Below are 70991 nucleotides of genomic sequence, written 5' to 3'. Positions count from 1 at the left end.
GGAGCGCAGCTGAAGCGGCGCGATGCACCAACTGATGAAGGCGTGGGCCACGTCGAGGTCGAAGAGCCCTGCTAGCCACAGTGCCTTGATCTTCGCGACGATGGGGAGGAGCTTGGCGTCGCGGTGGTAGCGGTCCCGCCAGGAGTCATTGGGCACCGGCAGCTCAGTGGGCGTATAGATGAATTCTTCGGGTTCCTCCACGTGGACCCAGCACCAGTCCCCCTGCCACTCTTTCTCTATCTTCTTCTCCTACCGGACGATGAACTCCGACTTCATCCGGTCGCGGGCGCGGAACACCACCCCCGATGACATCGCCCCCACTTGGTCAATGCGGGGGTAGAAGAAGTGCCGGAATAACGCCACCGACGACATTACTCCGACGAACGCCTCGCAGAGAAACTGGAAGACGGCGAGGAGGAAGAGGGAGGTGGGGTGGAGTGGCGCCACCCGGAGTTGGCATGACTCCATGAGCGCATGGAGGGACAGGGAGTACGGCGGCACTAACCCGACAAGGATGAAGCACGCGAACACTCGGAAATCATTCTCCTGGTGGTCGGTGCCGGCGGGGAAGATAAGGGTCTCCCCGTACTCATTGAACCGCGAGGCAACGGCGTGCTAGATCTTGTCCAGCGCCTCGCCGTTGTAGCCGAGCCGGAAGAAGGCGAACTTGGCCCTCAACGCCCGCCGCTTCTGATCCTTCTTCGCGGAGGTCTTGGCGGCCGCCTCACTCCTGCCGGCCGCAGGCTTCTTTGGGGCCTTCCCTTTCCTGGGAGCGGGGGGCGCCATGGGGAGCATAGGCGGAAGCTAGCGAGATTCGTGGGCGCAAAGGAGCGTGAAGATGGAGAAGAAAGGCTGGAGGGCTAAGTGTTTGCCCCTCAGCGCAGCAGTGGGGCCTTATAGCACCCCGCTGCTCAGTAACGGTCACATCCGCATCCCACGGGTGTGCTGGAATAACTACGTTTTAAGGGGATAATGCGGAGAGTGGCCTTAACCACCCATGTTTAAGGGGGGGGGGGGGTTACGGCGGAAATCTCGCACCCACTACTCCGCCCGTAACGGCGGAGTTCTTGGAACGACAGAAAGACGCGAGCCCGAGACAGCTTTGGGCCCACGCGCCGGTTGAGGGCGTAGCCCGGCAACCGACCAGGGAAGAGTCCACTCAGGAACAGGTGTTGCCGGCCCACGCCCGTGGGCTACTGTCGCACCAGTGGCACCCGGGGTACCACCGCTGCATGACGCGTGGGCCACCTCACTTGCTCCCCGGGAGGAGCACACCTCGGGCAGCACTGCGCAAGCTGCCCCGCAAGCCAAGAGCCCGGCAGGGCTCGTGCGGCTTCAGGAGAGAGTTCCTGCCTGGGCGCTTCCCGGGAGGCTACTTGCCGGGAGGGGCGTCCCCGGGCGGAGGAGTCCGTTACAAGGGCGGCACGGAACGAGCCGAACAGCGGTGCCACGTGGGCGCTTGGCAGGCACCCTGTGCGCAGGGTTCGTCAGGACAAGGAGTGAAGCACACGCCGAATTAAATGCTCCGACAGAAAGAGGATTCCCCGTCCAGTCAAGCGTACAATGACTGTTCAAGTGTAGTTTTTAGGCCTCTAGACCCCTAGTTGGAGGGCTAGTCTTCTTGCATGTATGCCAGCACACCGAGGAGGAGCTGCCCAAGTTCTTTGCTCGCCACTTGTAAACCATGCGCCGTGGCACCTATGGTATCCCCTTCGATATAAAAGGAGGACCCCCGCCAATGGTCAAAGGGTTGGACCATTTCCTAGTTCACTACTAGCAATAGCCCAAAGTAGCAACTGGTACCTAGCGAAATAGAGAGTGCACCCGGGGACTACCCCCCGGCAACCTGTAAACACCAGTTCTTTGGTTAATAGAAAGCTCAGACAAGCAGGACGTAGGGTTTTACACCTCAGGGTGGCCCGAACCTGGGTAAAAAGTGTGCTTGTGTCCATTGCTTTCTTACGCTTTGCATTCGCCCTGCCGGCGATCGCCAGAGCGATCCCCGCAGCCCATTGCCGAACCAAAAAGGGGGTGCTCGCGCATCCCCGGTGTCTAAGCCCCGTGCTACGACAAGTACTTACAAACTCGCATAACCCCATGGGTTAGCTGGAAATAAAAACAATTGTTCAACAGCGGAAAAACGAAAGATACAAGGGCTACATCAACACTACGGTGAGAGCGTGTTGGAATATAGGCCCGTAACCCATACAAGCAGAACGTACTCTTACTCATCGTCGGAGCTCCCTGCATCATTAAACGATGCAACCAATAGGGTCAATACATTGAATGTATTTGCAAGATCACTAGGAATTATATCAGAACCTACCAAGTATATGCATAATGTGGCAAAATGGGGATCAAGGCTATTTGCATAAAAGCTTAGTTGTTTAGTCCTGTCTTTTAATCAAATAGAATTTCATCACTATTGGACATGGGGTAGACACACCCATGCTCCTATTAAACTAAGGACATTGAGTAGACACATCAATGCTCCTAAACCCAAGTTCAAACCATTCATTTTATTAAGAAATTAGAATGAGTGAGACTTTCCTTACAGCTCCACATCCAGTTGCTCATAATTGTCCATTACCGAGGACACGGCTAAGTACTTAGTTTTGACGCTCTCGAGTGTTTGTACACATTCTCCACAAGATTTTCAGAGGTAATCCCTTGCTGTCCTCAGGGTAGAGTAGCAACGGCGTCGATTACGAGATTTTCAGAGCTAATTCCCTAAACCACGAGAGAATCACGCTCCCCCAACACATTCTACCTCAATACAATTTCTCGGGTCTATGTTCATACAACTTACTCTTGTCTTGCCAGAGCCCATATAGCATTGTGGTTGTACTGGAAGCTGCTAAATAGGAAACTAGTCCAGTCTCGGTTACCCCAGGTGGCATTCCACAGTTGCAATGTAGGCGCTCCTCGAATCCACGGGAGAGGCGTCCATGGACGATCCCTTCCCGAATCCACGGGAAGTCGACTTAGAGGGACCCATAGAAATGGACCTGATGCCGCTAATCCTCAAAATCCTCAAAGCAGCCCACCCAGGATGGTTCATTGAATTAATTGTTTTGCCTTACTCTAATAAAACATTTCCTTTCTCCATAGGCAAAACAATATCATAATTTAGTAATTTCTCCCACGATACTACCAGAGCGTCGCATTCAACTACAAACGATGGCAGTTTGGTAGCAAGGTAATGGCAAGGGTAAACTATATTACCTAGGATTTATAGCTAGCATAAAGGTACGAGTAATATTCCTAATGCATCTAATAAAACAACTAGTGCATAGTAAAATATTTGGGAGATGATCAAAATGAACTTGCCTTGTCTCAGGTTGTGGTAGTTCTCGCATTCTTCGCAACAACAAACTTCACAATCCACACAATCTAAAATAAAAGAAAGCACACACACAATAAACATGCCATTCAATACAAAAACATGCTATGATGCATCTGCCATGATGATGCACACTTAGGATTACTTCTTAATGCAACATGTTTAGTTTCTGTTTTGAAAAGCTTCACAGAAGATTTAGACAGATTATACAATAATAAGGAGGTAATTACTATGCATGAAACAAGGATGGGCTTTGATTAAAAGATTATATGATTTTTGCAAAGCATAGAGCAAGATTAAATTTGTGTGGCCATATTATTTACAAAATAATTTCCCCTCTGTTCCTAATGGACAGAGAGTATACTCAGAACATTTTTCAACATGCTAACATGTTCAAAACTAGCATGAAATAATTCATATGAATTTTAAACCCTAATTAAGCATTCTGCAATTTCCTTCTGTCAAAGTTGTTTAAATTCGAAATTAGACTGTGCCAAAAGATTCTACACTTTGTGAGGATTCCAGAAAGGTATGAACTTCAAATTTGGTCAAACGGTTTAAAAGATATGATGATTTGAAGTTCCAGAGGCTTTTCTGCAAAATTACCAATTAATTCGACCGGGAATTAAGTTTTAATTTTCATGGGCGACACGTGGCGTGATTTCACTGGCCGGTACCGGTTCGGGTAAAGGATCTAATCCTAACTGTCTAAAACAGATCCAACGGCAGAGGAGCTTGGGGCTTACCGGCGGCAGCGTAAGGGGTCCGGCGAGCGGCGGCGGCGACAGGAAGCGGCGGTGCGGGCGCTTCCGGTGTGCCTGCAGGCTCGGGAAGACGACGGGGTCGCGTGGCTCGGCGAGACGAAGACGAAGACGGCGGCGGCGGCGAAGCGCGGGGGCGGCGGCGGTGACGTCTAGGACGACGGGAACGAGGCGGGCGGCGGCGGACTCGGGCGGACGACGGACGACGGGCGACGGCTGCGAAGCTCCAAAATGGAAAACAACCGCGTCAGAGGATGCGCCAGGGAAGAGGAGGCTCACCGGGTCGTCGGAAGTGAGCTCGTGAAGGCGGCGGCAGAAGCTTTTTCCGGCGAGAAATTCCGGCGAGACGAGAGCGAAAACGGGCGAGAGAGATGGGGGAAAAGAGAGAGGGGGTTGTGGGCTTCGGGGTGACGCGCTCAAAACTGAAGATGGGACTGCGTGGCCGGAGAAATCGGGAGGAGACGTCGAGGGCGCAGACTCGTGCGTGGCCGGGAGATTCGGAACGGCAGTCCGACACGAAGACGGAGCCTGACAGCGGGGTCCACCTGTCAGCGGCACAGGCAACGCGCGTTCGGGCTGGGCCGGCTCGGTCGGGCGCAGGTGAGTGGGCCGGCCCAGTTGGGTCGGTCCGGCCATTTCTTTCCTTTTTTCTTTTTTTTTCTTCTTTTCTTTTTCTTTTTCCATTTTCTGTTTCTGAACACAAGTTTTGATTCAAAGCTCCAATTCAAACCAAATAAATTGCAAAAAAAATTGTAAAATCGTATTTTCATATGATTCAACTTTTGGGACAAGAGTTCCCTCAAAATAAAATATTTAAAAATACTTTTGCCTATAAACTAGGCTTTAGGGCTTTCTAGCTATTAAAATAATTAGTGTTTCCCAAGATATGGGGTAGCTTTATAAATGCATTAAACCCCTTTTATGCCAAAACCCTCATGGGTTAAAATGCAATTAACCAAAAGCAAGAAGAAAGCCAAAAACTAATAAAAGCACTTTTGTTAATGGGTTTTCTGAGTTAAACTTTAGGGTTTTAAATGTGATTAAATGCAAAGGTGACATGATGCTTATGGAATGCAATGCATATGAAGGTTTTTTGAAAATTGGGATGTTACCGTTAAATAAAACAACATGTATCTCGGATCTGTTCTTTGTTTGTTTACGCAATCGTTTTTCATGTGTTCACTTATCTCGTACCCGTCTCTAGCTTGCTATGAAGCCGGGTTGCGGACAGCAGCGAAGTCATAGAGGGGATTTTCAATACCAACACATTACTAAACCGACATAAGATTACACAACTAAGCCACGCCGACATACAAAAGATAATTGCGATACAACATTTAAATGACATGGAAGTCCCCGAGTCCCTTTTAAGAACCCGACGGATAATTTCATTGTCTTAAAACATTCAACATAAGGAGAAAACGATACAAATACTCAGCTCTCAAATATAGAACGGACGAAGCAAAGCTACGTTCCATGGCCTCTTGGTCTCCTCGCCCGACCGGTCCATCCTGTTTGCCTTGGGATCTTGCGCATCTATAAGATAGTAGGAATCGTTGTGAAGCGCTTTGCTCATGATGAAGGGTCCTTCCCATGGGGGTGACAATTTGTGCATGCCGGCTGTGCGTGCACAAGTCGGAGGACGAGGTCCCCTTCCTGGAATACTCGCAAGTTGACCTTTCAGCTGTGATAACGCCTTAGGTGTTGTTGATAGATGTCTGACCGAGATCATTTTCTCGGGCCTCTTTTACCTCGGCTTCCATATACTTGGTCACTCGTGGAGAGTCATGTTTAATGTTGGCTGGTAGGACAGCTTCCGCCCCGTATACGAGGAAGAATGGCGTGTAGCCTGTGGAGCGATTGGGAGTCGTCCTGAGACTCCATAGCACAGCCGGGAGTTCGTCCAGCCAGCATCCCGGAGTACGTTCCTATGGTTCGATTAGCCGAGGTTTTATGCCGGCTAAAACCATGTTGTTTGCTCTTTCAACTTGTCCATTGGATTGAGGATGTGCTACGGAAGCGATATTCAACCGGATTTTCTTTTCCGCACAAAATCGCGCGAAAGATCCCTCCGCGAAGTTCATTCCATTATCCGTGATAACACTGTGCGGGTACCCATATCTCAAGATGATGTCCTTCAGAAATGATACCGCAGTTTTGCCGTCACACTTTCGTATCGGCTTTACCTCAATCCATTTGGTGAACTTGTTGACCATAACCAAGATATGCGTCATGCCTCCGCGCACCCGCTTGAATGGTCCCACCATATCCAAACACCAAACAGCAAACGGCCAAGTGATTGGAATAGTTTTGAGCTCGGATGCCGGCATATGAATCTTGCCGGCATATCTCTGGCAGCCGTTACACTTCCTGACTATGTCTTCTGCTTCCTGTAGTGCACTCGGCCAGTAGAAACCATGTCAGAAAGCCTTGCCCACTAACGTTCTTGAAGACGCATGATGGCCACACTCTCCCTGATGAATATCCCGGAGTATTTCTTGCCCTTCTTCCGGCTCGACGCATCGCTGTAGGACATTAGTGACACTCCTCTTGTATAGATCGCCATTGATGATGGTGTACGCCTTCGCCCTTCTCTGAATTTGTCTTGCCGACACTTCCTCTTCCGGGAGATTCCCATCTTTGAGGTAAGACATTATCGATTCCGCCCAAGCCGGCACAGGACGAATGGTGAAAATCGGCTCATCTGGACGTCTATCTCCATTGGCTCAACCGCCATTGCTTCTGCCGAGTTAAGGCGCTCAGTCTCCGGGTTATTGGAACCGTTGCCACCGTCAATGTCCATGGGGGTGATGTCGGCTTCTGAGCTCGCCGGGAAAAATATCGACTCCGATTCTGGTAATGGCTTGATGGATGGTTTGTGTAAATGCTCTAATGCCACACCAGCCGGAATGGCCTGTCGTCTTGAGCCGAGTTTTGACAATGTGTCGGCTGCCTCATTTTTCGCCCGCGGTATATGTTGAAATTCGCACCCTTCGAAGTGGCCACTGATCTTCTGAACATGGAACCGATATAGCACCATGTTGGCATCCAATGCCTCCCAGTTACCGGAAGCTTGCTGGACTACCACATCGGAATCACCAAAGCATTGAATCCGGCGAACTCCAATTTCCTTTGCCATTTTCAGTCCGTGCACAAGCGCCTCATACACGGCAACATTGTTCGATGTTGGGAAGTGAATTTGCAAGACGTATTTAAGTTGATCACGCTTTGGCGAGGTCAGAACTATGCCGACACCTAGCCCACTTTTCATCTTAGAGCCGTCAAAATGCATCTTCCAGTAGTTAGTTTCCAAGGGCGGTGGTTCATACTCCATCTCGGCCCAATCCACCAAGAAATCCGCTAGAGCCTGAGATTTCACGGCATCCTGTCTGTCGTACTGCAGCGTATAGGGTGCTAACTCAACAGCCCATTTTGCTACCCGGCCGCTCGTGTCTTTGTTATTCATGATTTCCGAAATAGGCGCCTCACATATAACTCGGATCTTATGCGCATCAAAGTAATGCTTCAGCTTCTTTGCCGCCATATAAACGCCATATGCCATTTTCTGGTAGTGGGGATAATTCTGCTTACACAACGATAGCACCTCGCTCAAGTAATATACCGGTCTTTGCACCGATTTGCCATCTTCATCTCTTCATCAGTTGGTATAAGGGCATGGCCTTTTCACCTAGCCGACTAACGAAACGACTTACCGATGCTAGGCACCCAATGAATTTTTGCACATCTTTGAGGCATTTCGGCAGTTTCATTCTTTCTATGGCGGCAATTTTCACATGATTCGTTTCTATACCTCGGCTTGATACCAGGAACCCAAGCAATTTCCCTGCCGGCACACTAAATGTGCATTTGGCCGGGTTCAGTTTCATTCGGAATCTCCTCAGATTTGCGAATGTTTCCCGGATATCATCCAGGAGCGTGGCGTTTTTCTTGGTTTTTATGACGACATCGTCGACATATACCTGCACGTTTTTGCCGAGTTGATCGTGCAAGCATTTCTGCATGCATCTTTGATAAGTAGCTCCTGCATTTCTCAAACCAAATGGCATAGTACGATAGCAATAAGCCCCGAACGAGGTGATATATGATGTCTTTATTTGATCATTAGGGTTCAGCGGTATCTGGTGGAAACCAGAGTACGCGTCTACAAAAGATAGCAATTCACACCCGGCTGTGGAATCGATGACTTGATCAATCCGAGGTAATGGGAAAGGATCCTTGGGACATGCCTTGTTTAGGCTGGTGTAGTCGATACACATGCACCATACCTTGGCAGCAGTTGGGTCGTCTTTCTTCTTCTCGACCATGACCGGGTTTGCCATCCAGTCGGGATGCAACACTTCCATGATAAAGCCGGCAGCTAGAAGCCGGGATATCTCTTCCGAGATGACTTTCCTTCATTCATCAGCAAAGCATCGAAGGGATTGCTTCACCAGTCTTGCGTCTGGTCTGACGTGCAATGAGTGCTCAGCCAGCTCCCTCAGCACACCCGGCAGGTCCTGATTTGACCATGGGAAGATGTCCCGATGCTCACGGATGAAACTGGTGAGCTCGCCTTCCTATTTCTCACCCAGGCCGGCACCAATGATGACAGTGCGGTCCGAGAACTCGCTGTCAATCTGTATCTTCTTCATCTCCTTGGCTGCTTGGAAAGCCACACTTCCATGAGGATTTGTCATAGCTGGCAGACCAATCTGTGCCGCCTGAGCCATCGCGACAGCCTCCTGTAACTTTTTCTTCTCGCCAGCAATAACCAGTGACTCGGCCAAAGCAGACCCTGCCGCTGCGCACTCTATTGAACGTTTGTTGTTGCCAGTGATAGTTATGGTACCATTTGGTCCCGGCATCTTCATATTGAGATAGCCAATGTGAGTAGTCGCCATGAATTTGGCGAGTACCGGTCTGCCTAGCAGCGCGTGGTATGGACTGCTAAGGTCCACCACCGCGAACACTAGGTTCTCGGTCCGACAGTTCTCCTGGGTGCCGAATAAGACATCAACTCGAATCTTCCCTACCGGAGCACAAGACACTCCTGGCACAATACCATGAAAGGTAGTCCGGCTTGGCTCAAGCATGTTATCGGTAATGCCGAGCTTAAGTATCGTGTCCCGGTATAGGATATTTATGCTGCTCCCATTATCAATGAGGACCCGAGTGAACTTGACGTTAATGTTGGGCCCAATGAGTGTCGGGCCAACCACCAGAGCATATCCACCGGGGTTGGGCATAACCTTAGGATGGTCTGCCCGGATTCAGTTGATCTCCTGCTCCGACCCGTACAGGAACTTCGGAACAGCCGCCATAACAGCATTGACCTCCATCTCTCGCCTGTGCTGACTTTGCTTGTCAGTCTGCTCAGTAATGAAGATCATGTAGATTTGGTGATGCTCTTTGTACTCATTTCTTCCGGCATATCCCAGGATATCTTGGTCTTCCACCTGGTTGATAGCATTGTTTGCCTGAGGGGGTCCCTAAATCTGTGCGTTTGCACCTGTGAGCGGTGGAGGAGGGGGTAACCGACTTGCTTCACTCTTCTCGGCCCGCTACATCCAGCTGCATTGCCGCGTTGTGTGATTCGCCGGCTTGTTGGGATTAGTCGTGTGAAAACGACAAGGCTGATCCAACATCACCTCGAACGTATACTTCGGCTTATCTTGCCAGGGCTTCTTTTGTTCTCCCTTCTTGACCCACAGCTGATTTCCTGTCATCTAACGTTGGCTGGAGCCGGCATCAGGTTGATCCTGAATTGCGGCGACATGGGCTGGCCCATACCGGTAATCCGTCATCCCTTCTCTTGTTGCGATGATCTTGATGATCGTTCCTCCAGAATGCCCCGGCAGGATTGTATGTCGGCTGCTCTCTTTGTGGTTCTGCCGGCATCAGCGATGGCTGAGTCGGATCGCCAAGTGCATACATGTCGGCGATTCTGATCATCTCAGATAGAGTGGCCGGCATCTCTCTTTGCAGTTTCTGCCACAACATGCTGCCATGTCGGCATCCTTGGGTAAACCACGATATGGCTTGCGATTCCACTATCCCTTCACAGGAATTGCGGAGATTGTTCCATCTTGTCAAGTAATTCCGGTCAGTCTCGTTGTCTCTTTGCTTGCACGTAGACAACTGTTGAGAACGATTTGGCCTTTTGTAAGTGCTAGTGAAATTGCTAACAAAAGCTTCTTCAAAGTCTATCCAGCAATTGATACTGCCTTCCGGCAAGTTGTTCAGCCATATCTTTGCTGGCCCTACCAGCATCTGGGGTACATAACGTACTGCCCATCTGCGGTTGCCGCTTGCTACGCTCACCGCAGTGACATAGTCTTCTAGCCAATCTTCCGGCTTAGTACTGCCGTCATACGTTCTCGTACCCTTGGGCAGCTGGAAACCCGAGGCTGGTTTCTCCCTCATGATCCGATGCGCAAAACAACACGGACCCGGAGGGCCTTGTTCCTCCAGAAGCTCAGACAGATAAATTATGTCAAGCCAATGTCGGGCATCCAGGGGCGATACTTGCCTGTTCCCAACTCGGGCTCCGAGCGGGCCAAGATTATCACGTTCTCGCCTGATATAACCCTCGTCACCCATGGCCGAGTATCCGTCATCGTAACGATCATATCAGCGATCTTCACCTCGTTATAGGGGGTTGCGCCCGACACCCTGCTGCCCTGCAGCAGTATTGGGTGTCGGACCTCGAGGTCGGTGTCCATGATCAGACGAGTAACGCTCTTACTGGTCTCGGCGATTATTGCCGGGACGCAGACCACTTCGGCTGTCATCAACCCTCCTGACCATTTGTTTCTCGGCCAGGGCTACAGCTGCTTATCCCGACCAGAGTTAACGCTTTTGTCCCGTTTGCCACCAGGTGAGGGCTTGCTTGTCAACTCGGCCACCTGCATCTACTGCCGAGTGAATTACCTGAGATGCACCGGGCTTGCCGTGCATTCTCATGTACGCCTCATTCTGTTCATTAGTTGTGTGGAGCGGCTCTTTCTCATGCAACTGCTGCTGCCGAAGTGCCTCTCCCGTAAGATTCGGCAGCTCCTCAACCGCAGCCTCGGCAGCCCTGAGATTTTTTACAGGGGTATGTATTTCGGCTTCAGTGCCGAGGCAAAACTTGTCGATACTGCTGACGCACCCCTGCCATCTCTGGCTATCTCGGTATCAAGTTCTTGCCACGGTTATACACTTCTCCAACTCTGCTAGGGTTAGTAAACACGATAGAACTCTTTGTTATACTCACGGAGCGAGATATTGAGCTGTTGTCGAGCGTGAGCAACGTTGACTGCTTCCTTCAGCAGCTTCTGTCTCTCCAACTCCAACTCCGCCTGCAGCTAGGCCGGGTTAGCGTTCGACGCTACCGGCGCGGTCAGCCGTTCGATGGAGGCCTGGAGCTGAGTCGGCTTCGGCGGCAGGGCCGACGTGCCGGCTTGAGCAGCGATGTTCTCCGGCTTCTCCAAGGGGAGCTTCGCCATTCTACCGGACTTGGTTGGGACCACGCCACTTCCTGCAGCGCCCCTTCCCACATCGACACCATGAGCCGTCACCATGACCTCCACACGATCAGTGGGGCAGTCGGCATGCCGGTCGCGAACCGTGCAAATGGCGGAGGGATCTTCGGCCATCACCACCTGCTCTGGGTACCTGCAGGACTGTCAGTAGCTATATAAACCTCGTGCATGCCGAAGTTGATGAAGCGGCCTGCGCAGGGAAGCGGTGCGCCGTTGAAGCAGCCCGCGTTGTTGTCGATGAAGCCCAGAGAGCCGAATCTCTGCACCAAACCGGAGACCACGCGCTCTCCGGTAACGAGGAAGCTTCCCGTCCGGATGAAAACTCCAGCCAGCGCCGCTGCTGGCCCCACGGTGGGCGCCAACTGTCGTGGTGGTGTCACGGCAGATGCCATAAGATGGCTTAACTTGGGGCCGATGGACGAAGGAGGAACTGGAGGAGGGAGGACGTGAAGGGAAACACGCACAAGTTCTACGAGCACACAGATTTACCCAAGTTCGGAGCCTTCTTGCCGAGGTAAGACTCATACTCTTACTTTGTTGTATTAGCCGAGATAGACAAGCTCTATAATGGCGCTCCTTGAGCTGTATTCTTGAGGAAGAAGAAGAAGTGGAAACCCTAGATGCCTAAGTGCTCCGTCCCTCTCCACAGAGGGGTAGTGCTCTATTTATAGGCCGTCCATGTCACACTGACATGCGGGCCGAGTCCTAACGTCACCTTCCTTGGGCCCCGCCGGGCACACGGCTTGGTTCCCTCCCGGTGGCACCGTAGGAGACAAGACAACTTTACTTTTCCCTGGCACTCTGCAACAAGTACCGCTATCCTCTGCCGGCTTCCGTCAGAGATTCTCTTTCGGTGCTTCTTTTGTGCAGTCGCCTGGCACCGGTACGTAAGCGGCGACTGCCTTTTCCGCGATAATGACGGTGATGCTTTACTCTGTGCCGCGCGGTCAGGATAAGACCGTTGAGAGATCTCAGTCGTCCTTATCCTGTAAGCTCATAGGACAAGATAGTCATGCCAGTATACACCCGGGATGCCGGCTTAGTGTTAGTTTGACTTTACGATACCGGCATACATAACCATGCCAGCTTTGCCTCTGTCATCTCGGCTTGAGTTGTGTCGTCATGACCCTTCCCGGGTCATCCCCCGACAATTTCCCTCCTGCACCAACAGCACAAGAACAACAGCTGTTTATTATGAACAATAGAACTGATAGCTAGGCTAGGTCCAGTCAGAAGCGTGCAATAGGATATACCTCTGAATCCTTGCACAATCTCAATGTTTCTTTAAAATGCTACTTCCTCCGTTTCATAATTCTTGTCAAAATATTAGATGTATTTAGACATTTTTTAAGAATAGATACATTCATTTTTAAGCAAATTTGAGACAAAAATTATGGAATCTTCTTGGCTACGCAGAAGAACCATGAAATGCATGCAGCAGACATAAGAGAATAAATCTAATTAGTGGGTTCACTGTGCAATGGAGCTTCAGTTACATACAGGAGTAAGTTCGAGACAACCAAATCAGTACCCAGAGTCTTGCTCACTTAATCAATTTTAGAATGTCTATACTTCAAACAGCTATATAAAAAATGCTACTCCCCCGTCCTAAATTGTTGTCGAAATATTAGATGTATCTAGACGTTTTTTAAGAATAGATACATCCATATTTGGACAATTTGAGTCAAGAATTTAGAATCCCCTCAACAACGGGCAATCCAAAGCCAACAGAACAAAGCCTGATGGTGTTTCTAGAATCCAGATGCAGCTTGTTGCTGCTCCTGCGTCGTCACTGCCGATCTCTCCCCATTCTGGAGTGCTCAAACCGCTGCTACTGCAAGGGAGGGATGGCGATCATTTTCACGAGACAGACAAAGCGACGCAAAACGGCAAGGGTGACAGTGCGATCAATTTCACAAAACTGCAAAATCGATGCAAACCGGTGAGACCATTTCCAATTCGTCACCGATTTTTTTTTTGGTAAGAGTCACCGATTGTTGCCAACTTATTCTTTTCTAAAAAAACGTCAGCTAAAACTTTGAAACTGAAAACCAGGCAAAGAAAAAAAAACAAGATTCAATTTCAAAATTCCACTTTACGAAAATCTGTTGCAAGTTTGCAACTGGTCAATTGCTGCTGCTTTTTTCAGCAGAACCTAAGTGCAGCATCCATGTCTGCCAGAGATGACCAGAACAGCCTGTTCTTTTCAGATTGGAAACAACACCAGCAATAGCAAAAGAAATGGTTACAGGCCTTACATCCAGAATAAAAAAAATGCACGCATTCATATTAGATTTGCCTGAATAAGATGGACCTGGAAGCGGCATGACTACAATAAAAAAAAACATATCTCACCACAATCATATTCAATAAAATCTTCAGTGATCTTTAGGTACTGAACTCAGTCCATGCCCCCCGGTTTGTCAAAATCATTCAGAAGAGAGTACATTCCTGGACCTAATTCCAAGCTTCCCGACATACACCACACTCCATTTGCAGATGAGAGCAGTAACTTCTTTTCTACAGACAAAACCGCCTCCACCAGAGAGTTCTGACGATCATCATCCTAGTTCAATCCTATTACAAAAGTGATCATGTGAAACCATCCATTGCCTGCCTGCAAGTTCCAGCAACCGCTTCAGGCCACAAATCTCCTATTCTCATTGTTAGCCTCCCAGCCCTGCGCACATATCGATATTGTTAGGTGCAAAACTGAATAAAATGGACTAGAAAACAGCACGACAACCATCAGAATCATCGCAAAAACAGATCAACATAATCATATCCAGCTAAAGCTTCAGCAATCTTAGCTACTCTGAACTCAGTGTCTCACTCCATCCCAACATATGCGAAAATCATTCAGAAGCAGGCTCATTTCTGCACTTAAATCAGGACTCAAAGAGGTCTGAAGGTAGCGTCAACCAAGAAAGACGACACTTATGTCAAGTTCTCAGTTCCCACTACAAACCCATTGCAAATGTATTGCACCAAAAGAGAAAACATACAACACTTTGTGCAAATAAAAGAACCTACGTTACAGTTCAAATAAAGAAATCCACCTCGTTTACTGTTGTTGGACCTCCTGCGTCTTCCTGCAGATTTTCACAGAAATAAGTTACCAAGGACATAATACTTGTGAATAAACAGAGGAATAAACAGAGGCCTTCTGAAAGGGGAATAAAAAGATTATGTTACCTCTCGTTAAATCGGAAAATCTGAACCGGCCCAAAACATAAACCATCAGCACTTATAGCACCAACGCCACCACGGATTCCATCCCCTTCATTATTACTTCTCTTGCAAAACTCCTCATCCCAACAATTGAGGAAGTAGAAGAACTTCACTTTCTTTTCTTGATGAGCTCCGACCAAAACGGCAAAATGCCTTTCCGGTTTCCTCTCGCCATCATCACTAACACTGTCCTCCGGCGGTGGCATGTAAATTTCACCAGGCTCTAAGTAAGCAACTTTTTCGCCAACAAGGAAACCAAAAACCAATGGATATCCATCTGCTAGAGCTGAGCTGATAGCAACAAAGTCATCTCCATTAATCCAATCCCAATCAGAAATTTTATGCAACTTGGTGGTATCTTCATGTGTCACAACCTGCAAAATATAATAATGTGTATACCAAATTAGTATATCAAATTTATATGGAGTATGACTTAGATAAAAGCATGTTACTTTCTAAAAAACATACCATTTCCTTCACACCATCAGTTTGGAACACACGAATCATGGTCAGAAACGAGTGACCATTATAATCTTTCATTTCCGGCTTGCCTTCTTCACGCCATTTTTTCTTGTACTTGAAATTGAGATCTTCAATGTCAAGAATAGGCCCTTTTTTAATTGGAGGCTGTTCCAGGATTGTCATCATAATACGATTGTTTATTTCCACGGAGGATACAAGTGCATTTGCAATGCATTCTCCTGACGATGAAGAAGAATGAGTAGTTTCAAAGGGAAGCAGAATAGAAACCAAATAAGGTAGAGGTACGTACCTGGTTTCTGTTGCTTGACATGACCAATAGGGCAAACATTGTTAAAATCAAGGTCAGCAAAAGAAAACCCGAAATCTGTGTCACCCTGGTAGAATAAAAGATAGACCTAAGGTGTTAAGCCCTTAAATAGACAGTGGACAAAATCAATAAGAATAAAAAATGCAGGTTCAACATGAAATTATCATCACAAAGAATCTTTACTCTTCTAAAAAAGCCATTTGGTGGTGGTCGTGCGTCACACACCTTTCCTCTCTTATCTTACACGTGGGACCGGTCTTCCTGCACCTTCCACAGTTCCACTGTCTCCAATGCTGCTAGGATGGATCCGGAGAGGCACATCATGCCGATGCATTACTCCTTCACCCTCTCGCTCGTGAAGCCCCACTCCAGGACGCCGCCGCGCACAGCCGATTCGCTGTAGCCAGCCACACGAGGGCCGCTGTCGGATCAGGCCGCCTCGCTCTTCATCAACACCCCATGGCCCTTCTCTTCCCCCTCCCTTCCTGGGCCCCAGCGCCATGGCAACACTGCCCCTGCTCTTTGGTTCATGGTGAGGCGACGAGCTTGGCGGCGATGGAGGCGGAGAAGTGCGGGTGGTGCTGTGTGAGGACGGCGGCGGCTCGCCTCGCTCTCAACCTGTTCCAGCGACATTCTCATACCTGGATCCGTTCTACTCCCTCCGTTCCTAAATACTTGTCGCTGTTTTAGTTCAAATTTGCACTAAAACAACGACAAGTATTTAGTAACGGAGGGAGTACCTACACCGCACTGGTGGGCTCCTATGCAACCGCCTTTCCCTCCCTGATCAATTAAATATAAATAATTGAAGAGGAGATATTTAGACCTTTTCTCTGTACATAATCGATTGATAAAGATTCTGATCTCCCTTTGGTAAAATAAATAGAAGTTTCTGATCTCCCCATCTTCTTCAGTTGGCAATACTTACGAATTTCATGGAACAGCCATGGTGAATGTAAAAAAAGTGTCTGCGTGTGACTGATTCATCTCATTTGTATTTGGTTTTTGAAGACATGTATATAGATCAGATATACTACTTTCGATATGAAGTAATCTGGTTTAGTTCATATGATGAGATTACAAAGAAACAATATTTGGTAAGGATGCAGTTACTGATTTTTTTTTTTTTTGAGGAACGGGCAGGAGCGCTGCCTTTTCATTAAGAAGATAGCAATAGATATTTACAGAGAGGTGACGTTTTTCCCATACCCGGGGAACGCACAAAACCCCGGCACCGCACACTAGGCACACCTACTCAGGCTCTAGAGCGAAGCCAACGGCGGGGAGGCCGAAGGCAAGGCGGCGCTGATTGATATCCTCCAAAGCAAGGTGAGCAACTTGGACATAAGTGAGGCGCACCAGGTTGAAAATACGACGGTTGCGCTCCTTCCAGGCGTTCCACCAAACATAGATGAGGTGGCCACTCATTCTTCTCTTAGCACTTCTATCAGTGTGGGGAAGGGAGGCGTCCCACCACTCGTCAATGGAGGCAAAGGATGGCGCCAGGGTTGCAGCCACGCCCGTCCAATGGGACACCATCCGCCACACGCTCGTAGTGAACGGGCAGTCCTTGCATAAATGGGTCGCGGATTCTGGGGCCCCCAGGCAAAGTTGACGGACAGGGTCGTGTGGCCAGACGCGAATGGCAAGCCTTGCAATTACTGATTAACTAAACAAGAAGATCGATTTTTATTTATGCAAGTTTTTGCTTTATTCCACTTCAATGAAACAATTACTGATTAACTTATGATCAACCATGGCAATGTCTATAGAGGACTGAGGGGAATTCATGCTGGAGCTGCTTCAGAATCAGCGCCGAGCCACTGACTGTTTGAATTCATCCATATATTTCTTCTTCTTTAATATTTGGAAACTCCATGGATCAGTACCACTCATAACCAATTTGTTCCTAATAGGTAATAGCTGGTTTTGCTTAAATGTAAATTAGAAAATATGATTCCTACTGGATGTAATTCTGATTTGGTACTCTGAACCTTCTCTGGTAGGTTTAGTTATGTTCTTAAAAGAGCGATTGTAGGAATTTTGTAGTGAGAGATCAAGTAATTCATAGGTAAGGACATTCTGATTCTTTTCTGGTTTCAAGTTTAAATACATCTAGGTGGTCTAGGTCCTTCGATTTCTCTAATTTTTTTGCAGGACTTTGTAATTCTTTCTTGGGTTTTAGAACGTCAAAGAAATTACCACAAGAACATGAACCTTTCAGGGTATGCTGTTCTAGCTCCTTTTCCGCCTTAGTACATTTTATATTATTTGTTCTCCTGTTGCCCTCTTTGCCCTGTTATTGTGTTCAAGGAAACAATATGTTTAAGTGATGGTTTACAATTTAGGCTACAAATACTATCTCTTCATATCGGGACATACCATTTTCTATGAATGATTCTATCAGCCACGGTCTCCTCTTAGAAAAGGCCAGTCATCTCTTCTTGCTTAACTTCTATTTACAATAATTGCTTGGATTGGTTTCTATATCTTCAATTGAGCCAGTTTTGTTGGATCACAGTATATGATAACTTTGGTGAGCTGGTGTAGCATGCATGGTTGTCACTGGATCTATTTATCTCCGTCTATGCATATGAACTGAGTAGCATTAATTTGACAAGAATTTCCTTTCAATAACAGGAGCTGAAACTGATTCTATTAAGTTGATTGATTTTTCTTTCCCTCATTTCATTAGATAAGGTACAGTAGATTGATCTTCAAATTCACACGCACTAGCATGCAATACAAGCCTTCTGGTAGTACATTCTTGTCCATATCGTTTTAAGTACTGCTTCATGTGTTGTGTTTATCTGAGGGTTAACTTTTGGCAAAGAAAAGAAAGTGAGTTAAGTAATTTATTCCATACTTCAGCTACCAACTTTGTCCTTATGCTTGTGGTGCACAATATAATTTGTCTATGATTGAAACTAGGCATGCTAAAAATGTGCCATGCTATCCTCCGCCACCACCACGGTTGCAGTTGTCCATTTGATTGTTCATCAGGAGCATTCGGATATGGTAATTTCTCTTTCATATTTGAGATCATGTCAATGATCCGAAAGGCGTATATATCTTACAGCAAAGCGGGTGTTATGACTATTTGCAACACGTAAGCGGAAGTAATACTCGACTACTTTTTATGTGGCTCCGTAGCAGCGCACGGGCACATTACTAGTGAGTAGAAAGAAAGAAAGAAAAAAGTTTGACCCAACAAGAGTAAAAGTCAGAATACCTCACGGGGGTCGGCGCCACATCCCGTGCATTGGAACGCCGGAAGATTGTACAGCAAATGAGGCGTGAGCTCGTTCACATAGCCGCACATGACACAGTTCCACGGTTGGGCCTCTTTGATGCTTCTGGCCCCTTGTAGCAGGACGCGGGGATAGGAGGGTCGCGTCGCAGATGGAGGGAGCGCCCGGATCTCCTCCAACGTCACGGCCGCCGCCGCCCTCGTGTTCCGCTTCCTCGCCCTCGTGTTCTGATTCTTCGCCCTCCTGCGCCGCACTCTCGATAGCCAAAGAAACCAGGACATCTTGCAAGTTAAAGCAACAGGAGGTACCCTCCTAGGAGGAACCATGGCGTCGCCGGAATGCTTGGAGTCGGGAGCTCGTCGGTTCGGTCGGAGAATGCGCTGGGGAGATTTTGCCTTTAGGTTTCCGGAGGGGATGCCATCTTGGAGAAGGGGGCGGCGCCACGGCAGCGGCTGGAGGAGACGGCGGCACGGCGCCTGGCCGCCGAGCCGGCCACCGGCGGTCGCTTGCGGGATGGCGGCGGAGGGGTGGGGTGACTGGGGCGTGGACGTGACGAAGAGACCAGGGGGCCGGCGGCGGAGGGGTCGTGGATGCACTTGGGTTGGGCCTATGGTTTGGCTGGGCCGAAATCTGTCTACTCTGGGCCGTAATCTGAACCCAGACCCGACGGGTCCAAAAACTTTCAGCAGCACTGTCGACCTCCTCCCTGCCTCGCGCCGCCTCAGATCTGCGGCGGCAGGGTACGGGCTTGGCAGCTGCGGTACATGTGTCAAATACATTGCAAAAGACTAGATCACGATGCTGCGCGTTGCCGCATCCGGCAGTTGCTTCAATACAATGGTAGAGAAAACATAAATATTTGGGAATATAAAGAATAAAGTTAAATTTGCATTTTTCTTTAACTTGTTAGTAACGTTGTCCTGGTATAGCTACTGGTAAGGGACGATCATAAAGTGACCGGACAGATAACGAGAGTGCATGCATTTTAGGTATGTTTAAAGTTGGGTCGTTTGTTATGGACAACGGTTAAGCATAAGGGAATTGAGTTAGTGTAAGATGGGAATTATTTCAGTTAATGATTGATCTTCTAAATATATTTTTCATGTGAGTATGGTCCGAGCGTTGCCTGTTGTTGATTTTAGCATTAGATGCTATGTTTAGAATTCTGGAAGAATAGATGCGGCCAGGGGTAGAACCAGGCACCTGTTGATTTAAACTGGTTCAATGGGAATAATCAGGAAAATCTGTGGTAAAAAAAGCTAGAAAATGTGCCTTGGATGTGTACATGTGAACATTCTGCAATTAAATTGGTGCGCACATTTAGAAAGATTCAACTTCAGAACGAATAGGTTGGCAGTAAGAGAGAAGTGATGACATAAATAATTAAGCACTTGTATGCACTTCAGCTTGTCACCAGAAATGACATCATTCCACTTAAGTACATATAGAAAAACCGGCTATCAGAATCATAACTGAAATATCAAAAGGAACAAAGACGCATTCTTCACTAACGATTGTAATATGATAACTGCTACCGGAAGCACAAGTCGATGGGGAAGTACCCTGACAGCTCTTGGTTGACTTGTATTGCTAGATAGCATGGATCGAAATAGGCACGTGGGCAGAATAGCGATTTCATATCACAGAACATTTTTTTTACCTCAGTTCTGAGTTTGAATTTACTCAATTCCCCTTTATAGCTAACTGTAAGGTGCAGGCACAAAAGATTATCAACCTGTGTAGATCAAAAGGAAAAACATGAGTTCTTAAAGAAAGGAAAGCATAAAGCAATACATCATAAAAATGCGGCCTAGCACATTTATAATTCATATGTATTAGAGTCAAGAATTGAAAATGTAAGCAAGGAGACAAAGAAATGTGTGCCAAACTTGAGAATATCAACCAAGATAATGGGACACTTGGACAAGCACATACAAGGACTTTACTTCAAACTTGCTCAGTTCAAAGACATGACCTCAAAGAATAATTAATACAGAAGACATAGTTTATTCCATGATTAGAAATTAAAATTAAGCTTGATATCCCATACATGTCCTGGTTAAGCAATGCTACAAATAGTAAAGGATTCACTAAATAAAAAAGGGAGCAGTGATTATTAAAGGTCAATACTAATCGGTAAGATGTAAAAACTACCTCAGGGTATTGTTCTGTGAATGCTAGTATACTATTATCCACTTTTACCATCGGTCTAAAGAAAAAGTATCCCAGGTGGCCACTATTGTTTCATTCGATTCTCCATGAGATATACCAGCCAGCATCCTATGAAGCTACCGAATCAAAAAATACGAAAATTGACACATTTTGTAAGATCCTTTTACCGTCAGTTCAAAGAGAAAAGTATCCCGGGTGGCCACTACTGGTTCATCTGATTCTCCATGAGATATACCAGCCAGCATATATTTCAACATACTATGATTACAATAGCAGTCAAAGTGGTACCTCTGAGACAGTCCATGCCCAAATGATTATCCTTGGAACTAAAGAGAGTATCTAACACTGCATTGCACAGTTGGCAATATGTTTAAAGTACCAAAAATATTATTAAAAGTATTTGCAGATGCTGACACAAGAAGAGCACATAATAAAGGAAATGTATAGGCTATTCAGACAGGGATTATGAGAGAGATGAATAAAAAGTATATGATCACCAAGTTAATGGTATACCTTTAGTGCCAGACGTTTAATAGGTACATCACAAAGGTATTGCTTAATTAATCTGTACATAAGAATGTAAATGGAATCTGCCTTTGATCATCCTGCAACCATGGGTGAGCTGCAGAAAAATCAAAGTATTTTCATATTATGGTCTCATACTCTTAACATATGATGTATATAGATAAATTTCAACAACACCCATCAATAGTTTGTTCAGATAGAAAACACCAATACTTTAATAATCATTCCTGGCTTACTCAATGCTTGGATAGAAGTCATTCGTCTTTTGAGGTAATCCTTGTTCAGAAATCTTCTCACAAAATCCTTAGCTTCAACTAACACTGAAGGCCAGGGCGAATCGTCAAGGTTAGGATCAGCTCTCAACACATATACAGAAGATTCCATATTCTGTCTGTGCCCAAAATGGCCGACTACCACAGAGCAGAATGTATATTATGACACCTATACTCAATGTCTGCTTCCATATTATATTGTGTGTGTAGAACCTCTGGGGCGACATAATATGCACTTCCAACAATATCATTAGGCCTTTCATCTGCAATATGTAGCACAAGAAACAATATCTTGTAAGCTAATGAAATATGACTCAAAACAGTTAGTGGAAAAATAGTAGCAGAAAGTTCACTCCAAGCATCATCAAACATGCCAAGAACAATTGTCGTTGTTGATCTTGGATACGGTCACAACGACTGCTCTGCCAAACTAAAAACATTTGCTGAATTACGTGATGGTAAACAATTAAAAGGCATGACCTAGAACAAAAAAAGACTATATAACTAAAAAACAACACACATGTTGCTTTTTTAAAAAATTGATATTTTTTGTCCTGCCGTGCCAATCATCAAGCTGCACTGTATGAATTTAGTTATGTTACAAATCTCCTTTTTCACTATCGATGATGTGTTGATTCTTTCATATTCTCAACATGAAGTGAACATGACCGTTCAGTTAAAAATAACATTAATTAATTAACAGAGAGTTATGTGAATTTAAATTTTAAATGGTACTGGACACAAAAAATGCAAGGCCAAATGTAAACCAAATTTTTCCAATCAATTGGGGTACATAAAAAAATGTAAAAACACTGTATCTGCATGGACATATTGTCTACCCGATCAGAAAATCAGGTTCTCCATGACTACAAACTACTCCCTCTGATCCTAAATTCTTGACTCAAATTTGACCAAATATGGATGTATCTATTCTTAAAAAGCGTCTAGATACACGTAATATTTCGACAACAATTTAGGATCGGAGGGAGTATATATTACTGATTGAAAGAGTAGTCAAAGTGGTACCTTCGAGACGGTCCATGCCCAAATAATTTATCCTTGGAAGTGAAGAGAGTATCTAACATACTATTGCATTGCACAGTTGGTAATATTTTACAGATGATATGTTTTTTAATGTAATGGTCTTGTTCTAATATGTTTAAACATATTATTGTAATTACTTGCAAATGTTAACACAAGAAAAGCACATAATACAACGGGGATTAGAGAGATATCCGTCCGCTGGCAACTGATCAAGAAACTTGTTTTGCTTCTTCCTCATAAACCTATGTTGTTAAAGAAAGGGGAAAAGGAACAACAGATAAGAATATGGGTCACGGTCTAAACCTATGTTGCGGAACGAAGCAGAGAAAAACGAAATTTATAGCGAAGGAGGCAGTAATTGCCTTCATCAAAAAAGGAGGAGGTAGTAATTCACCTGCACGTCGGCCGCCGGTGAACTGAGCGCCCATCACCTCCCCCACGAACGGGCGATTGATTGCATGATTCAAGTCCAAATTAACTCCTCCACTACGTACCGAGCCACCGGACAGCAGCGTCGGCCCAGGATCCCCGTTGGGCTGCAGGCGTTGTGCCAAGAGGAGGGACAACTACGGGGAGGGAGGCCGGCGAGATGGGAAGCGCCGTCGAGAGTCTGGAGAGATCGGTCGCGAGGGTTGGGCGAAAACAGAGAGACGCAGAGAGGCTCGGGCGAGTCGGCCCAGCTTGGAGACGCAGCCCACGAGGCCCAATCAACGAGAGGCCTTCAATTTTTCTTCGGGAGCAGCTGCCCATCGGACCGGAAGCCCAGGAATGAACGGCCGGATTTCGCTCAGGCGCCTGATCGGACGGCCGAGAAGGCTGATGGCGTGAGAGGCCTCAGGGTGCCCAGTTTTACTGTCCTAAATTGAGACACTCTGTAAGGTACTAGTATTTTATTGCAATCATTTGTTCTTTTTAGGGGGCCTATATGTGTACTGCAATTTAGGGGTAGTTTTAATTTTGCAGATTGATCTTTTCAGACCTAAAGATATTTAAAAGCTAAAGGTAGTTGCAATACTATTTTCTGAAGAATTATGTTGAAACCAACACTATTTTGGTCTGATACATCAACTGCGGAGGTGGATGTCAACTCTTTTCTAGCAATAGCTCAAGTTTAGCTTCCATCTATAAATGTAAGTTGCGACTAAGTCCTTGAATGCTAAAAAGTTTGTACACACTTTACCTCCTTGTATCATTTGCAAGTTGATTGTTGTACAGTGCAGAGCGGAGTAATTCACCGTGTATTTTTTAGAAATATATGCCTTGAGTCAGCATGTGTATTGTGTAATGTGTTGTGTACGAAATTAACTCTCCTTTTTGGAAATAAGGAATTTAGCTAGGGGACCATGCTTTGATCCATCTTTGTATGCTAGAATAGTACATAGTAGAATGTACAAAAATGTGGGTTATGTTTGGATAACTAGATGTGTAATACTTTGGATAAACAATAACTAGATGTGGTAAATGGTTCAGAATTAGGGACAAATACCACAAAGGAGTTCAAGGAGAAGAACCCCAAGATATAGTAACACATGTAAATAGCTACCATGTATTTCAGGTTAGTGTGTCAGTTTGATTGATTAATTTTGTGAACTCTTGTTAACGCTAACTCTTCGTATATAGAGAGTTGTATGATTGTCAGGTGCTTATGGTAGAATACATCTATTACTATCTACTCGCTCCGTTCCTTAAAAAATGGCATATTAGTTTTCATTAAGAGAACCCTTTGACCAGAAATTACTATGTCAAAGTGTGGTTTATATGATATGAAATCACAAGTATCATGAAGTACTTTTTTGATAACGAATCTAAAAATACTAATTTCATATCATATAAACCATACATTGGCATAGTAATTTGTGGTGAAACCCTTGTCTTAATAAAAGTTAATATGCCAATCTTTAAAGAATGAAGGGAGTGTTAAATTGCAGTTGGCAGTGAGGACCGCGGGCGTTGCCCGTACGTCACCTCTCTGGCCCAAAATCCCCGATCTCTTTGTCGCCCCCCCTCTCCCTCTTCCTCACATCCCATCCAAGTCAAACACGAACTTTCCCCTCTCTGTCTCCTCACGTCCCATCCCTAACACAAACTCGAGCAATGCGATCCAAATCCAAATCCCCGATCTCTTTCTCGCCCTGCCTCCTCCTCGCACGCCCGCCCGATCCACCCCCTCCTCACACACGGCGCTCGCGACGATCCGCCTCATCACCAATCGTAGCACCCCGGGCACTGCTTCGGATCCGAATCAAGAGAGCGAGAAAACCAAATCTTCATCCCGGCCAACTCCGCTCTGGCCGCTGCTACTCCTCCCATCCTCCCAACCTTTGTCCCGACCGCCACCGTCGACGGCTGGCGGCTTTGCATGTCATCGACGGCGACCTCGAGCCGACCGAGTTGTAACAACAGCATCCTGCCCGTGCCACCTGCACACGCGCTTAGAGCTCCTTGCTGTCACAACGTTGACCATTGGGACGGAGGACGATGTAGAGCAAGCCGGGTAGGATTTTTGCCTCTATTACGAGTGGGGCGAGATTCATAAGTCGGAAAAAAAATTTGGAGATGAAACGTGGAACTGAAAGTCAGACCCGGTTCGTGATGAGAAATAATTCAGATGTTTCAATTTTAGGAGAAACATCCAGACGAGAGAGAATCAAGGAGAGATCAACGGGCGCTAGCGGCTGGCGCTACTAGAGTCCACCGTTCGCGGCGAGGAAGACGAGGCTGGGCGATTGGCAAAAAGATGGGCCAGAAAAAAAATGGGGCGATTGGCAGGAAGATGAGCCAAACAAAACGGTGCTGGACGGGAAGAAAAAGGAAAAAAAATAAAAAAAAAGAGAGAGGTGGGCTGAGGAGAAAAAAGGGAGGGGAAGGGAGAAAATGAAAAAAAATATATGATAAAGAACCAGAGAATAGTGATGCGGAATGAATATACAGAAAAATAAATAAAAATGATGGGCATATTTTTTTCTATACGTTAGCATGTTTTGTATTTACATTTTATTATTTCTCTCACGCAACAACACACGGTTTTCAACTAGTATTTATGAATTATGACTATTCTCACTTGAGAAAATATATTTTTTTCATTTACCATCTACTCCACTTTTGTAGCAAACATAATACAGATGATGTGGTTTGGTTTTTCATGGGGTGGCCGAACTAATTTCTCCCACTCCTAGAATTTGTTTGGATAGGGTTGTGATGTATGAAGGACCATATGCATGTAATGGAATTGATTCAGTTTGAAATTGTATAGATAGGGCTGTGATGTATGGAAGACCATATGCAAGTAAATTGAACCGGCCCTCTGAGGCCTTGTTCGGTTCAAGGGGCGCTGGTCGTGATTAGAGAGAGACTCAATCCTTAGCTCCTCAAACAGGAGAAGGGATTTACGAAAGAGTCAGCCAAAGGCAACAACGGGATCTCCATATTACCAAAATGAATATTTCCTTTTTTTTGCGAAACCAAAATGGATATTTCAAGAGTTACAAATGTTCATAGTTTTGAACGTTTGACTAGAATCTGAGCACATCACGAATTAGAGGGAGTAGTAACGTTTTTAAACTTAATTAGCAAGTTATTGTATATTCCCTCCGTTCCATAATTTTTGTCTCAAATTTGCCTAAAAATAAATATATCTATTTTTAAAAAGTGTCTAGATACATGTAATATTTCGACAAGAATTATGAAACGGAGATATTGGTTCCAACCTGATTTTACAACAGTATTACCCATCAATCAAAATAGCATTTACGTTTTAATTAAATAATTTTATAGTTCCAACCGATTTTACTACCGTCCAGGCGTCCAGCTCTAGAGGAGAAGTAGGATAATTATTAGGGAGGAACCATAAAATCGAAAAGGGTTAAAACGTCAAAATTAAAAAAAATCTAGAGAGAACTCTCGTTAGGCGGCGATCTCGATCCACGCCCAATCATGGCCGGCGGCGGCGGCCCCAACACTTGGAGGGGCAAGGTCTTGGACGCAATCTACGGGCACTACGAGGACGCGCTCGCTGCGCTGCCGCCGGCGCTTGCCCCGCGCCTCCTAGCCGCCGGCGTCAGCTTCGGCTTCGCCGACCCCGTCACCAACATCATCACCAACACGGTGGTCTGCTCCGACCCCAAGCCCAAGAAGCGGAAGCGGCCGGCAACAGCGAGGGAGGTCCTCTCCAAGGTAGTCGCCGCCGGCAACGGCCCCTCCCCGCCGGAGTCCAGGACCATCGCGGAGCGTTCGCTGGTGGGCCTCCTCACCTTCGTCACCTCGTATTTCCGCCACCTCTCCTCGTGGGATGCCCTGCACTACCTCTACCTGTCCCGGGCCGACCTCCTCGTCGCCGTCCACCTAGTCGAGGTCGACCGCTGCTACTACCGCCGCCGCAAAGACAAATTCTGCATCCGCTCACTTGCCGTCAAGACTGCCCTCAAATGCGCCGCCTTGTCGGCGAGTCTGCCGAACATCGACGAATTTCTCGCTGGGTCCTATGCCTGCGCATTTCATCTCAAATTGATCACCCAGATTGCCCCGCCGGCAAAGCGCTGCCGCCGCCTCTTGTCCGGGTTGCTCCAGAAGCCGCCGGTGAAGCTCAACAAGTCCAACAACGACCCTATTGATCTTGCTGTTCTACGGCTTCACCACCACGTACCGGATGCAAGCATTCAGAAAGTGCCGAGTGAGCTTACGGATTCACTCCGAGGTGTTCTCATGGATCGAATCCACAAGCAGTATCTCAAGGCGGTTTCCCAGCTAGCAACCAAAGAATTTCGGATTTCTCACCATCGCAGCCTCTTCAAGGCCGGTTACTGCTATGGCCCTTTCAGTAGTCCTGTCTCCAACATCATCGTCAACACCATCTGGTATGGAACTGCATTCCCTGCACTGCAAGACTTTGAGGTGGATATGATCTCAACCTTATCACACGTTGAGTTCCGGTCCCTCGATGGACTCATCTCCTTCATGCGTGTGTCCATCCCTGAGGTATCTGACCATGATGCAATGGTTTATCTGCTAAAGAGTAATCTGAATATCCGCAAAGCAATTAGGATGGCAACACAAGGAGGACATGATACATCTGGCAGGCATGAGAGTGGTTACAAGGCAGCAGCAGATGTGTCGTATCACCCTAAACCTGAAGCATATCTGGAGTTTGTCGTGCACTTCTTACCTACGGTGCGGATCGCTGTTAGGTCACTGCTTCAAGATTCTCAGACACCTTCATCCAGCAAGGTTCTTGATCTCTCTAGGCTGCTGTCACCACTAGGTGCTAAATCTTTGGAGCCAATCGACGATGAGCTAACTAAGAATGCCCTGGAGAGGCTCTCAAACTTCAAGACAGGTTTTCTCACCCAACAAAGTTTTGTCTGTGGAAAGGTTAAGGCTGTATTGCGGAAATATGAGCAAACTGTGGTAAGTTCTGTTTTCTGCCATGTTATTAACTTTCTTCCAGATGTCTGATCAGTGAGCACGTATAGATAAATATGCCATCAAAGTTCTTCCTTCCGTCTCCTTCGTCCGCTGCTTCCTAAATTGCTCTGTAGCAAAAGAAGTTGCAAATTGGGGCTTAGGTTAGTCATTTGATTCAGCTCCTTGGTTCATGTGTTGTTGGCAGATTTGCCTTATATGGATATACAGAAGGAGTAATGCTAATCGAGCCGTGTAGTGTATTAATAGCATGTTTATATGTTCATCACCATGCACCAATATCCTACTTAAAGGCTGATTTCATTGTGAAGTACATTAAGCTAGTCCACATTTTTGTTACATAATAGCGTTAATAGCATGTATAATTTTATTCTATATGACTTTTCATATTTGACATTCCTTGCTGTAGGGATGTTGTTATGAGCTTTGTATCATCTGTGGTGTGAATGGAAGTGTTGGCAAGAGTACAGGAATCCGACACTTGAAGTTCCAATACACACATGCTAACTTTTGGGCAATGCCAAAGAATGGAAACAGTGCTATGTTATTTTTCGCAGAATTTAGCAATGATGAAGATAGTAAAAATCTTCGATCCTTTTGCCACCCTGTGTCAGATCTGTCAAGACATGGTATGGTTCTATCTCCACATGACATGCATCTCCATGAAGTCGATGTTTCCTTAACTAATACTCCCTCCGTCCCATATTAAGTGACTCAAATTTGCCCAAGTATTGATGTATCTATGCCTAAAAAGCGTCTAGATACATGTATCAGAAAGTCACTTAATATGGAACGGAGGGAGTATTTTGTTATAATTCGCTTCTATTTGTACTTAAGCTAATTATCTCTCTCTTTTATGTCCTTTTTACTTTGAAAGGTCGCTGTTGTTACTGTGAATTTCAAGGGATTAGAATTGTGCATCCAATTGAGATTTGCTGGGAGGGTGCAAATGATTTTGAGAAAATGGCTCGTGGAGAACACAAAATCACAAATGAACTGATTACTAGTTCTGGGAAGGTGGAAGACTACATGGTGGGGATATACAAGGAGGACTATATCTACATGGATCCTACACAGGATGCCAAGTTAATACGAATTATGAACCGTGCTACTTATATGATGAGTCTTGATCGTGTGGATGAAAAGGGGAGGTTAAGAGAATTGGATCCCCAACAAGCTCAATAAAGATCATGATTGGGTGATGTTTGAAATCTGATTTCTCAGACAGGTATGTTCCACGTTCCCTTGCAATTTTGCCATCTGGATGATTGCGTTTATTCATCTTGAGTTGGTCTAAGCTTTCAGTCAGCATGTAACCAAGCCTTTATTTTTGGTTTCAGCTGGTAAACGAACCTTGTGCTGCAGGTCGTCTCTCCTGGCTGACACTTTTGAGACACAAAAGGAGGTGATTGTAGGAGGCAAAGCAGCGGAGAAAATGTGAAATTGATCGAGGCATTACATTGTTCCTGAGGCTGTCATCTCCTATTGCTATATATGTCGAATTAGGATGTTTCATGCTATACTCTGCTTGGATGTTTAATATGAAGTTGCTTTCAATGAAAAATGTATATTCTCAAGTCCAATGCATGCTTGAAAACACCGACAAGACGGTGAGGGACGTGGCGTGGTGGCTAGAGCGCGCGTGCTGCCGTGCTCGGCTATTGGCCGAAGGCGAGCGGAAGGATGGCTATCTCGCCGGCGGCCGCCTTCTTTCACAGCTATGCCTCCTTCCTCCAATTGGTGTAGTTGAAGATGGTCAGATGATGAGATCCAGCACCTCACCAACAGGGAGATGGATGTTGCTCGGTTCTCGAACAAGACAGCAACCTGACGTGGCTGCTGATAGAGGTCCACCTCGAATGTCGTCGTTGATGAGCCGCTGCCACCCCGTTTGTTCGATCGGTCACCACGTCGCCCAAGGAATCTTCATTTCTTCCGCACCGTCAGCTCCCTCGCCTGAAGAAACCGGAATTAGAGAAAGACGTACAGTACATAATCAAGGACATCGCAGCTCAAGAAAACGTGCAAGATGGAACAAGTTATTATTTAAGATATACAGAAGAGCAGAGATCTTATTGACAGTTTTGACGGTTGCATCAAGATTTCATCTAATTAGCTCTTGCATTGAGGTATCCTTTTCACCTCAAAATCAGTGGCATATGAATCTTTTAAGTCTTAAAATAAGTAATAAGAACCCATTTTTTTGCTCCTTGTTGTCATGTGATGTGATGTCCTTAAATCACGAGGAAGCGATGATGAGCCCAAACTCTGAAATATGGTTAGACTCCATGAAATCCGAAATGGGATCCATGTAAAACAAGTATGGACTACAGTAGATTTACCCAATGACCGAAAGGCCTTTGAGAACAAATGGATCTTCAAGAAGAAAACTGACACTGATGGTAATGTCATCGTCTATAAAGCTCGACTTGTCGCAAAAGGTTTTCGGCAAATTCAAGGAGTTGAGTACGATGAGACTTTCTCACCCGTAGCGATGCAATTGTTGCATTTTTCGATTACGAAATCTGGCAGATGGATGTCAAAACTGCGTTCCTTAATGGTCACATTGAGGAAGAGTGGTACATGATGCAACCCGAAGATTTTGTCGATCCTAAGGATGCTAATAAGGTACGCAAACTTCAGCGTTCCATCTATGGGCTGAGCAAGCATCTCTCAGAGTTGGAATCTCCTTTTTTATGAGGTGATCAAATGGTTTGAATTTGTCCAAACTCATGAAGAATCTTGTACTTATAAGAAAGTGAGTGGGAGCTCTGTATCATTACTGTATGTGGATGACATATTACAGGGTGCATCTACATTTACTCATGAGTAAAATACACCCGCGGTCCTAATATTATTGACGAGGTGTGAAGTTAGTCCTAAAATTACTAAACTGCATATTTAGGTCCCAATTTTTTGCTAAGTGTGTCACGACAAGTCCTACGCTCGTCCAGGAGCGTTTGACCGGCCTACGTGGCGCGTGGACCGAGTACACGTCAGCCAAAGAGCCAGTTGGACATAACTGATGTCAGGAAAAATGCATCCGTGGTCCTAATATTATTAACGAGGTGCAAAGTTAGTCCTAAAATTATTAAACTGCATATTTAGGTCCTAATTTTTTTGTTAAGTGGGTTACGAGAGGTCTTAAGCTCGATAAGGAGCGTTTGACCGTCCTACGTGACCGAATACACGTCGGCTAAGCGGCCTGTTGTCATAATTGGCGTTATGAAATACTGTGTTGTCTCACCCATCGCCGCGGTTCTTGCCGGCGAGTCACCAGAGTTGCGGCTGGGGAGAGTAGAGAATTGGGGTGGCTTGCTGGGTTTTTGGGGCAGCTACTGAGTTGTTGGGGGTGCTTGGCGGCGAACCGAAGGAGTGCTGGCAATGAGCTCGTGTAGCGATGGAGGGCGGTGCTAGGCGGTGGAACGTTCAGTATTCGCGGTGCTAGGGTGTATTTAATCTAATTTTACAGCTTCAGTCATGCCTAGCGCACCACGTAGGCCGGTCAAATGTTTTTGGACGAGCTTAGGACCTGTCATGACACACTTCTAAAAAAAATAGGACATAAATATGCAGTTTAGTAATTTTATGACTAACTTGACACCTCGTAAATAATATCAGGACCGAAAGTGTATTTTACTCTTTACTCATTTAGTCATCTACCATAAACTGTTTTAGCCCTGTCAGGGATCCCTATTCCTGTCAGGACCATAGTTGTCTGACAGGAGAACACAACATATTCCTGTCGGTGATTCCTATTCCTGTCAGGCCCACAGTTGACCGAAAGGACAACACAACATATTCATGTTGGTCGGCTAGTAGCACACAATGCCAGCACCGATGGTCTCTTATTTCTTTTTAGGAAACACAGTACAGACGCAAGCACTCACACACACGCACGTACACTCACCCCTATGAACGCACGCACGCACACCCTACCTTTATGAGCACCTCTGAGAGACTGAGCCACCGGCCGATCATTTTGAGATTGACGAAGTCACCACAGGCGCCTCGTAGTTGACGGGTATGTCACTCCCACTGAAAACACAACGTCAGTTAAAGCATGAAATAAATCCAGGAAATGCGAGCACCCATGCCAAGTCTGAGACTTGAACCGGGTGGGCTGGTTCCATCACAAGGGACCAACCAGTTGAGCTAGACTCAGTTCGCCAGCACTGATGGTCTCTTTGGACACATTCGATCTGATCTGCTCCGGACTAGGCTGATTTAACAAAAAAAAACAGCCCCTTCATCTGATCTGGATTATAATATATGGCTCCATTTTGTTTGTTGTCTGCATTTTACCATTTTATTCGCTGCCTGAAATCTATAAACTCTATAAAGTTGAAACCCAATAAGTACAGTAAATTTAGCAAGCTGCACATGCAGCCTATCCACATCAGCATCCCATCTTTTAATCACATCTTCTGATTTTCCACGTCAGCCTGGCCGCTCAATCTCCTTGCATGACATGCTCCTTGTGCGATGTGCTAGCCGCCGCTGCCGCCACGGCGCTCTGCACAAGCCGCGGCCGAGCTCCGTCCCCGCCACCCACGGGCTCAGCCCCAAGTGCCGTCCCCGCTGGCAAGCCAAACTGCGCAGCCTTAATTGATAAAGAAAATAAAACTTATTTTTTTTCTTGATTGGATCCGGCCGCCGCGGGGAAGATAGAGGAGGGGGAGGTACTGCTGCCGCAGGGGAGTTGGAGGAGCGGTGGGGCGCTGCCTCGGGGAAGATAGAGGAGGAGGAGGTAGTGGGGGAGTTGGAGGAGGGGTGGGGCGCTGCCGATGGGGACAATGGAGGAAGGGAGAGGCGCTGCCGATCTGGAAGAGCAGCTCGGGGCGCCACCGCAGCTCTGGTATCCGGTGCCACCGCACTGGGAGGGGAGGGAGCCCGTCGTATGGGAAACAGAAGGAGGGTACGGGCCGGGCCGAGGCAGCAAGGTCTGGGGCAGGGGGCTTGCGCGTGGAGTGATCGAGCAGAGCAGTAAGCAACCATAGACGAGAGGAAGACGAGCAACATTCGCGTGGTTGGTGGAGATTAGTCAGCCAAGCAGGGAAGCTGTTACATTTTGTTGTTTTGTTGCATTCAATTTTATTTTATTCTGAAAAAAGGCCTTTTCATATGTGTGTTCACGCTATGCCGTGCATCACTGCTGGATTTTGGAAGCTATACCAAATTTGCTACTCGCTCCGTTCCTAAATTCTTGTCGCTGTTATAGTATAAATTTGAACTAAAAAACCGACAAGAATTATGAACAGAGAGAGTATTGCATACTCCCATATCTCCACTGAAGGTAACTTTGATTATTTGTAGATGGTAGGCGTTGCAAATATAGCTGTTAAAATGGTAATTGAATTGGTAGTTCTAAGATACTATTAAAATATAGGACAAAGAAATACACAAAATGTGTATAGAACTGCTGAAAAATTGAAGATGTTGATAGAGAATCTAATTAGATTAGTGTCTGTATCTTCATATAGACAACCAAATTAAATATACACGAAATGTTGAAAATGTTCTAAGCACCCAACATTTGCTAAGGAAAATAAGCAAGCCTTGCAAAGTACTGCCTCAACTAGCACACCACCTACGGTTCCTGGTGTCACGCAGTGCTCTCTGCCTCTCTCCATCATAATGTCGACATCTGTTATCCTTTTTTCAATTCTATATCATTTCATATGTATATGGACTACAAGACGCCATTGATTTTCATTATAGGCAGACCCTCCTTTCATCATCCGTGGTGCTGGTGTGTAAATAATAGGTCAAAAACTCGCCTAACCACTGATCGACAGTGTCTCAGACCCTCAATTATCCAGTAAAGAGAACGGCAAGATTTTGTCAATTTAATGAATGTTTTTTGAATTATATCCACATAGTGTTAATGTTTAACTGTTTACCCAGATCAGTTTGACTGAATTGTCAAGTGACTTTCAAGATTTGTTCCTAACTTCTATATATGCATCTACGAGAGACTCGCAGATTCCCGCGGCAACGCAAGGGGAATCCACTAGTTTAAAAGACAAGCGAACACTAGAACGTGAGCAAAAGTGGGCACAAGTAGTGGCTCATCAACACTGCACAAGGACATATCTTTGAAAAAGTGCAGGACATCACACACGATTCCTTTTGACCCTGAGTGTCTATAGAGACCGGTTTGTACTTCAATCTGGCTATCTTATACTGAAAATCAGGGATGGACATTTAAGTTTGTCTGGCTCTGAAAAATTTCAAGTCAATCGGATTTAATTTAATACCCGGCCTTTTTGAACACTAGCACAAATTGGATTTCGAGTCCAGGGCGCTAAACAAGGATTTAGAGTCCTTTTACCAACCAGTCAGAACCTGAAGGGAGAAATCCGCTAACAAGAAACTACCTATTTCAGAACCTCTCTTCGGCAAAAATAAAATGATGATACTAAGGAAATCGGAATGCCCCCCGAAAAGGGCGGGGCATCCCCGAATCTAACTTCCTTGTTTAGATAGTGTATGAATAGGCCTGACTAAATCCTTGTACGGCTTCCTCTATTTCTCTATAAAAAGAAATATGACCAAGAGTAGTTCGAATGTATGAACCATTTTCGATTTCACATAACATCAAGATTTTCAAATGTGCTTCAAAATAGTTGAAACTTAATTTTGCTGTAGGTGGATAACACAATTCAAACTTTCATCCAGTTCGGACTTGGTTTGGATGTCCAAATAAATTCTCCAAACAGGCAAATCTCTAAGTACAAAGTTGGGAACCAAAATCAATCGGGTGACCAGCCCCATATGAACTAATTGTTGTTGTTTGCAGGTTAACCATCGACATAAAAGATCTAAATCAGGATTTGAAGGAGGTAAAATTCAAAACAATGAATACAGATTGGCCTTGATTGACGATGTTGGTGCGCGCAAGCGCGTGCTGTGAGCTCAGGTGCAGGATGACTTCTACCTCAACCTCAGCACCTGCGTGTACCTCTGGTCCGCCTCCGGCAGCAAGGCGTGGATGGACACTCATCTTTCTTTCCTTGCATCCATAGTGCAGCCAGATTCAGTCATCATTGTTCCGTCCCAAATTAAGTGACAATTTATTACATGTATCTAGATTTTTGGATATAGATACATCCATATTTGAACAAATTTGAGTCACTTGATATAGGACGGAGGAGTATGTGTGATGTTGATCGATGGCTGGTGCGCCTTACGTGATTGGCTCACATGAAATTCAGGTGACCAAGCTGTGCGATCTGGGGGGCGAGGGACAGAAGTTGCAACGTTCTATGGATTTTCGAGCATATTGATATGGAAATTTGTTGGTTGCCCGCATGTCAGTGCTTTTTTTTTTTTGTCGTGAAGGAGATGCTTTCATTTTCATGCCTTAGATCCACGCGGACAAAGCATCTAATAAGAAACAAAATCTTAAACTGCAGGGAATATTGCTTGTGATTTCATTGGAAATGGATTCTAAGGTGCTATCTCAAGCTAACTGGTAAGTGGTAAGCATTATTTTATGAATTCTAAGTACCGCTTGTGGGACAAACAATGCGTGATATTCAGAGCAATCTCTGTGCCTAATTTAGATGATCGGGGATGGAGTTCAGAATTCTAAATTAGCACAATGAATCATGATGTATACTTCTTATTAAATGCTACAAGAAAGGCTCATAGTACCAAAATATTGTTATACTATCTTTATGTTTGTGCTATTCTTCAGTTTTTATATTGTCGATAGTTGTCAATGGCAGTCAATTTGATCGCCTTAATCAAATTGTTTTAGAGCATTTGGAGGAAGAATATGTGCAGAGGGCTGCAACGATGTTGTGTTGACATTCGAATCTAGCTGGTTGAAAATCAAAATGAGCCCATTTCCTAAGGAAATTGAGTATGATCTGGCCTGGCTCATTAGCTGATTCTAAAATACAAGATGTTAATTAAAATGAGCCAATTTCGCATGGAGCTCATTAAACATGGACTTAGATAAACATGAAGTCGTGTGAAATTTATTGTTGTGGCTTTTGGTAAATTGGGGAGCAACCTGACACGTCTTCAGTAATTCATTTCAATGAATACGTATATCTTAAGATATGTCTAGATACATGAAATATTTCGGCACTTAATATGAGACGGGAAAAGTATAAGAACTCTAATAGTTTGCTTCGTGGAATAATGCCGGTCTGTTGGCGGCCAGACCGTGTCGTCGGGTAACGGAGACAAGGAGGGGCGCTGGGATAGAAATCAGTTAAAAATAGGTGAAATTTCTGATTTCGCTCATCCTAATCGAATTCTTGCTCCGTCCCTGCGTGTCGTGCGCCGACATGTGTGTGCCTTAGCATGTTCCCGAGTCAGCTGGTGCACGACTTGGGTTTCTACTACAATGAGTAGCTTTTAGTCACATGCAGTGCGAATATGTTTTTTTTTTTTTTGAAAAGTTCACATTTTGCATCCGGGCATCCAGCTCTCCACTGCTTCATATGTTTGCTTTCACATCTTGATGATATGCCGTAACCTCACCTATTTTCAGTCGTACCCAGGCCGACTAACGTGGGAGTGACCCACCGGATTCTCATCTTTGGCATACCCACCACGGCCCAACATGAAGTCCACTTGAAGACCTACTAAGATTTTACGAGTCAGATGTCTAATCTTGCGAATCAAGATAAGAAAGCTTAATTATAGTACATCTCTCTATTTGTAACCGACCTGTCCTCGTGCATATATAAAGGATCAGGAAGGGAAGCCAAGGAGAGCAACTCACAATGTATTCTCTGCCCCGAGACAGATCTCATATGTCATACACGCCAGATCCGATATGCACACCGCAGCCTCTACGGCAAACTTGTAATCTCTCCATCAATACCAGATCAGACAAGTAGTACGTAGGGGTATTACCTTCCGAGGGTTCCGAACCTGAGTAAAATTGTGTCCCCTGTCCTTATTACGGGATCGCCAACACACACACATGTCGCTCTTCCTAAACACAAAGCCCCTCAACATGGGCATGGCCGAAGTCACAACTTCGTCACCGACCCCCCCCCCCCGCCCCCCACCCCCTATTTCTGTTTTTTTCTCTCCTGTTCTTCCCGTGCAATCACATGGGAAACAAAAAACAAATGTGTCGCTCGAGTGGCCTCAAAAATGGCCGATGCCGAAAGAAATTACATTTGGGATTATTTGGAAAGAGAAGAGAGTCGTCGTGTTTTTCAAGGAATTAGACTAACTGGTAGCCAATAGGACCGTGGTGATCTCTGCTGGTCCAATCGGAGAAATAAAATTGCCACAAGCGCAAAAAAGTTTTATTGATGTGGTATATTTGGGGCCGTTGGTCAGAATTTAGAAATGGTAAAACCGCCAGAAAATTATAAATCATCAATATTATCAAAAAAAAGGGATGTGTAGCATGGGGCATGTGATCAAATTCCCACCGGCGCTCCCCCGGACAAATAATAAATAAACTAAGCGGTAGTGCGGTAGGTACAACCACCTTTCCGTTCTAAAAGGAAAAATATATTGGCTCTTCCTCGTTCGTTGTTCCCCATCAAGAACCAAATCACTAAAAACAACACCTCACTTCCACTCCACCGACTGTGAGCATCAGCCATGTCGCTGCTGCCGAAGAACCTTTTCGACGATCTCATCGTCCAGATCCTCGTCCGACTTCCGCCCGACGAGCCAGAGCGCCTCGTTCGTGCTTCCCTCATCTGCAAGCCCTGGTATTCTCTCATCACCGGCCACAACTTCATCCGCCGCTATCGAGAATTCCACCGACTGCCCCCTTTGCTAGGATTCCTCCGTGGCGAGGTTGATGAGTTTATTTCCCACTTCATCCCCACCACGGCGTTCCGCCCTCCAGAATCTTGTCTCAGCAACAGTCTCACGCTCGACAGCCGCCACGGCCGTGTGCTACTTCGTGACACTGGCTCAGTGGATCTTCTGCTTTGGGATCCCATGACAGGCGAGAAGATACACTTGTGTGAACCTGAAGTCGCAGAATGCTACTTCACGGCGGCGGTACTATGCGCCACGGCAGGCTGCGACCACCTCGACTGTCATGAAGGGCCATTCCTCGTGGCCTTTGTAGGTATCGACACTGATCAGGTCGCATACGCCTGCCTCTACTCATCAGTGGCTGATGAGTGGAGCGATGTGACTGAACTGCAGCTTGAGTATTCATTCACCACACTGCCCATGGCCCCCATCCTTGTGGGAGACGCGCTCCACTACATGTACGATTCCAGCATTATCCTTCGCTACGACGTGGGAAGCGAACGGTGCCTTTTGGTGTTTGACCAACTGGACGATTACTCCGACGATAATGTGCTCATGCTAACGCAGGATGGAGGCCTTGGGTTAGCCAGCATTGATATGTTGACCCTCTGCCTGTGGTCACTGAAGACCGGTCCCGACGAAGCTATAAGGTGGGAAAAATTGAGCACTATCAACCTTATAATGCCCCCCAATCACAACCCGAGTTGCTTGGCACCATCTTTGATTGGCTCTGTGCAAGGCGTGGATTCCGGAATCATCTTTATGAGCACGCATACTTGCATTCTTATGATCGACCTCAAATCGGAGCGGGTGTCAAAGGTGTGCGAGATAGACGAAAACTTCGAAGATATCTTTCCTTACTTCAGCTTTTGCACCCCAGGTACTACCCTCAAACCTACCATTATCTATCTGTTTAAGATCTGTGAATATTTCAGTCAATGTAAATGATATATAGGACCAAGTTTGGTGACATGTGCCTACAGACATATATTATGCTCTCTCCATTGTTGTTAGTCCGAAAATGTCATCGTAGACTTAAAATTTATATAAGCATTTTGAATTGGTATCATGCCTTAACCATGCTACCTTCTATTCACATGATGCACTAAGGTAGGAGGATCGTCGCCGTACTTAATCTGTCATCTTGTGTTGTTGCTATGTGAAGTTTTAATCAGGATGGATCAGGTCTTATTTTACTTGACTGGATGCCTAATCTCTGATGTTATAACCTTTTGGTTGTGTCTCCTCAGCTGGTGCAAATGACATCTCCAGCTACTCACTGTACACAGTAATCAGAGTGAGTTCCGGATACACGAATTCACAATTCACACAGAGAAGCTAGCACTCCTCCAATTGCCCCGATTGGCCCTAGGCTGATTCTCCGCCCATAGAACCTGGCTCTGATACCACTTTGTTGTCAGATCGCGCTGGATCTGACCACGAATTTGACTCCCGATGTGCGGCACACTCCACGAGTGGAGAAATTTCTACAGTACGAGATCTACCTAGATAAGAAATGGTAGATAACTGGGTTTTCTTCATTGATACTATACTCTCGAACATAGTTGGGCTTAGAACAACTCTACTGGTTACCGAACCCGACCGATCCGAACTCGTCAAATGAATTTCATTTTCCAGTTTAGCAGAATGTTGACCGATCTAAAATCCAAACTTTTCAAAACAAACATTCGCGCATCGATTCTCGTCGATCAACACAAAAACAAAAGTAAGTTCATACAGTAGGACCTAAAACAAACATATATTTAAACTCAGTCGTCGGCGCCGACGCCGACGCGTCTTGCCGCCGGAGGAATTACCGGTCGTTCCGGGAGCGATGGATTGCCTCGACGAGGTCTTCCTCATACTCCGCCTCCCTCCTAGCAGCTTCGTCTTCCGCCGACTGCTCCGACGCGAGTCTAGCCTCCTCGTACGGCGCCTCCACGGCCTCCAGGATGCGGAGGCGGAGCTCTCTGCCTCGGCCTCCTCCTGAGCGCGACGGCGAGAAGCAGAGGAGGAGCCCTCTGCCTCCGAGCCGACCTCCGCCTCCCTCGCGCGGCGGGGATGGCCTAGGCCTCTGCTTGCCGCCGGAGGATATCCGACAGGTAGCAGTCGAGGACCGCCCAGTTGCTTCGAAATCGGACCGCCCGGTTGCGAGTGCCTTCGGAGCGCACGTGCGGCCGACGAGCTTCCTCGCTCTCCGGGGGGCTTCCACGACCTCCGGATGCACCGGACCGACCTCCCCCGCGGCCTCCGTGACACCCCCCGAGGCGGAGCTGCTGAGCCGTTGCATTCCTCGGTGCTTCGGTGCTCACTGTCGCCGGAGAACAAACCCTAGGGGTGGATTTGTTTGGTTGCAACGGCGGAAGGGGTGGCGGCGTTTCAGATTTGGATCCGAACTACCCCTCCCGAGCGGTACATATAGGGCGTGAAAACGGGCCGATTCGGGAAACCGAATTAGGTTTTCGGTTTCCGGGCTGTATTCGGTAACTGATCTGGCCCAAAAATCGGCCCAAAACAGAAAAGCTAGTTCGGATCGCATGTTTACGGGATCTGCTAGAGTTGCTCTTATATATAGCTGACTACAATGGAAATAACAGTGAAGTAATAACTGTAGGAGTAAAATACATTGTAGGTCCTAATTCTTTCATAAAGATGCCAATTAGTCCTAAAACATAACGCATGCACATCTGAGTCCTAATAGTTTCACAAGTTGTTCATCCGAGGTTCTAATATTGTTTGCGCACATCAAGTGTATTGACATGGCCAACCACGTGGACTGAGCTCACCTGTCGAATAACCCTCTAGTGGGAAATATTTTAGAAACCCCATGCCTTCTTCTCATTTCCTCCCCGCGGCCCCTCCCTCTCTCTGCTCTCTTTTGTGGTACTGAACTCGCCATCTAATTAATTACGGAACATGGTTGATCCAGGATTTGATCTTTCGCCGAAGAGACCTGATGTTGTCCGCTTGTACGTGCCTTCTGTTCTTCTGGTCTGTTCTGAAATCGTTGTACTCCTCTTCTTCTTAATTAACCCGCCGTACGTACGTGTCTGCGCGCGCGCGTGTGTTGTATCTAAAGTTTTTGTTGGCCGGCCAATTTTAGTTAACGGTGGATAGAGAGGCGCAGGGCGCGGTGCATTCCCTCTGGCAGGACACCGGATCTCAGCTCCATTCCAATCTCCTCCTCCTCCCAATTATTCTCTTCTTCGATCCTTTCTTCCCGTGTTTCTTGCATGGCAGATGTGCAATTCTTTGCGCTCTTCCCCCATGGAGATCGATGATGAGACGGTCCTTCCGTTTTCGTGTATGCTGTTTTCCTCTCTCCAAATGGTATGGTTTTACTTTTACGTTGGCCACAACTCATTTTGCTGTATTTCTTTTTGTTACATTGACCCTCTGTCCAGTGTGGGCCCCATTTTTCTTCTGGACTGTCGACTTGAACAATGTCCGGAACGAAATTGACCCCTCCGAGGCCTTGTTCAGTTAGAAGGGATTTACGAAACAACCAAAGGCAACAACGTGATCTCCATACTACCAAAATGAATATGTCAACAGTTGTCAATATACTACCAAATTTTGACTAGAATCTTTGACCATAACATCAAGAATTGGAGGGAGTAATAACATTCTAATTTACTCCGTACTACTTTCTCCGTTCCATAATTCTTGTCGAAATATTACGTGTATCTAGACATTTTTTAGAAATATATACATCCATTTTTTAGAAAATTTGGGACAAAAATTATGAAACGAAAGGAGTAATTAGCAAGTTATTGTATAGTTCCAACCTGATTTTGCTACAATATTACCCATCAATCAAACTAACATTTGCAACAAAATTAAATTATTTTACAGTTCGAACCTGATTTTATTACCGTCCAGCACTAGAGGAGAAGTAGGAAAATTATTAGAGAGGAACCATAAAATCTAAAAGGGTAAAAGCGTCAAATAAAAAAAAAGGGTTCCCCCTCCCAATCGTAGGCGGCGATCTTCTCGATCGACGCCCAATCATGGCCACCGGCGGCGGCCCCAACGTTTGGAGGAGCAAGGTTTTGGACGCAATCTACGGGCACTACAAGGAGGCGCTCGCTGCGCTGCCGCCGGCGCTTTGCCCGCGCCTCCTATCCGCCAGCGTCAGCTTCGGCTTCGCCGACCCCGTCACCAACATCATCACCAACACGGTGGTCTGCTCCGACCCCAAGCCCAAGAAGCGGAAGCGGCCGGCAACAGCGAGGGAGGTCCTCTCCAAGATAGTCGCCGCCGGCAACGGCCTCTCCCCGCCGGAATCCCGGACCATAGCGGAGCGTTCGCTCGTGGGCCTCCTCACCTTCCTCACCTCGTACTTCCGCCACCTCTCGCCGTGGGACGCCCTGCACTACCTCTACCTGTCCCGGGCCGACCTCCTCGTCGCCGTCCACCTCGTCGAGGCCGACCGCTGCTACGACCGCCGCCGCAAGGACAAATTCTGCATCCGCTCACTTGCCGTCAAGACTGCCCTCAAATGCGCCGCCTTGTCGGCGAGTCTGCCGAACATCGACGAATTCCTCACTGGGTCCTATGCCTGCGCATCTCATGTCAAATTGATTACCGAGATTTCCCCGCCGGCAAAGCGCTGCCGCCGCCTCTTGTCAGGCTTGCTCCGGAAGCAGCCGGTGAAGCTCAACAAGTCCAACAACGACCCTATTGATCTCGCTGTTCTACGGCTTCACCACCACGAACCGGATGCAAGCATTCAGAAAGTGCCGAGTGAACTTACGGATTCACTCCGAAGTGTTCTCATGGATCGAATCCACAAGCAGTATCTCAAGGCGGTTTCCCGGCTAGCAACCAAAGAATTTCGGATTTCTCACCACCGCAGCCTCTTCAAGGCTGGTTACTGCTATGGCCCTTTCAGTAGTCCTGTCTCCAACATCATCGTCAACACCATGTGGTACCAAACTGCATTCCCTGCACTGCAAGACTTTGAGGTGGATGTGATCTCAACCTTATCACACGTTGAGTTCCGGTCCCTCAATGGACTCATCGCCTTCTTGCGTGTGTCCATCCCTGAGGTATCTGACCATGATGCAATGGTTTATCTGCTAAAGAGTAATCTGAATATCCGCAAAGCAATTAGGATGGCAACACAAGGAGGACATGATACATCTGGCAGGCATGAGAGTGGTTACAAGGCAGCAGCAGATTTGTCGTATCACCCTAAACCTGAAGCATATCTGGAGTTTGTCGTGCACTTCTTACCTACAGTGCGGACCGCTGTTAGGTCACTGCTTCAAGATTCTCAGACACTTTCATTCAGCAAGGTTCTTGGTCTCTCTAGGCTGCTGTCACCACTAGGTGCTAAATCTTCGGAGCCAATCGATGATGAGCTATCTAAGAATGCCCTGGAGAGGCTCTCAAATTTCAAGACAGATTTTCTCACGCATCAAAGTTTTGTCTCTGGAAAGGTCAAGGCTGTATTGCGGAAATATGAGAAAACTGTGGTCAGTGAGCATTAAGCTTGTCCACAATTTGTTACATAATAGCACTCGTAGCATGTATAAGTTTATTCTATATGACTTTTCATATTTGACATTCCTTGCTGTAGGGATGTTGTTATGAGCTTTGTATCATCTGTGGTGTGAATGATAGTGTTGGCAAGACAACAGGAATCCGACACTTGAAGAGCCAATACTCACATGCTAACTTTTGGGCAATGCCAAAGAATGGAAACAGTGCTACGATATTTTTCGCAGAATTTAGCAATGATGAAGATTGTAAAAATCTTCAATCCTTTTGCCACCCTGTGTCAGATCTGTCAAGACATGGTATGGTTCTATCTCCAAATGACATGCATCTCCATGAAGTCAATGTTTCCTTAAAATAATATTTTTGTTATAATTTGCTTCTATTTGTATGTAAGGTAATTATCTCTCTTTTATGTCTTTTTTACTTTGAAAGGTCGCTGCTATTACTGTGAATTTAAAGGGATTAGAATTGTGCATCCAATCGAGATTTACTGGGAGGGTGCAAATGATTTTGAGAAAATGGCTGGTGGAGAACACAAAATCACAAATGAAAGGATTGCTAGTCGTGGGAAGCTGGAAGACAACATGGTGGGGATATACAAGGAGGACTATATCTACCTGGATCCTACACAGGACGCCAATTTAATACGAGTTATGAACCGTGCTACTTATATGGTGAGTCTTGATTGTGTTGATGAAAATGGGAGGTTAAGACAATTGGATCCCCAACAAGCTCAATAAAGATCATGATTGGGTGTTGTTTCAAATCTGATGTCTCGAAAGGTATGTTCCACGTTCCCTTGCAATTTTGCCATCTGGATGATTGCGTTTATTCATCTTGAGTTGAGCTAAGCTTTCAGTCAGCATGTAATTCCAAGCCTTTAGGCATTTTACAGGAGTAAGGAACAGAAAACTATATTGGTAATGGTAAATGATATTACTCATTCATTTAAACCAAGAAAAGAAAACAGAGTGAGTTGCACAAAGAATTAATGATATTCCTTGCATTGAGGTATCCTTTTCAGCTCAAAATTGATCAGTGACAAGAACGCATTTTTTGCTCTTTGTTGTCATGTGATGTGATGGTCGTATCTAATGTAGTTTGATGTGACTGTAGAGCTCGGTAAAAATTGCATTGCAGGTTCTTGTGCATATCTCAATTTATCACACTCAATTCGTTTAGATAGCATTACAGTCCTCATGTAAGAGGAGTTTAGCATCCGTGAACATGGCACTGGCCCATAATAAAAACCCTGTGGTTGGAACTAACCTCACTGTATATTTCATGGGTAGAATAATTATTCATTGTTGTTTCTATCTTAATGCAATGTTGCAGGGGTTATCTCCCCTATTGAGTTAATTTTAAGAGTTCGGTGTGAAGCTGAATGTCAGGCCACATGTTCCATCAGTCATGATTGGCTCGGTCAAATCTCTGTCTTCAGTAAAAATAGCTGAATTATGAAGGGGTTTTTCGTTCTCCATTTGTGCCCTCCTTCTCTTACGAAAAATGGCGCACTCCTTGAATCTGTAAACAAGCACTCTAACTAGTCTATTTGATCGCTTCCCTAAAAAAACTAGTCTATTTGATCGCTATTACTTGTAGTTAGCTATTAGTCTGAGTTTTGGCGATGCATGGATACCACCGTTGATTTATGTCTTTCACTGGACGTTGGTTGCGAATATTATGCCGTGCTGTTGGCCCAAAACGTGTAATTTTGTTTCCATATTTCTGATGCTTTCAGTTAAATTAAATACCTTGTGAGTACTTGTGAAGTTAAATTTATGGTTATTGATTGGGAGCAGCTTTGTATTTTACTGTACATTAAACCTTTCGAGTTCAGAATTAACATATATCTAGTTGGTCCATTTCCAGGTCGTGCTATTGAGGAGACGCTTGAAGAGAGTACCAGACATATGGGGGGAAAAATTACCGTCTCGGTTCTGTGTTGTTGTTACCTATAATATAATCCCGGCGTGTATTATCTACTTAGTTTTCTTGGTTCATCCGAGGAACAATCCCGTTCTGTTCGTGTCCCGACCGTGTCGTGGGATGGCACGTCTCGTTGATGGAGCTCGCTGAGGCTCATGTTGACATTTCTGTTTGCTACAAATAAGTGGAATTTTAGAACCAATGAAAGGCTCTGAAGTTCTATGCAGCACAAACACCTTGTCTTTGTTGTTGTTAGAGCGTGACATAGTTCCCTGCTAATTTTAATTTCAGCTTCTCAAATCATAGTCTGGAATGTGCCCCATTTTTGTTGGTCGCCTTGTGTGCAAGGGAAATATTTGGCTCTTCTTTGTTGGTCGCGTTGTATGCAAGGAAATATTTGGCTCAGGGAGATGCATTCCCTGGCTTTGTAGAGTAAGGAATTATTTCACAAAAAAATTTTACAGCATTTCACAATTTTGTTCACAACAGTATAAAACACTACGTACACAATACTGGACCAAATCAGTTGTTCCTGGGCCAAAAATGAAAGATCGGATGGGTTTTTGATATCGTCCGACCTGAGACACGGGATCCATTCGTCCGTGTCCCGAAGGTGATTTTTTTTTTCCCTCAGATGTCGAATGTATTGCTAAGTAAGTTCAAAATGTTATTACTGCCTCTAATTCTTCATGTTCTGGTCAAGATTCTAGTCAGACTTTTAAAACTTTGAACATTAACAACTCTTGAAATATTCATTTTGGTAATATGGAGATCGCGTTGTTGCCTTTGGCTGTTTCGTAAATCCCTTGGAATTCCATTCCTATCGAGGAGCTAAGGATGGAGTCCCCTCTAATCACGACCAGCCCCCCTTGAACCCAACAAGGCCTCAGAGTTGCTGGAGATGTCATTTGCACATTAGAGATTAGACATCCAGTTAAGTAAAATAAGACCTGATCCGTCCTGATTATGATTAAAACTTCACATAGAAACACAAGATGACAGATTAAGTACTAGTCTCCGCAACAAGGCACTGTAGCTAAGACAGACATTTGCCTTGCCCCCATTTCATATTCGCACTGGTGCTTCTGTATGACTAACTACTGTAGTAGAAACCCAAGTCCTGCACCAGCTGGACGCCAACAGAACGGCATTATTCCACGAAGCAAACTAAGGAGTACATAATACACGCCGGGGTTCTTGTAGTTCTTATATAAGTATATATAGCTAACAACAACACAGACCCAAGAAGGTGAATATTTTTGCCCAAGATGTCAGGTACTCTCTTCAGGCAGCTCCTCAATTACCCGACCTGGAAATGCACAGGGAGTAAATCTCAAACATGTCAGATAGATCCCAGCATTTGCACTAACAAGATTTATGTTAATTCTCAACTCAGAAGGTTTAATGTGAGATAAAATACAAAGCTGCTCCTAATACTCGTTTAGTTTAGGTGGAGTATTAGGTGCAGTAAAAAATCTGCAACTCACAAATTATATAATTTAACAGAAAGCATCAGAAACAAAATTCGAGGTTTTGGGCCGATGGCACAGCACAATATTCACAACCAAGGACCAGGAAGGACATAAGTCAGCAATGTTATCTATGCATCGCCAAAACTCAGATTAACAGCTAACTGCAAGCTATAGCGATCAAATAGACTAGAGTATGCGTGTTTAAGATTCATGGAGTGCACAATTTTTCATAAGAGAAGGAGAGAGCACAAATGGATCATTCAGTTAACAATCTGCTTATCAGTCAAAGGAACAAGAAACCCCTTCAGAATTCAGATGTTTTCACCCAAGACTGAGATCTGACTGAGCCACTCATGACTGATGGAACTTGTGGCCTGACATTCAGCTTCGCACTGAACTCTTAAAATCAACTAAACGGGGGAGATAACCCCCGGGGCATTGTATTAAGATAGAAACAACAATGACAATAATTATTCTACCCATGAAATAGACGTGAGGTTAATTCCGACTACAATGTTTTTATCCTGGGCCAGTGCCCTGTTCACGAATGTTAGATTCCTCTTAATGAGGAATGTATTGCTATCTAGACGCATTGAGTGTGATAAATTCAGTTCAGTTTTTCTTAAAGAACAGGGTTTTATAGAGAGCAAAAAATAGGTTCTTGTTACTTATTTTTAAGAACATAGCAAGCATGATCTTAGAAGATTCCTATTCCACTGAGTTCTCTCTTGAGGGAGCCACCATGGATAACATAGATCGAAATACAATAATGCTAGTATATAACATCAACTAATTGTATGATAATGTTATAACGCAACAAATACCTAGCAATCAGATACTTTTTGACAAATGCCCTTTTGAAACTAATACGTCCCAGCACTTTGAAAAAGAACCAGCGTCACAATCACAGTTTTGCTAAGCTTAGGTTTTCTTAAGCAAGATGAAAGGTTGTAAAAAAGCCCAGAGAATTGCTGAAACAACAGCCAGTCATCGATTCAAAAATTCATATTCTCCCTGCTTCATTTTTCTTCCATAAAGGGCGTAGGATTTGTTAAACCTCGATTAAACCTAGTCATCCCATGGTTTACTCTAAGTCAACAACAACACACGACTCTCAAAGCATTTGCCCCTCAACAAACTCAGCCATAGACACCCTCTTTATTTTGTACCTCGTATAACCATTTCCATATAATACAAATGTCCCTTGCGCACCAAATTGTTGGCCAGGAAACTGAAATACATTTTTCTAACACTATTGTTCTCATACTAGCACAATATAGTTCTCAACTCTGAAGTAATACATTATCTTTGAAACATCTGAATAGAAGATAGCATGGTTAAGGCATGATACCAATTCAAAATGCTTATATAAATTTTAAGTTTACGATACACATGTCACCAAACTTGGTCCTATATATCATTTACATTGACTGAATATTCACAGATCTTAAACAGGTAGAAGCTGGTAGGTTTGAGGGTAGTACCTGGAGTGCAAAAGCTGAAGTAAGGAAAGATATCTTCGAAGTCGTCGTCCATCTCGCACACCTTTGACACCCGCTCCGATTTGAGGTTGATCATAAGAATGCAAGTATGCGTGCTCATAAAGATGATTCCGGAGTCCACGCCTTGCACAAAGCCAACCAAAGATGGTGCCAAACAACTCGGGTTGTGATTGGGGAGCATTTTAAGGTTGATAGTGCTCAGTTTTTCCCACCTTCTAGCTTCGTCGGGACCGGTCTTCAGTGACCACAGGCAGAGGGTCAACATATCAATGCTGGCTAACCCAAGGCCTCCATCTTCCGTTAGCATGAGCACATTTTCGTCGGAGTAATCATTCAGTTGGTCAAACACCGATATGCACTGTTCGCTTCCCACGTCGTAGCGAAAGATAATGCCGGAATCGCACATGTAGTGGAGCGCGTCTCCCACAAGGACAGGGGCCATGGGCAGTATGGTGAATGAATAGTCAAGCTGCAGTTTAGTCACATCGCTCCACTTATCAGTCACTGATGAGTAGAGGCAGGCGTATGCGACCTCATCAGTGCCGATACCTACAAAGGCCACGAGGAATGGCCCTTCACGACAGCCGAGGTGATCGCAGCCCGCCGTGGCACAGAGTACCGCCGCCCTAAAGTAGCAATCTGCGACTTTAGGTTCACGCAAGTGCATCTTCTCGCCTGTCATGGGATTCCAAAGCAGAAGATCCACTGAGTCAGTGTCACGAAGTAGCACACGGCCGTGGCGACAGTCAAGCGTGTGACAGTTGAGGAGACAAGATTCTGGAGGGCGGAACGCCGTGGTGGGGACGAAGTGGGAAGTAAACTCATCAACCTCGCCACGGAGGAATCCTAGCAACGGGGGCAGTCGGTGGAATTCCCGGTAGCGGCGAATGAAGGTGTGGCCGGTGATGAGAGAATACCAGTGCTTGCAGACGAGGGAAGCACGGACGAGGCACTCCGGCTCGTCGGGCGGAAGTCGGACGAGGATCTGGACGATGAGATCGTTGAAAAGGTTTGCCGGCGACAGCGACATGGCTGATGCTCGAAGTCGGTGGAATGGAAGCGAGGTGTTGTTTTTAGGGATTTGGTTCTTGATGAGGAACGACGAACGAGGAAGAGTCAATATATTTTTCCTTTTAGAACGGAAAGGTGGTAGTTAGAACGGAAAGGTGGTTGTACCTACCGCACTACCGCTTAGTTTATTTATTATTTGTTCGGGGGAGTAGCGGTGGGAATTTGACCACGTGTCCCATGCTACACATCCGTTTTTCTGATATATTGATGATTTATAATTTTCTGACGGTTTTACCATTTCTGAATTCTGACCAACGGGCCCAAATTTACCACATCAAGCAAAAAAGTTCTGGCAATTTTATTTTCTCCTATTGGACCAGCAGACATCACCACGGTCCTATTGGCTATCAGTTAGTCTAATTCCTTGAAAAAACACGACGACTCCTCTCTTTCCAAACAATCCCAAATGTAATTTCTTTCAGCATCGGCCATCTTTTGCGGCCACTCAATCGACCCTTTTTTTTTCCCTGTTATTGCACGGGAAGAACAGGAGAGAAAAAAAAAACAGAAATGGGGAGTCGGCCTGGGCTACGACTGAAAATAGGTGAGGTGATGGCAAGGTAATTTCTTGCGGCATATCATCAAGATGTCAAAGAAAACATATGAAGCAGTGGAGAGCTGGATGCCTGGATGCAAAATGTGAGCCTTTCAAAACAAACACATTGAACACAGAATAACTTATCGCAGTAATAATAACAGTAAAATTGTGAAGAATGCTCAGCTGCAGCACAGGAGACGAACTGAACACAGTATGGCATGGATGGATCATCAAAGATGAAAATGCATATGAAGAGGCACACACATCAGATTATGCGCATCAGCTACCAGGAACTGTCACGCTTGGCAAATGTACCACCAGTTCAAGTGCACATTAAGCTAAACAGTGCCAAATATGTAGCTTACAGGCTCCGGCGAGTTACTAACAGGAGGTAGGGCTAACGACAACGTACTCTTACTTTGACACGGAACCCTCGCCGTCTTCTGCTGCAGGGTGAACGACTGAGTTGTTGCCACTGTCACCTTTCACAGACGGCGGATCATCTGCCGCAAGTCTCTTTGGAGAAGGTTCAACAGAGATGGGCTGGATATTAGCTCGCTTGACGCCTCTTCCTACAACCCCAAGGTCAGTGACAGTACTTCCGGTGCTTCCAGATGTTGCTGCTGTAGACATGGATGGGGAATCAAAGCCATTGTTAAATCCAGCCATTTGTGAAGAAGACAAGGATGAAGCTCTTGGCATGGCCTTTCCAGCATTCTGCATGAGACCTGCCGTTGAGGCAATACTCTTCATAATCTCCTCTATTTCAGAGCTTGGGGTTGCCATTGCTAGCTCCAGGTCTTCAAGCTGAATGAAAACAGTTCAGATATTTTATAACTTATTATACCAAAGAAATATCAAGAAAAGGTTCATGGGGAAAACCTAACAAGAAAAAAAATCTACTTTGTTTACCTTCTTCTCGAGGTCAGGCAATATGGCAATAACCAACTCCATCTCATTTTCTACAGAAGATTTTTTAGGGCCGCCGTCAACAGCAGATGTACTCTCTCCTTTATCAGCCAACAAAGCTTCCTTTGCATTTTTCAGGTTCTGCAAACGTGACTTGCATAATGAAACAGCCTTTGCACAATATGGGATGGCATCTCCAATCTTGGATGCCAACTCATAGACCAAAGAGATACGGAAGTTTCTAGGATTAAATTAAGGAAATTAAGAAAAATAAGAACAGAAGTCTACAATATACCGGCCCTATATAACTGATATTTTCCTCTGGTAGTCACAGTTCATACCCATATTACACTAGCATGTGTATTTGCATAAGTGAAGGTACCGTGAAAGATTTGTGTTAAGTAAAAAAAAAAGACATCATGAAAAATATATGGAAGGATACATTTAGCCTCATAAAACTTCAAATTCAAAAAAGACACCACTAAAACCAGACAGGTACAACCCCCAAAAGGACGCAAGCAATACATCACTCAGGTTGCAAATATGCTGATTAATACTACTCCCTCCGCCCAACAAAGGATGTCTCAACTTTGACTAAATTTGAATGCATCTATATACTAAATCATGTCTAGATTCATCCAAATTTTGACAATTTTGATACATCTTTTGTTGGACGGAGGGAGTACTGTATATGGCAGAAACTTATTACTATTATTACCACAAGGAGGATACAGTTCAACAATCCGACGATGATCAGGCTCAACCAAGTGCTCTAAGATGGCCAAAGCTCTAGAGTAGTCGCCAAGTGAGTTGTCTATGTCCTCTGCAAACAAATTTAGGGTCATGAGTATGCAGAGCATACATTAAATGCAGAAGTAACTAAGATGACTGAGAATACCTCTTTCCATGGAGACTTCAGCTAGAGCAGAAAAGATGTTTACTTTCTCCATCGTGTTATCAGGGGTCTTCTCCACTATTGCTCTTGCAATATCCAACATTTTCCAGGCTAGATCCAAATCAGAATCTTCTTCATCTCCCCCCATTTCATCACCATCCTTGTCACTGCCACCATCTGCATCCTCCTCATCTTTCTCATTTGAGTTTTGACCTAATTAATTACTATATCAGTATTTATCACAGCAGGAAGATAAAAACATCGAACATGATTACATGGCCATCAATGATCTGGTAGCATCGAATACTCATGAAAAGAAAAACAGCAAGCAGCAAAAGAAAGCAATGAGGTGCATTAACTAAGTAAATGATCAAAACTAATCACTATAATGCGATTATTGTTGTTTATCAATATATTGCTGCACTTAAAAGAAAATAATTAGAGTTCTGGTGGAAAAGTGAAACGATCATTACTCACATCATTGCAAAACCTATGTAACACATAGCTGCAAAAAAATAAAGGAACTTGTATGTTGTAAAACTAAGGCCATGCATGTATGCTCGCTAGACAGCCAACTGCAAAGCAAAATGAAGTGCTTCCATTAATATCTGTTATGCCTGGCATTGCTATTCCATGGGTACAAGCAAGAATGGCAGAAATAAATATATAGGCCCAGAAGGCAAATAGCTGAGAAAGAGTAGCAGACAACCCCTCAATATACGGTCAATCCATAACCATAAACAAGCTTTTGTTTGATCAATTGAAGCATACTCTATCTCTAGCATAAAACTGTTGCTCGCCATGCAAATAATTAACAAAACCACTTTGATGAAATGTTCTCCTGCAGAAGGATGGTGAGAACTTAAGAAATAATTTTGAACACTTCCAAGTTCGAGCCATTACTTGCAAATGCCGCAGCACATATGGGCTAGAAGTTTATTATGTATACGCTTGAGCAGGTAAGGACAAAGGAACATAGAACGTATTAAATCATATTAGCATAACATTATGTCCTACATAAAATTATATATATGCATTAATATCTTCCAGCATATAACTGAAATGACTATATGGGATAAAGGGCAACGTACCTTCTTCCAGACCATCTTTGTCCGAAGATGGAGCATCTTTGATGTTGCTACTGGATGCCTTTGAATTTCCACTACCTTCATTGGTTGTACTCTTCGCTGAGTCTTCATTTGGTGCACTCTTGGGGACATTACCCAAAGGATCAGTCTCCTCCTGTGATTTGTATAGCAACGCACATCCATATTTGTAATACGTGCTAGCACACTCTGGAGCAAGTTCTCCAAAACGTTCAACCCTGGGTGACAACAAAGGTGATTATAACATAACAACAAAGGTGTAAATTGGTTATAACAGAACAACAAAGGTACATAATCTGAGACAGAACAGAACAATTATAATTGACCAGCATAATGGTTCCATCAACCATTTTGACGAAATAAGGTGTTGAATATGCTCACTGTTGATTGCCTTTTACAATAACTGACTAGCACTTGCACAGATTATGATTTAGGAAGCACAATTCTGAAGTACCATATAAACAAAGTACATAGCAGTGAAACGTCTATCACTACCAATGACTATGAGTACTGGAGAGGCATAGACACATTTCTAAAATAGGATAAAACCTATTCGTCCAAGTAATTGCACTCTGATTTTGATGATCATACTACAGATAACAAGCACCAGTGGCAACAAAACCTCGCGCTGAACTGCTGAAGGGCCCTCAAACCCCCTAGCTCGAACCAGAGCAAAACAAGCTAACAGGACAAACCAGCAGCAGCAACTCTCTAAGTCGTCCAAAATACTGCAAGTACAAGTCGGAACTAGAAACCATAGCTACTCACTTTCCAATAGGTGCATCTTATTGCAAGGCACTAACTATGTTCAATGTTGATTCCCTTTTACAGCCACTGAATAGTGCTTTTCAGAGTAAATATACAGGCAATAGTTGTCACTGGAGATGCGTATACATATTTCTAAACTACGATAAAGCCCATCTCTGGAGTCATTGCACTTTGGTTAGATGCTTATCATGTCAGATCTATGTGTCCTGCAACTTTATTCTTTGATTGGAACTATTAATATTCAGTTACCTCATTATGGAATCATGCTCATGATTATATGGTGTGTGGAATATATGCTTGCTGGAAAATACTTAAATGCAATATTGTGTTTTAAGGAAGCCGGTTGATTATCAATGGAATACAATATGCCTTGTATGAATATTGGAAAGACTACCCGGGTAAATTGATAATTGGAAGGAGCTAGGTCATATATTAGGTTACAGCCCTAATGTCAACGTACGTGATTAGTGGAACTTAAACATGATCATGGCACATTACTCACAGGTACGTGTACCAGGGACCTACACAGTCAGAATCCTTTAGACAGATGAACTATATTGTTGTTGGTAGTTTAATCTCGACTCTATCTACAAACTAGTTTAAATCTATGAATCTTATCTGTATAAACAGTATAAGAAGGTCCTTACTCCCTACCGTCAGTATGCAAATTGTGATCAGCACCACAGAAAAGCACAGAGGAATAGGGGGTAGAGCACCCCGTTAATTCCTACACATTACAACCCACACATGACACATCACAGAGAGAGGCCCAATCCAAAGTATCCCTATAACAATAGTCTAATTGCACGGCAACTAATCCCTCGCTTCCTAAACACCACAATTTAACAGTCAGCTAACTACACTGACTAATCCCCCCGCATCCTAATTCCTAAACACCACTGTCAGTAAGCCACCTTGCAGCATAACCCCCTTAAACCCTACTAAACCCACCCCCACCAAACCACACAAACAAACCAAAGGCTCGAAGGATCTACCAGTAAGTAAACTAATCTAGAAGAATAACATCACAAACGGAACATTCTCCACACGATCTACCCGTATGCGTGCATCGTCCGGTCCGTGAGTCGGACGGCGGGTGGGAGGGAGGGGAGGAGGAACCCTAACCTGATCTCGAGGGCGCGGCTGAGGCAGTCGACGGCCTCGACGAAGTCCCCCTCCTCGATGGCCTTGGACCCCTTGGCGAACAGCTCCTCCGCCCGCTCTAGGGTTTTCTCCCCTTCCCCCTCCTCCTCCACCTCTGCCTTCTCCTCCTCGCTAGGATTCGGCAGCGGCGGCGTGTCCTGGCGCTCTTCCTGGGGGACCTCGATGTTGTCCGAGGAGGACTCCATGGGTGACGGCGGGCGGCGGCGCGGTCTCGTTCTCCGGGCGCGGGCGGGGGGGAGGTTGGGGAACAATGGGGAGCGGGAGAAGAGGGAAGGAGAGGAAATGGGGAATGTTTCGGGGACGCGTAGGGGATTAATAACTTGCCGCGGAGGTGGTTTCGGCCCAATTGGGCTTTGTGGAGCTGCAAGTGTGGGCTTTTCGTTTTGGCCCAACGTGTTGTCGTGAGAACTTCAGAGGGGAGCCTTTGCTGTCAGCAAGCAAAAAGCAAAAGTGTCAAGAATTTGATTCAGCATAAGCTCAAAAAAAAAAATTGATTCAGCAAGCAAAATGATCCCCACGGCGAAATGGCCTACGGTGAGAGTAATTCACCACGCATGGAATTCCATGGCGGGCAAGAAGAGAGACTAATTGAACTTTTTAATTCAATCAAGCAAGAAGTGCACACACACGGTGCATACACCTGGGATGCCATCTAAAATTATTACATGACTCAGAGACCACACAGTTTTTTCACATCTCATTACATAGGCTAGGAAGGAAGACCTTGATTGGACATAAACATCTTCGTCTCACAAGGACTAATTATAAGCATACATAAATATTTTCAACAAACTCTAAACTCATGATTGACGCCTCCCTTAGCTGCTCTCCATGGTGTCTTGCGTCTTGGACCTGGTGTTGGTTTTGGAGGAACTTTCTGTTTGGGCTTTGCAAAGGTGAAGCGTGCATCACCGCGAGGAGATTCTCATCTCATCTTATAACGAGTTACCTCAGGTTGACGGATGAAACAAGTGATTGCATTTGTGGAGATTCTCATCTCATCTTATAACGAGTTACCTCAGGTTGACGGATGAAACAAGTGATTGCATTTGTGACTGCCATCTCCTCCACTTGCTGTAGGCTAATTCCATCCATACGTTCCCTCTGCCCACCAATTATCTCCAACGCATGCATATCACTTTTCATGTTGCTAAAATAATGGGGGCAAAATTTAGCAGCACATCTAGAAGTGGCCAATCATTCACAGTATTTCTCTCAGCTTCGTTAGCGGAGCTTTGCAGGTTGTACTGATCCACAGCTGAAATGCAACAGTCAAATTCCATTCGAACAACTTGTTTTGGAAATCTGCATGATAATTCTGATGGGATCACTTTGTTGGCACAAGGGTTTTGCCGATTTGGTCCGCAACATAATGGATCTGGCCTCGCAAGCAGAGTAAGATCGGCCTCAATCAAAACAGATAAACGTGCCACAAAATCTGGCGGAGGATGGGACAAGCCTTGTGTAGGCAGCTGAGAGAGCTCTCCAATGGCAGCTTGGGCATAATATTTGAACAGAGGTCCGTGCGACCACGGGCATTGAATGGCAATCCGGACAATGTCCATGTCTTCTGATAGTCATAGCGTCAAGCTCATTTCAAAACACTTTTCTGGTGTCATAGCCTCATGGCTACGAAAATAAAGATACGCCAGTACACCATACTATTCGAGATCACGTATGGGATATATTCGAAAGTAAAGGCATCGGTTTGCTCCCTCCATCACATACATCAATTTCTGACCTCGAAGAAGTTGCCTGATGAGAGGGCTGAAAAACCTGTAGTGCGCAAGTGTACAACCAGACTCCACTTTGCTCATGAACTTGTCAGCCTCGTCGGCGCACCACTCAAATCTTCGAACAGCAGACCGGCTGAGCTCGTCTTGGTTCATGCCCAAGAGAGACGAAACCCAACGTGCCACAGCAAGAGTAATCTTCTTCGCAACGGGGAAGGATAATGATGAGGAAGAGGAGTGTGTTGTTGTTGATATTACCCCCTGCTCGGCAACAACGTCGTCGTGGTCCTCTAGAGCCCGCCGCTTGCAACTCAAGAGCTCATGGCACTGGCAGTAGACACGCTTGATGGCCCTCCGTTGACACAGCAAAGACACATTGGTGATGGGAAGCTTGCTGGATCTCTCGAGTGCCAACTCCAGCTTGGAGCGCGCCCATTCCAGCCTCTCCAAGTTTTCCTCCATGGACGCCCTCTCTTCACGCTTGCCGAGCACGTGAGTGACTGCTCTGCTCACCCCCTCCTGTACAACAGCCGTCACTACGATCCCTGCCGCCGTGGAGGCAATTGATTGTTCCATCCCTGATGCAAATTAAGAAATTATATCACAGACCATGCATGGATCAAATTTTGATACCCAAGTGCCGGATCAAGACAGGGAGGAACTGATCCACGTCACGTGTGGCGTGTCTCACTCACCTCCTAATTAAATCGTGAGCTCCCTTGGGGAGTATGGATGATCGATGAAGAAGATGGATGGAGGGAGTGTAATGCAGTGCTCTAGCCCTTGAATAGGCCGTGAAAAGGAGATGGTAAAAGACTAGAGGGCTGGGCAAGGACATTTCCTTGTCTTTCTCTCCGCCTTCCTCGTTGTTTCCCACCCACCCGGCACCTTCCTGGTTGTTTTCCACCCACGTGAAAAAGGGGAGCCTTCCTCCCACAGCTTCAGCTTCATCCCCAAACGACGATTTTCCAATCACGGCCGACGCATGGGACTGAACTGCTGGCCAAGAGATCTCCAGCCGTCCCTCAATATGGCGTCTGGCCTCCTTTTTTTTTTAGGTCTAGCCGGTTTCTTTATACCAAATTTATCAAATATTGCAAATTGAAATAAGCACATTATTTAATACGTTGAAGCGTTCCCTTAGCCCGAACATGCCCGCCTTATATTTCGAAAACTGCTTGGAAATTGTATACGTCCTACATAAAAAAAAGGAGGAAGTACTTAGTTAGCTCAGGTTGACGGATGAAAGAACTGATTGCATTGGTGATTGCCATCTCCACTTGTTGTAAGCTAATTCCATCCATATATTCCTCATGTTCACCAATTAACTCCAACGCATGCGTATCTCTTTTCATCTTGCGGAAATAATGAGGGCGAAATTGAGCAGACACATCTAGAAGTGGCCAATCATTCACAGCATTTCTGTCAGTCTCATAAGGTGAGCTTTGGCGGTTGTGCTGGTCCACGACCACAAAAGATATACACCATTAGAATCTCATTGCAATAACTTGTTCTGGAAATCTGCATGATAATTCTCATGGGATCACATGGTTTGCACAAGCCTTTTACCAATTTGAGTATCCAAAAGTGATGGGTTCAATTTGCTCGCGTTATCACATACTCCGCTTTCTCACCTCGGAGAAGTTGCGGGATGAGAGGGCGGAAAAACCTGTAGCACGCAAGTGTACAACAAGAATCCACTTTGCTCATGAACTTGTCAGCCTCGTTAGCACGCCGCTCAAATCTTCGAATAGCAGAGCGGCTCAGCTTGTCTTCGTTCATGCCCAAGAAAGACGAGGCCCAACGTCTAGCAGCAAGAGTAATCTTCTTCGCAACAGGGAAGGATAATGCTGAGGAGGAAGAGGAATCTGTTGTTGTTGATATTACCCCTTGCTCGGTAACAACAGTGTCATCGTCCAGGGCCTGTCGCTTGCAACTCAAGAGCTCATCACACTGGTGGTAGGCACGCTTGATGGCCCTCTGTCGACTCAGCAAAGACTCGTCGGTCATGGGCAGTTTGATGGATCTCTCGAGCGCCGACTTCAGCTTGGAGTGCGCCCACTCCAAGTTTTCCTCCATGGACGCCCTCTCCTCACGCTTGCCGAGCACGTGCGTGACTACTCTGCTCAACCCTTCCTGTACAACAGCCATTACCACAATCCCCGCCGCCATGGAGCCGATCGATTGGTCCATCTCTGATGCAAAGAAATTGAAGAACATGGATTAAATTTCAATTGGACTTGTATTGGAGTGCCGAAAACCAGAGAAAACTAATCCGTTTGGCGTGTCTCACCTCCTCCTAATTAAATCGTGAGGGCGTGTCTGAGGTTGCACAATCAATCTTGCGGAAAAAAAGGTATGGATGAAGATGATGGGGGGAGTATAATGTGCAAGACTCCGCTCAGGTATTAGTAGTCTGTGAGCAGGAGATGGAGAAACAATGAAGGTAATAAGTATAATATATCACTCTCGACTTGTAAGCACGTCACTTAGCTCGTTGTCCTCCCTATCATCCTAATCAATTGTGTGAGGTCACATTTAATTCTTAACTTGTGGCCAGCCTGCTGCTGCCGAGGGCTGCGAGTCCCCTTCGGTCACAAACAGTCCAATACACTGATTAATCTGTTTAGATCCTCATCTGGTGCTTGCTTTTACTAGGTAATTAATTACAATGTGTCCGGCAGAAGCTGTGTTGCTTCAGAAGGGTTGAAAAATTACTATGAAGGCACAGGATGCTTCCTACCCCCTCCGTTCCTAAATGTAAGAAGCCAAACTTCCTATCCCATATGCGTGCCTCGTCCAGTCCGTGAGTCGGAGCGGCGGGTGGCTGGAGAGGGAGGGATTAGGGAGGAGAAACCCTAACCTGATCTCGAGGGCGCGGTTGAGGCAGTCGACGGCCTCGACGAAGTCCCCCTCCTCGATGGCCTTGGACCCCTTGGCGAACAGCTCCTCCGCCCGCTCTAGGGTTTTCTCCCCTTCCCCCTCCTCCTCCACCTTTGCCTTCTCCTCCTCGCTAGGGTTCGTCGGAGGCGGCGGGTCCTGGCGCTCTTCCTGGGCCTCCTCGATGTTGTCCGAGGAGGACTCCATGGTGTGGCGGCGGGCGGCGGCGCGGTCTCGTTCTCCGGGTGCGGGCGGGGGGGGGGGGGGGAAGTTGGGGAACAATGGGGAGCAGGAGAAGAGTGAAGGAGAGGAAATGGGGAATGTTTCGGGGACAGACACGCAACACCAAACCTCGGGGACGCGTAGGGATTAATAACTTGCCACGAAGGGGGTTTCGGCCCAATTGGGCTTTGTGGAGCAGCACGTGTGGGCTTTTTGTTTTGGCCCAGTGTTTTGTTCAGACATCTTCCGAGGGGAGCCTTTGCTGTCAGCAAGCAAAGGTGTCAAGAATTTGATTCAGCAGGCAAGTGATCCCCACGGCGAAATGGCCTGCGGTGACAGGAATTCACCACGCATGGAATTCCATGGCTGGCAAGAAGAGAGACTAGATTAACTTTATTCAATAAGCAAGAAGTGCACACACGGTGCATACCACTGGGATGCCAACTAAATTATTACACGACTCAAAGAGCAGACCCCACAGAATTTTTTCACATCCGATTGGTACTCCATACATAGGCTAGGAAGTAAGACCTTGATTGAACCGAAATATCTTCGTGTAACATAAACTCATTATACTCATACATAAATGTTTCAACAAACTCTAAACTCCTGATTGACGTTGGCACGGTACCGGACGATGGCAAATCAAGCCTACAACACACCAAAATGATAAAAGACTAGAGGACTGAGCAAGGATTTCCTTATGTTTTCCCACCCACCCTCCTCGTTGTTTCTCACCCACCCTCCTCGTTGTTTCCCACCCACGTGAAAAGGGAAGCCTTCCTCCCACAGCTTCATCCCCAACGACGACTTTCCAAGTCACGGCCGGGGCATGGGACCGAACTGCTGGGCAAGAGCATCTCCAGCCATCCCCTCAAATGGCGTCCGACCTGCTATTTTTTGTTTGAGGTCTAGCCAGTTTCTTTATACCAAATTTTACCAAATATTGCAAATTGAAACAAGCACATTATTTAATACGTTCTGAATCACAATTCAAGAAAATTCAATCAAAAAAGAGAACTAGATGTTTCCTCTGAGCCTCCACAAATGCTCGATCAGATCATGTTGAAGTTGTTGATGAGTACCAGCGTTTTGAATTTCTTGGCGCCTGGCGAGGAAAGCAGCAAAGGCGGACGGCACATGGTGATCATCATCGGCTAGAGGACTCATCCGTTCATACGGTTCAGTGTCAAACACCGGACATTCCTGCTCGCTCTCAATTATTCATGTTGTCCATGATCACACATGCAGTCATGACCTCCCACATCTGATCTTTCGACCAGGTGAGAGCAGAGTACCGGACGATGGCAAATCAAGCCTACAACACACCAAATGCCCTCTCGACATCCTTCCTACATGCTTCTTGTTGCGTCGCAAACCAAGATCTTGCTCCTCCTGGGTGTGCATTTGAGATTGTCTTTACAAACGTCGATCATCTTGGATAGATGCCATCTGCCAGGTAGTTGTACACATGGCCATTGATCTCATAGTTCACCGGAGGAGCAGTGCCTTCAACGAGCTTGGTAAACACATTCGAGCATCGCAACACATTGATGTCATTGTGCGATCCTGCCATACCGAAGAAGGCATGCCAAATCCACAGATCCCGATGGGCCACTGCCTCAAGCACCACACTGCATGATCCTTTGTGGCTTTTATACATGCCATGGTGTGCAAATTGACAGTTTTTCCATGACCAACGCACTCACGATCTTTTGCGCAAAAAATGTATAGCGATCACTGGCACTCACGATTTTTTTTTGACAGCAAAGCACTCACGATATCTTTAGTAATAAGAGTTAAATCTATAAGAAAGAGAGGGACTATGCTAGGTGGAGACTGACACTCACGATCTTATCAAACTAATAGAGGAAAAATAATACTCACCCCGTACGTAAATAAGGTAATATTACTAATCTTCATGAAGCTGATCACCATAGAGTTCTGCCTCAAGATTTCAATTTACCTACAGGTTAGGCTGCTGAAATAGAAGATTTTCCTAAGAGAAATATTTCAAAGAAGAGCCTGAAAGAAATTTAAATTAATAGATTTTTAAAAAATTCTTGCTAAAAATTACGGTTTTGTATAAGTTTATAATGATAAAATTATTATTGGACAAAATCTTGTCTTAACGAAACCAAATACGTCAATGCCAACTTTTATGAAAAGGAGGGAGTATATCTTACTTGGCAGACAAATGCTTCAAACAAATTCAAAATTATCATAGATATTTGTGGTGAATTTGTGCAAACGAATTAGAAATAATCTAATGAAAAAATCGGACATGTTTGCTGCTCAATCTGTTCTAGGTGCTCCTTCTCCGATCTCGCTTTCACTGCCTCCCGGGCCCCACCTGGCAGACACGCACGCACCCCTCAAACCCAGTGAACACATCTCGTGCTCTTGGCATTCCCTTTCCTCTTCCGCAAGTTAACGGCTTGGTTCTTTTAAATTTATATTAGCTCCCATTGTTGTCAAGTGTTACCAAGCCTTGTCTGTAAGCCTCTGCTTTTGAAGGATGGTTTGGATAATGTAAGCTTGCGATTAACATTGTCATTGAGTTACACCCATATTCCTACCTTAGCTAATTCCGTGCCCCGTAGCTTGTTGCATTTGTCCTGAATTGCTCACAAAAGCGCTCATACCCTCACCCGAGGAACGCACACACGCACACCCTAGATATCCCTATTAGCATCTAAGAGAGACTGAACCGGTAGATCTTGAGAGATTGACGAAGTTACCACGTGTGCCTAGTTGTTGACGGATACGTCACCTACCACTGAAAGAATATCTCCGGTGAAATCCTGGAATAAATTCAGGTAAATGTGAGCACTCATGTATGTCAAGTTTAGGACTTGTAACTGGATGGGGTGGTTCCACCACACCAGACCACCTGAGCTAGGTTATGTTCATTGCCTGTGCCCTGAATTGGCTTGATATAACTAGACACTTATTACATTTTTTTGACACGTTCCTTTGTTGCCGGTCTATAGTAGAAAAACGGGACCTTATATTGTAATAAGTATTAAAAAAATCCGATAGAACACATCCATTGCTGAGAGCTTTGACCATGTTCATTGTCGGATTTGTTGGAAATATGCCCTAGAGGCAATAATAAATATGTTATTATCATATTTCCTTGTTCTTCATAAATGTTTATTATCCATGCTATAATTGTATTAACATGAAACTAAATACATGTGTGGATAAATAAACAAATACCGTGTCCCTAATATGCCTCTACTAGATTAGCTCGTTGATTAAAAGATGGTTAAGGTTTTCTAACCATAGACATGTGTTGTCATTTATTAACGAGGTCATATCATTAGGAGAATGATGTGATGGACAGACCCAAACCTAAGCATAGCTTTTGATCGTGTCACTTAAATTTAAATTGCTAATGTTTTTTTTGTGTCAAGTATCATTTCCTTAGACCATGAGATCATGCCACTCCCTAGTACCGAAAGAATACTTTGTGGACATCAACCGTCATCTCATAACTGGGTGATCATAAAGGTGTTTTTCAGGTATCTCGGAAGGTGCTTGTTGGGTGGTTGTATGGATCAAAACTGGGATTTGTCACTCCATGTGACGGAGGAGATATATCTGGGCTCTCTCAGTAATATAACATCCTAATGAGCTTGCAAGCATGTAACTAATGTGTTTAGTCACGGGGATATTATATTGCGGTACGAGTAAAGAGAACTTGCCGGTAACGAGATTGAACTAGGTATGGTGATGCCGACGATCAAATCTCGGGCAAGTAATATATCGCGAGACAAAGGGAATTGGATATCGGATTAATTGAATCCTCAACGTAGTGGTTCAACCGATGAGATCTTCGTGGAATATGTGGGAGCCATTATGGACATCCAGGTCCTGCTATTGGTTATTGATCAGAGAGGTGTCTCGGTCATGTCCGCATGTTCTCGAACCCGTAGGGTCACACACTTAACGCTTAATGTCACTAGGTTTTGATGAGATAAATAGATGGTGATACCGAATATTGATTCGGAGTCCAGGATGGGATCCGGGACATCAGAGGAGCTTCGGAATGGTCCGGAGATAAAGAATTATATATGGGAAAGCTGTTTCGGAAAAGTTCGGGATATTTTCCGGTATTGACCGAGAATATTCTAGAAGGTTCCGGAAGTTCTTGGAAGGTTCTGAAATGTTCCGGATTATTCCTAAAAAATTAATTGGGCATCTGTACTAATTAATTAGAGAAATCTAATTAATTATCCCTAGGGGAAAGGGAAGCCTTCGGTGGGAGCTGTCCACCACATGGTGAAACTCACGTACGTGGGGAGGCATAACAGAAGGATTGGGAATCCTTCCGGGACTCCCTGGCCGGCCACCTCTAGGAAAGGAAAAGGAAAAACTGAATTAGGGAATTGATCCCTATGTGATCAAATTCCTATTTCTTGAGAGGCAAGAAAGGAAAGATGAGATTGTCTCCTTTACCTGCCTTGCCGTCGGCCTCCTCCCCTATATAAGGAGGGGGGGGGGGCTGCCCCTTAGCTGAACCCTGCTCCTCTCCCTCTCACGCGCATGGTGAAGCCCTGCCCGTGGAGAACTCCACCATAACCTACACCACGCCGTCGTGCTCCTGGAATCTCATCGACCTCTTCCCCTCGCTTGCTGGATCAAGAAGGAGGAGACGACGTGAAGCTGAACGTGTGGATACCAAGGAGGTGCCGTCATTTTTGCACTGAGATTGATCTCATTGAAAGTTCCACTACGCCAACAACGATCCCGTGATCGTAACGCTTTGTGGTCTACGAGGGTATGATGCTCATAATCCCTCTCGTTACTTACATCTAGTAGATATGTTCTTGGGTTTCTTACGCACATCTCGTAGGAAAAATTTTGTTTTCCATGCAACGAACCCATCAGGATTCATTGCCTCCCTTAATATTAGCCGTTGGATCTTCGCTTGTGGGTGGCCGGAGTCCGTGCGGTCAATCTCGGGTCATTTTCTTACCAAGGCTCACTCGTTGTGTGGCTGTCATTGGGCCTTGGGACATTGCTAGCTCGCCATATGTGGGTTAGGTCTCTCTAGTACGCCGGAAATCCTACCAAAAACGCCTCCTTTCATTCATTCTTCTCCTTTTCTCATCGTGCCGGCTCTTGATCCATGATTCCGCCCATCTCCTGCCCACTCCTCCTCTGCTGCCAACAAAATCCTCCTCTGCCCACCAACCGCGCCGCCTCCTCCACAGTGGTGGTCTCGTTTAGCGGCAGCGACGGTCTAGATTTGTCTTGAGGTATTCTATTTTAACCCCAAATACCATTGTTCCTCGATGAAGGTTCTCCAAACGACCACGGGCGACCACCTGGGTTCGCCAGGAGGCGGCTTCGCACAGGTTACTCTCGATCTGGCAGCGTCGTCTCCAGATCTGGCAGTGCCATCTCTAGATCTGGCCCCTCTGTCTCTATATCTACCAGATGAACTCTTCCACGAGATCCTCTTCCGCCTCCCGCCAGACGAGCCCCGCGCTCCTCGTTCGGCTCTCCATCCTATCCAAGTCTTGGGACCGCCTCCTCTCCGACCCCGCTTTCCGCCACCGGTACCGCAAGCTCCACCAAAAAGCTCCAACGCTTGGTTTCCACTATAGTGAGTACTCTACTGAAATTGTCACCTCCTTCATCCCCGCCACGGGGTTCTGCCCCCCGTGCATTCCTAACTACAAGCTGGCTGACTTTGCTGTGAGTGATTGTCGCCATGGCCATGTCTTGGGCCGTGCCTTCCTCTTCGATTTTGTGCACATGCAGCTCATGGTCTGGAACCCCATGACGGGCCACCACACACATCTCAAGAGCTTCGATGATTCCTTGATCTGCATGGGGGAAGCAGTGCTCTGCCCCGTGGAGAGCTGCGACCATGCCACGTGCCACGACTTCCATGTCATCTGCATTGGCATAAACAAAGAGGAGGGGACCACAACTGCCTATGTGTACTCATCACAGTCTGATGAGTGGAGCACACCGACGCCTAGACTTCAACTTGATTGGTGTAACATACAGATGCACAATGTGATCGTCGGAAGCGCCCTCTACTTCCTCCTCACGTATGGGCCGCATGGCACTCAAATTCTCAAGTATGACATTGGAAGGCATTAGCTCTCGATTATTGAGCCGCCTGTGGCGGCAGCTGTGTTTGACCAGGGCACTATCCTCATGGCACCGGAGGATCGCTCACCTGAACACACTCAGCCTCTACTTGTGGACGATGAAATCTGGTCCTGATGGATCTGTAGCATGGACACAAGATAGAGTCATTGATCTCGCGGCGCTTCTCCCCGTTGGAGACCTCGTGAGCGAAGTTCGTTTGATTGGTTCTATGAAGGGCACCGATATCATATTCGCCTCCACAGCTCTGAGCATATACTCCATTGATTTGAAGTTGCTGAAGTCAAAGAAATTGCGCGAGCAACAGAACTGTAGAGACATCTTCCCCTTCATGAGCTTCTACAATCCACTAGGTATGTTTATTTTAGTTCTTGACCTACAACGTCTCACTAGACCTGCTTTTGCAACACAATTTAGCTAGTATTGTGTTACCTCATTTTGATCAATTTTATAGTCAAACCTTAGACCAGTGCACTAAAACATTTGGAGCCACACTAACCAAACCTACACATTACAGAACGGCGATCTGGGACAAGCCTTTCGGCGGGGGCATAACAGTTCCAGCGTGGCGCTTAGCTGAAGTGTTGGCCTGAGACGAATGGTGCATCTCATTCATGAGAAGGACAATCACATGGAGGCAATTTGGGGTTCAGTGATGTAGTAATGAACTATTTCAGTAGTGTGTGCCTTGGTGGCGCTTAGTTGATTTCTCATGTTTTGTCGGTTTTGCCGATATGTTTGATCAGTTCAATAACTTCTTCATGCCGTCAGCATGAATGTGTGTAAACTTGCAATGTACTTTCAGTTTGTTGATGAAGTTTTCTGGTGGTGTTTTTGGTCCCAAGGTATTTCCTCGTGTAAAAATTTTCATTGCCGTTTTTACCTACTGCTGTTCAGATCTTGCAAAGCTGATGATCTTCTTATCATTTTGGATGGTAAGATATCATGCATTGTATGTTATCAGGTAGTTGTAGAGGTAGATTGTAGTGATCTCTCGGTCCATTCACTTAAGAGTCTGATGTTGTTGGTATGTTTAGAGCCTTCAAGTGTTTTATTTTCAGGTGGGTAATTAATTGAGGAAACAACAAGTCAACATTTTATTAAGTAACATGTTCATTTCTTGCTTGGCATGGTCACACCTTCAATATAGTCATGTCTACAAAACCTGAAGAAAATGTTGAGCAAGCCCGATTGGGAACTGACATGAGTATGCTATGTGAGCTGCTTGTCTCCATGAAGATAAGTTCTGCTTGTCTCCATGAAGATAATAACTTCGAGTGCTGACCCTGTGAAATTTGAGTCTGTGTAAGTAAGTTTTTTGCCACTTGGACTCGTAAGGATGATTCAGCCTAGTGCCCCACCTTATCCTAATAAAACATATATATTGATATCTAAAGCACTAATTTAATTGGGTTCTTTTGCGAATTGGAGTTTATAGATTATCCATATTAGAGTTTGGTCAATTACACATTTATATGCATCTACTTCTTTTCTGTTGTGGATTTCTGTTTTTATCTTCAGGGACATTCAAATATTACAACAATTTATTTTCATGTTCTTCTTGTCCTGGTACATACTGATAGAGCCCATTGATTAGACAAAAACTCAAATGACAGAGCTAGTTCATTTTATCCAGACGAGTGCATGCCTAAATGCCTAAATAGGCCGCTGAAACCACTATGGAGGAAAAGATCCTTCAACGAAATGGTTTCTTGACCAATCCACAGAGGTTCATTTTGCAGTAGAGAAGGTATATTCATATATCAATTTCAGGCAGGGAATTCGATCTGTGAAGAATCAATTCAATTTCAATGGCACACACAACTGCATAACCTCTGCAACATGCCAATACAGCAGCATGCTTCAGTGAATCGACGGATCAACACACAATCGCCTCCAAGAGATCCATCAGCTAGAATGAAGGATGGATGTAGTTGAAAACAATATTACGGAACTAGTGCAGGAATTAGAGCATTCAAATTTCACCTCCATGTTGCTTGAACCACTTTCCAGTTTATTCGCTGTGAGCTACTGAACTCGGAACATTTTTCAGTTCAGAGTGTATGTCTTGATTTTTCAGCACTATGTATAGGCAAATCTGCTTCAATAAATGTTATTGAAACTAAACATCTCTCATAGGGAGGCTAGATTCCCTGCAAAACATGAAACATGAAATAAACATCTACTACAAAAACAGAAATAGTAATATATTTATCTGACGCATAGATCTCAGGCCAGAGTACAATGACAAGAGACAACACTAACTGACCATCATGGCTTACATAAACTTCAGAAAGTACTAATTGACCATCATGTCTTACTTAAGCTTTCCCGGCGGAAAACACTCTAAGGTTACTAAATTTACCACGATTACTTAACTCTTTTCCTTGTTTTCACTTCCCATATGAAAACAAAACATACCAGCATTGATCATGGTGACTAAATTTTTCTTTCCCTACATTAAACAGTCAAACGGGAAACAAAACACGTGAAGAAGCACCAGTGTTGCAACAAGCCAATAGGTGCTGCTCATGGTAATAGATTTCAGTGCAACCTCATGGTGGTGGAAGTCTTCTTGTTGCATGATCTGCACAAAAAAAAACATGCAATTTGCAATTGATAAATCTCATGACCATGTTGTAAGTTTGTGACCTCTACATTTGCATCTAGACGAATGTAATTTGAAACGTTGATTCCTAGTTACATCTAAAGAATTTAAGGAATTATCCATACATGTTGGAGCCAAAAACATTTCCCAACCAAATTTACATTGAAAACTTCGACACTTTAGTACCTAGAGTGTAGAAGCTCGAGTAGGGAATGATTGGACATTTGCAATAACCCCTTCTGGATACCTTCTGGACTCGATCTGAGCTGAGCTGAATTGTGAACAAACCCACCTCTGTGCTTATGAAAACGACACCATCTGCAAAGCCAACCACATCTGTGACCGTGGGGAGCCCACAGAAAAATTGTTCCAAATGGTAACGAATAGGGAGCAGCGTCTCGAGGTCAATGACTCTGTCTTGTGTCCACGCCACGGCTCCGTCAGGACCGGCCTTCCTCAACCATAGAAGTAGTTTGGACTCTTGCACACCGGCAAACCCCAGCTTGCCATCCTCGGCCGTCATGAGGATACATGACACCTGGTTATGGTGTGCAGCCGTCACGTCAATCAAGCTCAGTTGCCAGGCATCCATGCATGTTGTAACCTGTGATTATGGTTCCCCAGGACATGTAGACAGTGTTTCCCAAAAGGACGCTGGTGTGGTTGACCGTGAAGAGGGAGGCGGCATCTGGGTGCTCAACAGAGGTCGTGTCGCCCCAGGCACCATCCCCCGATGAGTAGACACGGGCTTGGAAGGCCGTCGTGCTCTCTCTGCACATGCGTACCACGAAGAACAGGCCGCCTTGGCAGCCGCGGCGGTCCCAGCCGACCGTGGCACAGAGCACCGCATAATCAACTGCACTGCATAGGCATAACGGCCACGGGAAGAACACGCGGCGTTGGTCGCCGGTGATGGGGTCCCAGACGACCACGTAGAGGGGGTGAAGATCATGGAAGAGGACACGGCCATGGCAGGCGCTGACCACCCGTTCGAAGGTGCTGCTTGGAGTTGGGGCCGTGATAGGCGCGCGAAATGCTGTGGTGGGGACGAAGCCACGGTACGAGGAGCTCGAGTAGCTTGGGTCACTGAAGAAGAAGCCGAGCATGGGAGGCATACGGTGGAAGTCGCGGTAGCTGCGGCAGAAGGCGGGGCCGGAGAGGGCGCGGCGCCAGGCCTTGCTGACGAGGGATGCGCGGACGTGGTATTCCGGGCGTTCCAGCCGGTCCGGCGGGAAGCGGAGGAGGATCTCGAGGACGGCGTCGTCTGTCAGGTCCGGCGACAGCTCCGACGAGTGGCGGCTGTGAGATGGGCTCATCTCTTCTCGCCGGATCGGAATCCGATCCGCTCTTGCTTGGAATAGCTTGGTTAGGGCCAATCCGAGCTCAGGCGGCCGAGGTGACCCTCTCGTCCCAGCCGATCCGAGCTCAGGCGGCCCATTGATGAGAGAGTGAAAGAAAGTCTAGTGGAGGCGAGCGAAGCATTTGGGGGAAGAGGAAGGCCAAGGAGAGCCGTGGACTCGGTGCACGCACGCTGGTGCTGCGAGGTCGGTGCAGCGAGACGGTCTACCGTGAACTCGGTCCATGCGGCCAGTCGCCCCTGCGTCTTCAATTAATGCGACAAGACGCTACGCTGCTACGCTCTCTCTGAGCCCGTGCGAGGCTTCGCGTGGAAGGAACGCCTCCGACGCGTGGGCCAGCCGTGTCATCCACTCATCCTCGATGTGGCTGAAAAGCAGAGCGGGAGATTTTTGCGAAGAGAATTTTTGAACGGCGTTCGAGCCATGACGACCATGCTCTCTCTTTCACGGTTCCATTGCGGAGTTGGGATATTTTTGGCTTCTCTACGTGTTTAAAAATGACCTTTTTTACGGTACCCCACACTGCTAAGGGTGAACGAGCAGTAAGCATGTATGTGTATATATATGTATATATATATATGTATGTATATATGTATATATATACGTATATATATATATATGTATGTATATATGTATATATATACGTATATATATATATGTATGTATATATATATATATATATATCCCACGGTTGATTTATTAAGGATAGTATGGATATTTCCTGTTTAATGGAACTAACCGTAAAGGCCCTATCGTTTGGCCCACGGGTAAAAGTGCGAGCAGGCGCAACCGCATGAACAGGTGAATGTCGCCGGCTAGCCGTAGGGTTGAAGAAATTGGGGACTTTTCCTGAGGATTGAATAAATTGGGGAGAGATAAGAGATGCAGGCCTAACCGGCGGGCTCGCTACCGTGGTCGCACTATAATTTTTATGTTTTGAATCAACTACTGTATTAAAACATTGAGTGGCATAGCCTGGTTCTGTATTGAGAATCAACGTCGGCGGATAGCACTTCGCAAGGCGCGCGGGGATAGCGGCATCGCACGCGTGGTTTGGGGGTGGATTAGTCAGCGGCTGCGAGGGCCTCATTGACGCGATGCCTGGTCGAGTGAGGC

General features: G+C 45.6%; 5 protein-coding genes across 7 annotated transcripts; 2 read left to right on the top strand and 3 right to left on the bottom strand.

The window, feature by feature from the left end:
* Positions 1 to 13893: 13893 nt before the first annotated feature.
* LOC100838553 lies at positions 13894 to 19455 on the bottom strand. Of its 2 annotated transcripts, none has more exons than XM_010230132.3 (6): positions 18881 to 19455; positions 15631 to 15715; positions 15327 to 15559; positions 14823 to 15232; positions 14661 to 14719; positions 13894 to 14307 (listed from the first exon to the last, which is right to left on the bottom strand). In XM_010230132.3, exons 1-5 carry the CDS (start codon positions 19223 to 19225, stop codon positions 14692 to 14694), a joined length of 1101 nt encoding a protein of 366 aa, XP_010228434.1. In that variant the 5' UTR covers positions 19226 to 19455; the 3' UTR covers positions 13894 to 14307; positions 14661 to 14691. The 2 variants fall into 2 exon arrangements, with proteins under 2 accessions (XP_010228434.1, XP_010228433.1); XM_010230131.3 differs by having other exon boundaries at positions 14687 to 14719; positions 18881 to 19454.
* A 7319-nt stretch (positions 19456 to 26774) lies between these two features.
* LOC100837955 lies at positions 26775 to 29913 on the top strand. Of its 2 annotated transcripts, none has more exons than XM_014898339.2 (4): positions 26775 to 28315; positions 28740 to 28959; positions 29208 to 29558; positions 29696 to 29913. In XM_014898339.2, exons 1-3 carry the CDS (start codon positions 26846 to 26848, stop codon positions 29513 to 29515), a joined length of 1998 nt encoding a protein of 665 aa, XP_014753825.1. In that variant the 5' UTR covers positions 26775 to 26845; the 3' UTR covers positions 29516 to 29558; positions 29696 to 29913. The 2 variants fall into 2 exon arrangements, with proteins under 2 accessions (XP_014753825.1, XP_003561471.2); XM_003561423.4 differs by having other exon boundaries at positions 29671 to 29913.
* A 12167-nt stretch (positions 29914 to 42080) lies between these two features.
* LOC100837644 lies at positions 42081 to 45746 on the top strand. The gene is made up of 4 exons (XM_010230130.3): positions 42081 to 43563; positions 43668 to 43887; positions 44021 to 44370; positions 45461 to 45746. Exons 1-3 carry the CDS (start codon positions 42094 to 42096, stop codon positions 44326 to 44328), a joined length of 1998 nt encoding a protein of 665 aa, XP_010228432.2. The 5' UTR covers positions 42081 to 42093; the 3' UTR covers positions 44329 to 44370; positions 45461 to 45746.
* Positions 45747 to 48399: 2653 nt separating this feature from the next.
* On the bottom strand, positions 48400 to 49521 carry LOC100837345. Its single transcript, XM_024458714.1, has one exon. The coding sequence runs from the start codon at positions 49519 to 49521 to the stop codon at positions 48400 to 48402; it is 1122 nt and encodes a 373-aa protein (XP_024314482.1).
* A 779-nt stretch (positions 49522 to 50300) lies between these two features.
* Positions 50301 to 55228, bottom strand: LOC100836800 (protein HGV2). The gene is made up of 6 exons (XM_003557608.4): positions 54904 to 55228; positions 52996 to 53228; positions 51908 to 52117; positions 51742 to 51832; positions 51013 to 51250; positions 50301 to 50907 (listed from the first exon to the last, which is right to left on the bottom strand). Exons 1-6 carry the CDS (start codon positions 55125 to 55127, stop codon positions 50515 to 50517), a joined length of 1389 nt encoding a protein of 462 aa, XP_003557656.1. The 5' UTR covers positions 55128 to 55228; the 3' UTR covers positions 50301 to 50514.
* Positions 55229 to 70991: the final 15763 nt, after the last annotated feature.

Source organism: Brachypodium distachyon, chromosome 1 (genome assembly GCF_000005505.3).
Source record: "Brachypodium distachyon strain Bd21 chromosome 1, Brachypodium_distachyon_v3.0, whole genome shotgun sequence".
Classification (NCBI taxonomy): Eukaryota; Viridiplantae; Streptophyta; class Magnoliopsida; order Poales; family Poaceae; genus Brachypodium; species Brachypodium distachyon.
Note: the sequence above shows the minus strand (reverse complement) of the source record. Positions and strands in the feature narration are given on the sequence as shown.

Excerpts from the sequence above, each read along its gene's own strand:
- LOC100838553 (XM_010230132.3), bottom strand. The coding sequence starts at position 19,225 with ATGGTTCCTCCTAGGAGGGTACCTCCTGTTGCTTTAACTTGCAAGATG. Across the intron at positions 15,716-18,880 it reads GTGGCGCCGACCCCCGTGAG|GGTGACACAGATTTCGGGTT; the intron begins GTATTCTGACTT and ends TTATTCTACCAG. Across the intron at positions 14,720-14,822 it reads ATTTTCCGATTTAACGAGAG|GAAGACGCAGGAGGTCCAAC; the intron begins GTAACATAATCT and ends GAAAATCTGCAG.
- LOC100837955 (XM_014898339.2), top strand. The coding sequence starts at position 26,846 with ATGGCCGGCGGCGGCGGCCCCAACACTTGGAGGGGCAAGGTCTTGGAC. Across the intron at positions 28,316-28,739 it reads GGAAATATGAGCAAACTGTG|GGATGTTGTTATGAGCTTTG; the intron begins GTAAGTTCTGTT and ends TCCTTGCTGTAG. Across the intron at positions 28,960-29,207 it reads GTCAGATCTGTCAAGACATG|GTCGCTGTTGTTACTGTGAA; the intron begins GTATGGTTCTAT and ends TTACTTTGAAAG.
- LOC100837644 (XM_010230130.3), top strand. The coding sequence starts at position 42,094 with ATGGCCACCGGCGGCGGCCCCAACGTTTGGAGGAGCAAGGTTTTGGAC. Across the intron at positions 43,564-43,667 it reads GGAAATATGAGAAAACTGTG|GGATGTTGTTATGAGCTTTG; the intron begins GTCAGTGAGCAT and ends TCCTTGCTGTAG. Across the intron at positions 43,888-44,020 it reads GTCAGATCTGTCAAGACATG|GTCGCTGCTATTACTGTGAA; the intron begins GTATGGTTCTAT and ends TTACTTTGAAAG.
- LOC100837345 (XM_024458714.1), bottom strand. The coding sequence starts at position 49,521 with ATGTCGCTGTCGCCGGCAAACCTTTTCAACGATCTCATCGTCCAGATC.
- LOC100836800 (XM_003557608.4), bottom strand. The coding sequence starts at position 55,127 with ATGGAGTCCTCCTCGGACAACATCGAGGTCCCCCAGGAAGAGCGCCAG. Across the intron at positions 53,229-54,903 it reads AGCCGCGCCCTCGAGATCAG|GGTTGAACGTTTTGGAGAAC; the intron begins GTTAGGGTTCCT and ends GTTGTCACCCAG. Across the intron at positions 52,118-52,995 it reads CAAAGATGGTCTGGAAGAAG|GTCAAAACTCAAATGAGAAA; the intron begins GTACGTTGCCCT and ends GTAATTAATTAG.